This window comes from Cryptomeria japonica, chromosome 2 (assembly GCF_030272615.1).
Source record: "Cryptomeria japonica chromosome 2, Sugi_1.0, whole genome shotgun sequence".
In the NCBI taxonomy this organism is placed as follows: Eukaryota; Viridiplantae; Streptophyta; class Pinopsida; order Cupressales; family Cupressaceae; genus Cryptomeria; species Cryptomeria japonica.
Genome location: NC_081406.1, coordinates 655,627,475 through 655,699,563, shown reverse-complemented (window position 1 = coordinate 655,699,563; position 72,089 = coordinate 655,627,475). Strand labels below are relative to the sequence as shown.

General features: G+C 36.3%; 1 protein-coding gene across 3 annotated transcripts; it reads left to right on the top strand.

Moving 5' to 3' along the window:
• The first annotated feature begins 43,922 nt into the window (after positions 1 to 43,922).
• On the top strand, positions 43,923 to 49,600 carry LOC131067707 (cytochrome P450 720B2). 3 transcript variants are annotated; one of them, XR_009371604.1, is made up of 11 exons: positions 43,923 to 44,151; positions 44,602 to 44,929; positions 45,023 to 45,172; positions 45,302 to 45,538; positions 45,656 to 45,745; positions 46,236 to 46,314; positions 46,595 to 46,713; positions 46,810 to 46,928; positions 48,646 to 48,721; positions 49,225 to 49,307; positions 49,440 to 49,600. XR_009371604.1 is itself a non-coding variant. In XM_059216817.1 (10 exons), the coding sequence occupies exons 1-9, from the start codon at positions 43,925 to 43,927 to the stop codon at positions 48,710 to 48,712; spliced, it is 1,416 nt and encodes a 471-aa protein (XP_059072800.1). In that variant the 5' UTR covers positions 43,923 to 43,924; the 3' UTR covers positions 48,713 to 48,721; positions 49,225 to 49,600. The 3 variants fall into 3 exon arrangements, 2 of the variants coding, with proteins under 2 accessions (XP_059072800.1, XP_057858813.2); XM_059216817.1 differs by having other exon boundaries at positions 49,225 to 49,600; XM_058002830.2 differs by lacking the exons at positions 48,646 to 48,721; positions 49,225 to 49,307; positions 49,440 to 49,600 and adding an exon at positions 47,031 to 47,225.
• The last annotated feature ends 22,489 nt before the right edge of the window (positions 49,601 to 72,089 follow it).

The window sequence follows — 72,089 nt, the reverse complement described above, 5'->3', positions numbered from 1 at the left end:
TTGTGGTGTTTGACCTGGAATATGTCAAACATGTAAAAATTATTGCATCTTGAGTTGATAAACATATGGGTGATTAATAAATTTATACGTACCTATTTATCTCTTAAACCGTATGCTAAATCAATTTCCCTTTTGCGTAATATTGGAATCTCCATTATGATGAGCTTCTTTAACCAATGAAGCCACACCTTCCCATGTTAATGTGTGACTAGAATGTTGACAACATTCAATCCATACTATCATCCAATCAAGATTGTTTTCAATATACAAATGTAGTGCATCCCACTCTCGACAAACTATACAAAAAATAAATAGACGACTTACAATCGATTTATTTTGAAGATTAAAAATTAATTAACTACAATAACATCTTATAATTACCTCTCACTTTCCTCAATCTACCTTTCCCCATCAAGTACTCCCCTTCTAATTTGTTAATGGGGTTGGGATCCCAAATGCAATCTACGTGGTTCTTTGTTGCAAACTTAGGAAGATATTCAGTAATGTACACCATAGTCTGGTATACCATATATCCCTCCACCATACAACCCTGAGGATGTGCTCTTTGTCGAACCAAAGCCTTCAAAAATTTCAAGTGCCTCTCAACCATCCACATTGACCTAGTGTGTACAGGTCCACACAATTCAATCTCCTAAACTTGGTGTATGAGGTAGTGTTCTTGTGCATTGAAAAAAGTTGAAGATAGACACTTTTGCATTTCACACATTAGATGAGGAATTTTTCTCTTCCTATATTTTATATCTCCTTTATGAATTTCTTTAGATGACAACCAACTACAAGAGATTTAAGATGCAAAAATATACAAATTGTTACTGAAATGGCAATGGCTTCCTTCTTTTTTGGTTACTATTGCATGTGAGGCCTACGCTTTGCATGTAGAAAAAGGAGCGACAATCTCCTTCGTCAGCAGTCAAGAGAGAGGTTGGCCTGCTTATCCGCATTGAAATTGAAGACTACTTTAGGTGTGCGGTGAATGAAGCATCGTGGAAAATTGCAGAGGGCTAGGGCATTGTGGTAGTGTTTGGGTTTATTTCAGCAGATCTAAGAGCTGGAAGTAGGCCTAGTTTACGAATTGCTTAGGTAAGATCGGATAACTGGGAGTGTTGCAGTTGGATTCATTGGGTTTTATCCCAATGTCCGGGTCACTTGATGGATTCACATGCATATTGTTGAAGTAGTTGTTATCAAAAGCATTGGAGCTATTTGGATCCATTTCTACTGTGGTTGTATTGTCCGCAAGGCTGGTGCATTTACTCTTTAAGTGAGGGTTTCAAAACTTGGGTTTCGACGCTGCGGTTGCCATTCAAAGAGGGCAGAGGCTGGTGAATTAAGCATCATGGAAAATTGCAAAATGAGATAGAGGCAACCACTTTGACTCTTTCACAGTGGCACTATAGTAGGATTGTTGGCGGTAAGGATCAAATCATTCGATATAAGATGACAAACCCTAAATGTAGCAGTGGCCATGGATTGTTTAAGCAACAAAAACTAGGTAGCCAATATAGATCACAAGGACACACAAAGGATGGCAGATGGTGATGGCATCTAGGGATATTCAAAGAAACCCTTAGGAATGGTAGACAGGCAGATGCGATGGGCAGATGTGCCATTTGACGACCATATTTTGGCTCAGTTACAAACTTCTAATCATTCTCCTCAATGGGTTGTCAAGGATGGTCACTGGTGTGACTTGGATTATGACAAATTCCTATCGGCTTCGTCATATTTTCACAAATTTATAGGTAATTCATTCCCAAACCTTCACATTCTTATTATAAATCTTATATTCCCAAGGCATTAATATTTCAGGGCATTCTGGGTCCTCCTCCTGTTGATCACCCAAAGACTCCTTTTAAGCGTTTTCATTCCTTTTTTGGTTCTAAAAAACCTAGGAAGCATAGATATGTTTCACCTCAACTGTCATTTGACATTTGTGATGGCTCCCCATGTTCTGATGGTTTTCCCCCATTAGCTTCTTCCGGATCTCCCTCCCAGGATTGTAATCCTTCCCTCCCATCTTATGTCACCTGGCCAAATAACAATTTGGTTTCTAACCCTCACTTCCTTTCTTCCCCAAATGACATTCATGTTGCTAAACGAGCTCCCTTCCATCCAAATCCACTTCCCCATAACTCTCCCTCCGTATTTTCCAATTTGATAAGGGGTAATCTGCATTCTTCTGTGCAGTATGAGGTTATATTCCCCGATTACATGATTCAGGACTCTGTGAAGTTATTGCGTTCTACTGCCCTCATTGGTAAGCTTATTTCTCTAGTTTCTTTTGGTAAATTGTTAACATGGGCAAAGTCTAGTTGGGATGGTATGAAAGATTTATTTATGTTTGATAAAGATTCTCTATATTTCACTATGATTTTTTATTCTGAAAAGTATAGGGATTATGTGCATAGATTTAAAGGGCAGTTTTGTTTTGGGATAGGAATTTTACCTATGCTTGGTATCCTCATTTTGATATTCACTCGACGAAGCCACAGTTTATGACCTTCTGGGTAACTTTCCCGGGTCTTCCTTTGGAGTATCGTGATGTGTATATGGTTGAAATCCTGGCAAACAAATTGGGCATCTTTATTAAGCATGATTTAGTTCCTTTCGAATGGCCTCATCTTTCGGTTAGGATTTGCTTGTTATTAAATTTATCTAAACCCATTCCCTCTAAGATTACTATTTGCTCCAAATATGGTGTGTGGATTCAGCATGTGGTAATTCAAGATTCAATCGCTATTCATTCTTGTGCTCCGTTACTTGGCCATTTCACCTCTCAATGTTGTGGTGATTCTGATGCACCTTTACAAGTTTGTTCAGATTTTTCATCCAATTTTTGCCAATGTTCATTTTTTAAAAGTAAGAATCATCAATCTTTGAAGGATCATAATGTTAAGGATTCTACTCCTTTACCTCTTTCTGTTACATCTCTCGTTCATTTCTTTGGATATACAGTATGTGATGTGCCTCTGATGGATTTTACTTTTCTCTTCTCTCTGGCCATATTCTTCTTTGTTCTGTCTGCCATTCATTGGTTGTGTTCTATTTCTTCAAACTCGGTTAAGTTTCTTCCTAGTCCTTTCAAGGATTATTGGTCTTCTAAATTTCATTTTGAACCTTTTTTGTTCTCTTCTGCGAGTTTTTTTCAAATTTCTTTTCCTTCGGTTCCATTTCTAAAATTGTTGTTACCTTCGAATGGTTGCACAAATCATTTCTCTATTAATTCTTCTCCTCGTTCTTCTTTTGTGGATCTAGCGAATGATACCAAAATTGTTCACAGTTTGATTTTTGATAGTGATTCTTTTTTGCACATTCCAAGGTCTTCTTCTTCTCTTTCCATTTCTGAAGAGAAGATTCAGCTTATTGCTTCAGATATTTTATTTTTAGTTTCTTCTGATCTATTTGATGAGATTGTTGCAAAGGAATTTCTTGAATTTTCTTTTTCTTTTGCATCTGCCTCTTCGAGGCCTGTCCATGATGGTTGTCATGTTTCCTCTTCTCAGCCAAATTCAATTGAAGGTGTGGATGCAGATATTATTGACAGTCCTTCTTCAACTAATGTGTATGGATTTGATTTCTCTTAGAAGTTAGCCTTGGAGCAATCTCCTTTTGTTTCTCCTCTATTGTCAAAACTCCTAAGAAGAGGGGTCGGAAACCAAAATTGGCTAAAATCAAGGAGGAGATTGCGGCTGGTATTCAATCCACTATTGTACAGAAATTTTGTTACCAAGTCAAAACAAGGAGGGCATGTTTCTCTCCTTGTGATAAATGAGGATTTTATCTTGGAATGTCAGGGGCTTAAATGCCCCTGACAAAAGGGGAAGGATCAAGAAATTTCTTGATTCTTCAAAAGTGGATATCATCTTATTGCAAGAGTCTAAACTTTCTCAAGATTCTTTTGATAACATAATTTCCAAATGGTCCACTTGGAAAGTTGTTCATGTTCCTTCTTTGGGTGCTTCTTGTGGTCTTATAACTTTATGGAATCCTAAATCAGTCAAAGTTGAGATGTTATCTTTTGCTTCTCATTGGTAAGTTGTTAAAGGTTGACTAGTTTGAAGTCTCTTTTGTTCTGTTTAATATTTATGGTTCAACTTCTCCTTCAGATAAAACTGACTTATGGGATTCCTTATCTAAATTGTTTTTATGATATGATAATTTTTTTATTGTGCTTGGGGGTAATTTTAATGCTCTCAGATGAAAAAAGAGGGGGTAATCCTACAGCTCAGAAGGTTATTGATGACTTTTCTTCCTTTGTACAAGATAGTGTGATATTCAATATTTTCCCTTCTAATGGTTCTTTCACTTGGACTAATAGGAGATCTAAATGTCAGATTGCCTCTCGCCTTGACAGATTTATTATTTCCCTAAACCTACATTTGAGCAACTTTTCCTTTTCTTCTGAGATTCTTACCTCCTCAAAATCTGACCATTTCCCAATTTTGCTCAATTTTGATAAATTGGATCATGTTCCCTCTATTAGACCTTCTTTTAAGTTTCAAAAAATGTGGTTCACTCATCCTCATTTTCTTTCTTTATTAAAGAAATGGTATATAAGTGCTCTATTTTGCAAAGTTACTAAGATGTTTCAATTTTATTCCAAACTAAAATTTGTGAAATCTCAAATTATGGCTTGGAATAAATTGGTCTTTAAGAATATTTTTCATGAAAAAGAGGAAGTTGCCAATGATTTGAAGGTTGTTAACAAGGGGATTATTACAAATGGCACTAATTCCTCCACTAATGATGCTCAAAAGAAATTTCAAGCTTACTGGGAGATCCTTTGCTCCCAGGTTGAAATCTATTAGCAGCAAAAGTCTCATGAAGTTTGGCTTAAAGAAGGTGACAGGAATACTGCCTTTTTTTAGGCTACAGCCAAGCTTAAACAAGTTGCTTCTACAATTTTTAGTATTAAGGATTCTAAGTCTGGTTATGTCCTTAATTATGATTAGTAGATTAGAGAGGAGGGGGTGTCTTTTTTAAAGGAATTGTTATCTCCTTCTTTTTCTTCTTCCTCTATAGATCATCATGTGGATTTTCTTTTAGATTATATCCCCTCCCTTGTTTCTCATGGGGATAATGGCTTTTTTATGAGGCCTTTTTCTTTAGATGAGCTTCATTCTGTTGTTTTTTTCATGGCCCCTGACAAAGCTCCGGGTCCTGATGGGTTTACTATCTTGTTCTTTCAGAAATATTGGGATTTTATTGGTTTTGACCTATTAATGGCTTTGGAAGAGTCTAGGAAGGGTGGGTATATCCTTAAAAATTTTAACATCACTTATATTGCCCTTATCTCGAAATCTAAGAGTCCCCAAACTTTTGTTGAATTTAGACCCATTTCTTTGTGCAACTCTATTTAAAAAATCTTCACCAAGGCTATTTATTTAAGACTTAAAATTCTCCTTCCTCATATCATCTCTCCTCAACAAGGACGTTTTGTTCTGGGTCGAGAAACTCATGACGGAGAAATTGTTTCTAATGATTCTTTACATTCCATAAAATCGTCCAATATCCCAGCTTTTGTGGTCAAAATTGATATGATGAAGGCTTATGATAAAGTTTGCTGGGCTTTTTTGCTCAAAGTTTTGAGAAAAATTGGTTTCTCTAAAAGCTGGTGTAAATGGATCAAGAGTTTCATAACTCAATGATGAATAGTGAGTACCAAACGGTACTGAGAGAGGGGGGGTGAATCAATACAGGCACAAAAACTTTTCCTGAACCGGTTTGATTGTAGACTGTAAACTACTAGCAATCCCTAACACCGGTCCATACCAGATTACTACCAGTTAAACATAGTGCAACTGTGAAAGACATGAACCGGTCAATCTTTTTAACTTTCCATACAACCTACTCCCTCATTTCCACTTTTTCCTTATGCATAAATAGATAATCTATCATCAGAGATACAATGATTTACCACTAAACAAGAAATAACAAAACATCACATGAAAGAGGCATCACACATGACACACATATTTTTCACATGGAAACCCAACTGGGAAAAACCATGGTGGGGATGAATACCCACAAGCTGTTTTGAACTCTTTAGAAGTCCGCTCTGTTAGGAGCCTAGTTTGGTTAAAGACTATTACAACAGGTTTTGTTAGGAACCGATCCTATTAGGGATCACCCGGTTAAGGGATGGCTAGAATACTCAGTTAAGGGTTAAACCCTATTAGAGGTTACCTTGTTAGAGGATTTTATGGACTCAATAGCTTTGAGTCACCCTGTTAAAGGATTTACAACAAGTTGGTTAAAGCTACCCTGTTAAGGGATTTTCCAATTGTTGAAGTGGTTAGAGATCAGTAGGTATCACAATGATCTGGTAATAGCACTCAATGCCAATGCAGATCTACTTTAGTTCCTTCCTTCTGCACACACACTATACAGGTATCAATCCTCTCAATTGGTCTGGCAAGAATCATGTATCTCTACACATAGATACATACACAACATTTGCCAACAACCTCAGCATGAAACACCACATTGAACTTATAAGAAATAGATAGGTCGGCAGCATAAACCCTAAACCCTAAACACTTAGGTTGAGAAATTTGGTCGGTTCAATCCTGACCATTGAACACTTTGCATTTGAATACAATGGTCTTGAACAAATCTCAAGACATTCTCCATCATTCATTTTTCACCGCTTCTTAGAGGTGATAACCCATCACGCATTCTCCACCATTTGCAGAGACTTTGCACATTCCCGAGGTAGATAGGATCAATCTTCTTCATGCAAGATCCTTCACGTGCACGAGGCTGATGTGGCAACATGATCTGATCTCCATTACAATGCTAACTCATCACACAGTACCATCAGTTGAAACACATAGGCTTGAAACACTTCAACCGGAAACCCTGAAGCTTAGACTACCAACTGGTAGTCATGCCATATGAACCCTTGATACAAAACATTCCATATACCGGTTCTCATTCTGACATACTGGTTCCGGTTCACAACATCATACCAATTCACTTTGTCAGTTGCTTAACTTCAATAATCCTGTTCACTCTTTATCATGTTACCAGTTCACTCTTCAACATATTGACATCAATGACAACACAATATCATCATGTCAACATATTCTACACATATGCCAACAATCTCCCCTTTGGCATTGATGGCAATATACAAAGATATCTCTCTTTCTACATCACATCTTCTCCTTAATACTGTAGGTATCTTTTCCACTTCACATCTTCTCCCCCTTTGACAGCAATGCCAAAGAGGAGGCACACGCTTCCCTGTTCCACTATGCTGCTCCCCTTGAGGAGTAGCATCCTTCAACACATCAATCCTGAAAAGATATAGCAAATTAAAATCTGACTGATGTGGAGCACAAACCTTTAGATTACTTCTTGAAGGGGAAACACCCCTAACTCGCCTCTTAGATAGGTAAAAGTAGCCTTCGGTAGAGGCTTGGTGAATATGTCTGCTAACTGCTCCTTACTGGAAACATGTTCCAATACCACCTCTTTGTTCTGAACCTTTTCCCTCAAGAAATGATACTTGAGTTCAAAGTTCTTGGTTCTAGCATGTAAAACCGGATTCTTAGAAATGTTAATTGCACTTGTATTGTCACAAAATATACTTAATGGTTTAGATATAGGAACTTTGAAGCCATTCAATACATGCTTCATCCAAATAGTCTGGGTGCAGTTCATAAAAGTTGCAACATACTCCGCTTCTATGGTAGACTGAGAGATACAACTCTGCTTTTTACTCATCCATGAGACCAGTCTACCACTGAGAAAGAATGCACCACCAATTGTGCTCTTCCGGTCATCTACATTACCAGCCCAATCAACATTTGTGAACACTTTCAGGTTGAAATCATTATTGTATGGATACCATAATCCATAGTCAATAGTTCCCTTCAGATATCTAAGAATCCACTTGACTGCTACCAAGTGGGATTCTCTTGGGCTTTGCTGAAACTGAGCAGTAATACCCACTGCATGTGCAATGTCCAGTCTGCTATGCTCTACATAATATAACTTACCAGTCATTGATCGGTATTCCTTCTCATTTACCAATGCCGAGTCATCTTCTTTTGATAGTTTACAACCGATCACCATTGGTGTACCAATCTGTTTACTGTCTTCCATGCCAAAGGTCTTCAACACCTCTTTGACATACTTGGACTGAGTAATAAAGATTCCATTTTTCATTTGTTGAATCTGCAATCCGATGAAGAACTTAATCTCCCCTATGAGTGACATTTCAAACTCCTTTTTCATCTCATTTGCAAAGTCATGACTCATCTTGTCATCTCCACCAAATATTACGTCATCAACAAATACTTTGCAGATCAGAATCTGATCTCTTTCTGATTTCAAGTAGATATTGCAATATTCCAATACCCTAGGAATATTCCCTCATCACATTTAGCATCAAACTTGCTTTGACGTTCACTCCTCTTGATATAACATTTACTACCAAACACTCTGAAGTATCTTACCACTGGTGTCTTTCTGGTCCAGTACTCATAAGGAGTCTTATCCTTTCCTTTCTTGATGAGTACCAGATTCATTATGTAGACTGCAGTGTTCACCGCTTCTCTCCAAAAGGTGTGAGCAACCTTTCCTTGGATTAGCATGGTTCTAGCCACTTCAACCGCCATCCAATTGTTTCTCTCTGCTAAGCCATTCTACTATGGAGTCTGGGGGTAGATAGTTGGCTCTTGATGCCATTCTCTTCACAATATTTGTTGAATTCACCGGAAGTGAATTCTCCTCCTTGATCAGTTCTAAGGCATTTGATTCTTCTACAACTTTCCTTTTCTACCAGTGCTCTGAAAGCTTTGAACTTTCCAAAGGCTTCAGACTTGTCCTTCAAGAATGTGACCCACATCATTCTTGAGTAGTCATCTATAAGAATCATAAAATACCTATCTCCCTGCACACTCCTAGTTTTCATAGGACCACACAAATCAGTATGCACAAGATCAAGTAAGTTGTTAGAAGTGAAAGATTTACCTTTGAAGGTTGAGGAAGACATTTTCCCCAGTTGACATTCTCTGCACAAAGGATTTTTCAGTTTGCTCAGCATGGGCAGTCCTCTAACTACCTTGATCTTACTGGCCTTTATTATGTTATCAAAGTTTACATGGCAGAGTCTTCTATGCCATATCTAGCTATTATCAAACTTAGCCATAAGACATGTACTTATATTTGCATTCAACTTAAATAAGTTACCTTTGGTCTGCATACCGGTGGCCATCAATTCACCATTCTTTCCTTTGATTTTGCACACTCCATTTTTGAATTCCAGAGTGAGTCTAGTGTCATTCAGCTAGGCAACACTCAATAGATTGTGTCTGAAACCTTCCAACCAATACACATTGTCAGCATTACTCTTTCCATTTAGAGAGATGGACCCTCTTCCTTTGACCATACATGGTGCATCATTACCAAAATGATCCACACCACCATCATACTCTTCTAGAGATATAAACTTGCTCTGGTCACCAGTTATATGGTGAGAGCAACCACTATCAATAATCCACTCATTGGAATTATCAAAGTGGGAAACAAGAGCCTTCTTGTCTGACACATCCTCCTTGACTGCAACAAACACAATATCTTCATTTTCTTCATCTTCTTATTCCTCATCTGTGACACCTTCATCAACTACTACGGAATAGTTTCTCTGGTTTCCTTTGAATTTCTTGAACCTTTCCAGTTTGTCCTTGCTATCACCATTAGGACATTTTATAGCAATGTGTCCTATCTGGTTACAAGAGAAGCATTTCAAATGAAGCTTACCTCTGTATTTACCGATTCCCTTAGGAAGTCTCTTGGCAAGAAGAGCTTCAAATTCCATTAGAATCTCCTCATCATCCATGTCTCTGTTCTATCTTGGTTCACCGCTAGTGCTTGCTTCTTTTCCTTTTCTAGATGGTGCAGTAGATGCTCTAAAAGCTGATTCAGTCTTCTGAACACTGCCATCAAAATTATTTAGCTCATAGGCTGTTAACTTTGCAATGATGGTGTCTAGGGACACCTTGGTCTTGTCTATTGACCTCAACTCCTGAATAGCAGCAACCCTTATTGCATAGACCAGTAATAAGGATTTCAAAACTTTGCTAACAATAGTGGAATCGTCCATTTTACCACCTACACTCTTGATATCTCAAACAATAGTTTTGATTCTTATTTCATATTGTTGAATGGTCTCTCCTTCAACCATCCACATATATTCAAACTTTCCTCTAAGGCTTTCTTCCTTAGTTTGTTTCACATTCTCATCACCTCCATAGATATTCTCAAGAGTATCCCATACTTCTTTGGGATTTTCTTTATTCTGGACATCAATAAACTCAATGTCAGATAAACTACTCATTAGGGCTTCCATGACTTGCCCATTCTCCTCAATCTCTCTCTTTTGATTATCGATGAGAGTACCAGTAGGAATGGCATACACATTTTCAATGTAGCTCCAATGTTGAGCACCCGTGCTTCTCATGTATATCTTCATTGTGTCTTTCCATATTTTAAAATTGTCTCTGTTGAACTTTGGACCTTCCCTCTTCATCATTACAATAGGATCTTTCCCTCAAGCGGTTAAGCTTACAACACAGAGGACTGGAGGGCACTCTGATACCAATTGATAACTCAATGATGAATAATGAGTACCAAACCGGTACTGAGAGGGGGGGGTGAATCAGTACGGGCACAAAAACTTTTCCTAAACCAATTTGATTGCAGACTGTAAACTACTGGCAATCCCTAAACCGGTCCATACCAGATTACTATCGGTTATACACAGTGCAACTATGAAAGACATGAACTGGTCAATATTTTTAACTTTCCATACAACTTACTCCTTCATTTCCACTTTGTCCTTATGCATAAACAGATAATCTATCATCAAAGACACAATGATTTACCACTAAACAAGAAATAACAAAACATCACATGAAAGAGGCATCACACATGACACACATATTTTTCATGTGGAAACCCAACTAGGAAAAACCATGGCGGGGATGAATACCCAAAAACTATTTTGAACTCTTTAGAAGTTTGCTCTATTAGGAGCCTATTCCGGTTAAAGACTGTTACAACAGGTTCTGTTAGGAATCGTTCCTGTTAGGGATCACTCGGTTAAGGGATGGCTAGAATACCCAGTTTAAACCCTATTAGAGGTTACCTTGTTAGAGGATTTTATGAACTCAATGGCTTTGAGTCACCCTGTTAAAGGATTTACAGCAAGCTGGTTAAAGCTACCTTGTTAAGGGATTTTCCAACTGTTGAAGTGGTTAGAGATCAACATGTATCACAATGATTTGGTAATAGCACTCAATGCCAATGCAGATCCGCTTTAGTTCCTTCCTTCTGCACACACATTATGCAAGTATCAATCCTCTCAATTGGTTTGGCAAGAATCATGTATCTCTACACATAGATATATGCATAACATTTGCCAACAACATCAGCATGAAACACCACATCGACCTTATAAGAAATAGATAGGTCGGTAGCATAAACCTTAAACCCTAAACACTTAGGTTGATAAATTTAGTCAGTTCAATCCTGACCATTAAAAACTTTGTATTTGAATACAACGGTCTTGAACAGATCTCAAGACATTCTCCATCATTTGTTTTTCACCCCTTCTTGGAGGTGATAACCCATCATGCATTCTCCACCGTTTGTAGAGAATTCGCACATTCCTAAGGTAGATAGGATCAATCTCCTTCATGCAAGATCCTTCACGTGCACGAGGCTGACGTGGCAACATGATCTGATCTCCATTACAATGCTAACTCATCACACAATGCCATCGGTTGAAAAACACAGGCTCGAAACACTTCAACCAGAAACCCTGAAGCTGAGACTACCAACTCGTAGTCATGCCATATGAACCCTTGATACAACACATTCAATATACCGGGTCTTGTTCTGACATACCGGTTCCGATTCACAACATCATACTGGTTCAGTTTGTCAGTTGCTTAACTTTAATAATTATGTTCACTCTTTATCATGTTACGGGTTCACTCTTCAACATATTGACATCAATGACAACACAATATCATCATGTCAACATATTTTGCACATATGCCAACAGAGTTGTATTTCTACTACTTCATTTTCTGTCATCATTAATGAAGCTTCCTCTGGATACTTTTCTTCAACCCAGGGTGTTAGACAAGGAGATCCTTTATCTCCTTTCTTATTTATCATTATGGCAGAAGCTTTTAGTCAATTGGTTATTAAGAAAAGGGATCTGGGCTTTTGGCAAGGTGTATTAATTCCTAACTCTGATATTTTAGTCACTCATAACCTTTTTGCCGATGATACACTTTTATTTGGGTCTTCTTCTAGTCAAGAGGCTACTCATATTAAATTTATTCTGGATACTTATACTGCTAGATCTGGCCAACAAATTAGCCCCCATAAATCCAAGATCTTCATTTTTAATACTCCTCAGTTGGTGGTTGATAGACTTGTGAATATCTTAGGTTTCCCAGTAGACTCTCTTCCTTCTACCTATTTGGGTATTCCTTTCTTTATGGGATCTGCTAAGTCTTCTTTTTGGAATTCAGTTATTGACTTAAATCGCGTATTTCTGCTTGGAAGGTTAGGTGGTTGTCTCTTTCAGGTAGGATATTTCTCATTAAAACGGTCCTATCTGCCATTCCTAATCAGTATATCTTAGTTCTTAAAGCTCCCAGATCAGTCATCTCCCAAATTAAAAAGATTATTCGATCTTTTCTTTGGAAAAATAACATGACAGACAACAAAAAGATTCCACTAATTTCTTTGACCAAGATGTCTCTTTCCAAGCAAGTTGGTGGTGCTGGGATTTCGGACTTATCTAAAAGAAATAGGGCTTTTGGGGGCAAACTAGTTTGGTCTATGTATACTAAGCCCCAATCTTTGTGGTACCAAATTATGCAGGCTAAGTATTTGGATTTCTAGAATCCTGCTAGGATCTTCACAATTTCTAATCCTCCACAGGGGTCTGCTATTTGGAACTTTATGATCTCATGTAGGGAAGTGGTCTCTAATTTTCTCTCCTAGCAGGTCCATTCGAGGGAGGATATTCTTTTTTGGAAAGACTCCTAGAATAGTTTCCCCCCCTTTCGCAACATGATTCTCTTGCTTATGTTTCAGTTGTTCTTTCTCAATCATGGGGAGTTACATTGGTTGATTATGTAGATAGTGTTGATCTATTTTCTCACAAGGTATCATGGAAGGATCCCTCTACTCTTCCATTGTCCTTGCAGGAAATTCAAATTTTTAAATCTGTTCTGCAAGACCGAGCGGCTTTCCTTTCTAACATCAAAGATCAACTTATTTGGTGCCCTTCTAAATACGGAAACTACTATGTTAAAGAAGGATATTTTGTTGTTCAACAAATGGCCAATCAAAATGCTCCTCATTGTGCATTTTTGTTCTGTTGGAATAGTTCAGTATTACCTAAAGCTGGTGTTTTTTCCTGGCTCACGCTGCAAAATAGAATTTTGACTAGTGACCATTTAGTCAAATTTAATATTGCAGCCTCCTTTTCTTGTGTGTTATGTGGTAAATCTCTTGAAGATGTCAATCATCTTTTTCTTCATTGTGAGTTTGTGAGTAGTTGTTGGCATTTTGTCCTCCAAAAGTTATCTCTTTCATTCTCTTTACCTTTATCTTTATGGGACATGTTTCAGTCTTGGCCAGTTTTGTATTCATCTTCTCTATTTGCATGTTTGTGGTTTATAATTCCCTCTTCAGTCATATGGGGCATTTGATGGGAAAGAAACAAGCACATTTTTAGATGTGACTCATCGGATTTATCAGTTGTTCTTGGGATTTGGAAATAAGTATTATTGAGCAAGTTAATGCTCATGTTCAGAAATATTTTAATATGAATTCAGAGTTCTCTTCCTGGGACAATTTTATTATCTCTTGTTGGAAAAGTATCATTATTCCTGTATCACCGACCTTTCCAAGGATTTAGAAAACACTTGTAGATAGAAATTCCATAAAATAGCATCCTCCTAATGCCCCTTTTTGTAAATTGAATTTTGATGGATCCTCCCATAGAAATCCTGGTGATTCGGGAATAGGGATAGTTTTTTTGTGATCATTTGGGTTTTTTATTATCATTAAAAGCTATGCCAATTTCTTCTGGCACAAATAATATGGCCGAGGCTTGTGCTCTTTTAAAAGGCCTTGTTATGGCTAAGGATTTGAATTTCAAATACCTTTACATTGAAGGTGATTCGGCTATTGTCATTAATGCTTGCAAGGCAAGAAAAGATGATAATTGGCATTTTCAGTATATTCTTGAACAAATATGGACTCTTATTGATACGTTTGAGCACCTCATCATCTCACATGTTTATTGTGAAGGTAATGCATTGACTGATTGCCTTGCTAATATGGGTTGTGACAAAACTATTATTGATTCCTCTCAATTGGGGTGTGATTTGATGAGCTTTTCAAACCTATTAAGTATAGCATGTAGAGAGTCGAGTATTTAATCTTTCTTATTATATGATTGCTCATTTATACAAGTTGATATTCTCTTCTCTTGGTGAGGTATTTCTTTTCATAATTCCATTTGGTTTTGATTTGAGGAACTTTGCTTTACTTGATCATCACTTGGCATTCATTAATGATGAGTTGGTCATTATTGATGTTGTTTGTGTGTTTGGTACTCTCTTTTGGTGCAAAATCTAGAGATATTTATTTTCACATTGGGAATCCGTCCTTCATATTCCATTTAAAGTTTGGTGTGGTGTTGTTTTCATGATTATCTCTGTACGCCGCTTCTTTTGGTTTTTCAAAAATTTTATGATATATCTCCTCTTTCTTTTCATTTACGACATAAAAATTTTGGGCTTCATTTCTCTGTAGCATTTCCGCATTCACCTCTTCTCCTTTGGCATTTGTCTATAATGGCAGACCGTAGATCTCATGTCGTTGGTGTCAGTCATGTTTTGGACCCTTGTGTTTCTTGTAAATTCTATGCGTTTTGTAGTATATATATATTTTGGTTGCAGGTGTGTTTTGGTGCAGGGGTATGTCAATTTTGGTTGCAGGAGTTCTTTGTTGTAGGGCCTTCAAGATATCCCATGAACTTATTTTGTAAATAAGCTTTCATGCTCCTATTCTATAAAATGAGCTTGCATGCTCCTATTTGTAAATGAGCCTGCATGCTCCTTTGTTGATCTCTATTTTGTAACTAGCTCCTGCTAGAGAATTGTTCACTACTTCTCTTCTATAGTCATGTTGATCAGCAATGACTAGAGCTTTTCTTGTTGGTTCTTTTCTTTGGGAGCTTAGTTTGAACCAATTTTTAAATATATTTTAAAAATTATATATTATTAATAAAATATATCAAGTGGCATTGCCACCTTGCCAAAATTAAAAAAAATAAATAAATAGACAATATATTACATAACAAGTAAAACAAATTACAAATATAATATCTATACAACAAATTGAACAAATGTCACTACTTACCTCATGTATTTTCCAAGATCATATATGACTTGCTTGACATTATTGTCGAAGTGGTCTAGGAGAGATAGAGGTAGAACGTACTGTAACAATTATAAAATGATCTTTTCATTGTTTTCTACCATAATACAATGAAAAGTACATACACAATATACAAATATATAGTAAATACACAAGAACATGAATTACCTTAATGAAGGTATGTCAATCATGCATTTTCATCCCTAGCCCAAATTCACTTTTCTTTGATATGAGATTGTTTATGTTCGCAGCAAATCCTATGGGAAATCGAATTTTTCGTATGACTTCTTTTATAGCATTGCTTTGTTGTTCCTTTAATAACCAAGGAAGGGCACTTATCTTAATCTGATCTCCATTTCTATTTGATTGAATGACATTTTTCATTGCATGATTGAATTCCTGAATGTCACTACAAATTTTGACAATTTTTTGTTTGTCACGCCTTCCATCCAATATGCATAGTATCAAACAAATGCACAATTTGTATCTGCTCATAGTAGGGCAACCTACTAAATTGTCTAGGATAACTTTATAGTCCCTTTGGAAGGTGGTCATCCATGTCTTGACGACCTTCACGATCATCAATTACATAATTAGTAAAAAAAACATGATAGAAAAATACAAATTCCAAACATAAACCATTAGATAGAATGACATTACCTTGACGATTAATTCTATTATATTCCAACTTTCGTAGGTGAGGTGTCATTCTTTGTGGCTTTGATGTAGTCTCTTCTTTCCCATTGAAAAGATGTTTTTCAGTATTCTGATAATTATGATTTTTGTGGAGGAAGTGCCTATACTCATCAAGCACATGCTTTCCTAAACTTTTTGAATGACGATATTTCATCTTTGGACCACAAACTGGACATGCAAATTTTCCCTTTGTTTGAAGACCTACAAGATAATGTATAACTCGATTAAATATGTAAATTTTTATAATTATAAATATCATGCGCAACTTGAACACTATAACATACCACAAAAATGTGTTAGCCCTGGGGCATCATGTATTGTCCATACAAGCGTTGCATGGAATTGAAATTGTCTTTGTCCCGTTGGTCTAAAGACGTCATACATGGTGACACCATTCCATAACTCCAACAACTCATCGATAAGAGGCTCAATATATACATTCATATCTTTAACTTGGTACTTACCTAGTTGAATGAACAAAATAATTACATAATTATTATGACCGTTTTACTGCAATATTTATAATTAAATGTAGATGACTATTAAATGATAAAATACCTGGAACAATCATTGCCAACAATATGTGCTCCCTCTTTATTGACATCCATGGAGGAATGTTATTGTTGATAACAAAAACATGCCACACCAAGTAAACAAATCTCAACTCTCCAAATGGATTGACACCGTCTGCTACCAATGAAAGCCTGAGATTACAAGGTTCTTCTTTAAAGTGTGGCCACTTTTCCTCTATGTCCATAAATTTTGAACCATCCCCAGGCGTTTGAATAATGTCATCTTGAATTCTATTGTGTTCATGGTAATCCATAAATTATGCCAAGCTAGTGCATTTGAATAATTGTTGCATACGTGGAATAATGAGAATATAACAAAGAACCTTGCGAGACACCTTTTTTGTTATTTGATCTGCTCGATATCTACTGATATGACATTCAGGGCATTCCATTCCAAATCTATGTTGTTTATGATATATAATATGATCATTGGGATAAGCATCTATTGCTTGATACTCCATTCCAATATCTTTCATAATGGCAGATAATTCTCGGTATGAGCGAGGTAGAATATTTGATGGTGATAACAAAAACTCACCTATCAATCTACAACAAAAAACATAATTTTTTAATATAAAGAATATTAATGGTACACGATTCACCATTTATTAACTATAATGACATATATGACATACCTTAACATACGTTGAGATTGTTATGTTGGATAAACCATTTGTAACCTTCAAGTTCACCAACAACAATATAGCGGAGAGAAGAGTTGTTTGGGAGCCTTCGTAAAGGGCCTCATATGCCTTCTCAAGTAGAGGTAAATCATGAACAACATCAAGGTCATCTTGATCATCATGATCAGTTGTGCCAATACTAAATGTGTCATGGATCAATATATTTGTACCATCATCATCAATTTTTTTTTTCTGGCGCATGATTGTCATCTTCCATGGGATCATTATCTTCAGCTTTGATATTCACACCTCCATGTTCCTCCACTTCAAAAACCATATTCTCTGGGTTGTGTTGCTCCATATAATGTGCCCTAGGGTGCTCGATCTATATAAAAATGATCAACATAAATAAACCATGATCGTGATCTCATCATCAAGTGATTTCTTATGTATATAAATTGTTAAAATGATATAATGAACAACTTACCAATGGATGATAATCATGTCTCCCTTCAATGTGACCATGTTGCCTACAATGTTTCTTAGTTGTTTTGATTAGAAGTCTTCTAGTCTTTAAGCCCTTATAAATTTTGGAAGGACAATAACATTTTCCATCAACTTTTCTTTTCAAGTTAGACCACAATCTAATATTTGTCTCCTTATTTTGTTCTCCGTTGATATTATCTGACATGGTCTTTCTTCACAGGCAAAAAAATCAGGCTATGGAAACTTTGGTGCATAACCTTCACAAACTACACAAAAGGATATCACAAGAATGGAAATCTTCTTAGAACTAGTTATATAGAAGTTGAAATGTTAGTTATGAAATGATGTTTCATTATAATATACCAAATTAAAATACTTAAACATAGAAAAATTGCAAATCGAACCAAAACCATTTAACTCTTCTTTTCATCTTGAAACATTGAACTTTATAGAGAACGTATTTAATGTAGCTAGTGGTCACAAATTCTTTTGAGATAGATGTTCAATCATTAGATGTTCAACATAAATTATTTTTCCTCTCCCACCAACTCTTCCTCCCTCCCTCTTTCTCTCCCTCCCAACAAAAGATGTTGAGTGTAGATGCTAAATGGCATCGACAGAACTGCCCTCATCATGGCGTCTAAAAAAATACTTAAGGAGACAAATAGTTGGAGTGAGATGATTATAAGTACCATCAACTGTGCATTCAAATTATTCTAAGTGCAGTCAACTTGAGTGAATCGGGCAGATTCATTAAGGACAACTCATTCAACAGTCAGATTTGCATCCGTTGGATTAGGCACTGAACAAAGGGCTTCACATTAGACTTCAGTTAGTGACTGTGATTAGTCACCAATCAGATAAGTATATCTGATATCTGCTCATGTAATCCAAATATTATATTGAAAGATTTGATCTAAACTTAATGTTGGGTTTTTCCTCTAATCTAGATGTTTTCCTAGGGTAATTTGTGTGTGTTGTCTCGTGTTTTTGCTTGGATTGTTTATTTCTACGTTTTATTATTACTTTTGATCACTAAAATTAACACCTTCTTGTAGACACCTAAAATTGTCATGTCTAATTAAATAAATATCTTTATTTATTTAATTATTTTATCCAAATTCTTCTATTAATTAAATAAATCTTTATTTATTTAACTAATTCATTTATCCTCTTCTAGCCTATTTCTCATATAAATAAATACATTTATTTATTTAAATTATCCTTTTTCCTCAATTAAATAAATATCTTATTTAATTAATTAATCGCACTTCTTCTATAAATTAAATGAATCTTTATTTATTTAATTAATTCATTTATCCTTTTCTACCTATGACACATGTCATTCATCTCTTAATTCCTACACTACCTACCCTATTATTATTTTCTTATTTTCTCTACCTACCTTCTAATCCTAGCTGACCATTTATATTTTACACCTCTCAATCTTATCCCTCTATTTCTTATAGTGTCTTCTATATAAGAAGATGCTTCCTTCATTATCAACCCTGACTCCTCAATGACTACTCGACTACACTAGCATTTGACCTTTCATATGCAATCTAGCTATCAACCACATTTCTGCTCTTTTTTGAGCTCTTGTGCACATATAAAATCTGAGAGCAAATATATCAAGCAAGATCAATAGAGATAGGAAGAATGGAGATCCAAACCCTATTGAACATGTGATGGTATAATCTTTGTGATTTCATTGGATTTGCATTATCTTAGGTAATCTTCATATGTTATGGTGGATCTTCATTGATTGTTAGGCTAGGGTTTTGTGGTTGAATTCATTTAGTCTTTTAGTATTGTTCTTATCCACTTTTCACCATATACATTTTGGCATGCCCGGTGGGACTCTTGTCCCCTTTTACATTTAACATCTTTTGTTGCAGATTTTGTGTTTTTGAAGCTACAGATCTGACATTTTTGATAACATTTTGACCTTTTCACGTTTGTGCATTTGAGATCGTGTTTTTTATTTTCTGTTGCGTTTGTGACATCTGGAATCCTGTCTCTATCTTTGACAATATTTCATTTTTTTTGCAGATTACAGGGCCACGTCTGTGTTCCCTAATCGCATCTATGAAGCATTCAGACACGTCTATGTTCCCTAGTCATGTTTGTGTCTAGAAGACGCATCTGTGTCAGATCTAGGCATGTTTGTGTGTTTTTGTAGCATTTGTGTTAGTGTTAATCGTGTTTGTGCTTTAGCTTTTGCATTTCGGTTTCTTGTGATTCAGTTTTTGGTCATTCGGATTTTAGATCTGGTTTATATTGAGCTAACATCTTCTAATCTAGCTAACAAAATTGGTGCAGCTACTAGTGATGACAATTTGGATTCGTTCACAATCAAGACAGATGAGGAGAGTGCCAACGATAATCTCGATAATTACCTCAACATACCTAAATATAACTGCATTTTCACGCTTAGTCCTGTTAACTTTGAAAACATTGAAGGCCTTCCCCTTGTCCACCACCAACTTATTGACTGGGACCATGAAGGACCTGTACAGTTTGACACATTCCAAAATGATGAAGCCTTTATTGACTATTTAGGCATATGAGATGATCTTCCCCCAAGGGAGTATAAGGTAGGATACACTATAGAACTCAATAGCGTGGCATATTTTGGTGAGGGTGTTGGGCCTTCCAGCTGCAAAAATATAAAAATAGAAAGAAATCAAGAGTCTTATGGTGAAAACCACATTTTGGCACTGTCTGACCCCAAAAAGGTAAAAAGAAAGGACGTATCTAACGGTGAAAACCTCTCTAAGGCACCTGAAGATGGAAAGCTTGACATTCTCCCAGCATCATATGAAGAAAAATTGTTTATGTTAGTGGAAGAGACCATCAAAACAAACATTGGTACAGAAGAAATTCCACATAACATATTCCTGGCACAATCTCTGACAGAGACAGAAAGACCAAAGTTCATAAGTTTCTTTATGGAGAAATAAATCAATTTTGCATGGTCATATGTTGATATGCCTGGATTAGATCTGGATTTAGTAATGCATCATTTAACAGTCAAACCGGGGGCAAAACTAGTCAAATAGAAATTAAGAAAGATGCATCCACAAGTGGCATTATTAGTCAAAGCGGAGCTTGAAAAATTATTGGATGTCAGTTTCATATGCCCAATTGATTATCTTGAATGGATCTCCAACTTAGTGCCTCTCAACAAACTAGATCGTAGCATTCGAATATGCACATATTTCAGAGACATCAACAAGGCTTGTCCTAAGGATGATTTTTCATTGCCAAATATCAACCTGATTGTTGATCTCATAGCAGGTCATGTGGTGTTATCTTTAATGGATGGATTCTCTAGCTATAATCAAATAAAAATTGCTTTGGGCTAAAGAATGCAGGCGCTACATACCAAAGAGCCATTACTACTATCTTTCATGATCTCATGCATATTACTGTCGAAGATTATGTTGATGACCTCTTGGGAAAATCGATAGATAGAGATACACATTTGGACATACTTTAAGTCATTTTTGATTGGTTGGAAAAATACAAAGTAAGATTAAACCCCAAGAAATGTGTCTTTGGAGTAACCTTCGAGAAGCTCCTGGGATTCATTGTCTCAAAAAGAGGAATTAAAGCCGATCCAACAAAAATTAAGGCCATCCTAGAAATGCAACCACCAAGAAATATTAGTCAACTTCGATCTTTGCAAAGGAGACTCTAGTCCATACAAAGATTCATAGCACAACTTGCAGATAAATGTCATCCTTTTCAACATCTACTACACAAAAACATCAAATTCAAATGGGCTGATAACTATCAACAAGCTTTCTAGATACTCAAAGATTATCTTCTGAATCTGCTAGCCTTGATGCCACCGGTCCCAGATAAACCCCTATAACTATACATATCCACTACTTCAACAACATTGGGGGCACTCTTAGCACAACAAGATGTTGAGGGCAAAGAAAAGGTAGTCTACTACATCAGTCGCACTTTGGTGGGATATGAGCTAAATTACACACCAATTGAGCGTGCATGTCTCGCTATGGTCTTTGCTTCACAGAAATTATGACACTACATGCTAACTCATAAAACTAAGTTGGTCGCAAGAATAGATCCATTGAAATACCTTCTCAATAAAGAAATGCTTTCTAGTCGACTAGCCAAATGGGTGATGCTCCTGACCGAATTCGACATTGAATATGTGGAAAGAAAAGCAATAAAAGGACAAGCTATCACAGATCAATTAGCAAATGCTCCTATGATAGATGATGCTCCTCTAACTTCAAAATTTCCAGATGAATCCATCTTGACAGTATCACACAAAAAGCCTTGGCAACTATTCTTTGATGGCTCATACACACAGCATGGTGCAAGAGCTGGCATCCTCTTCATCACACCTCAAGGGGATTCCATACCAAAATCATATCGATTATCATTTCCTTGCACTAATAACATAGCAGAATATGAGGCATTAACAACTAGATTAGGGATTGTAGTTTAGTGGAAGATCCAGGAACTCCATGTTTTTGGGGACTCTCAACTTGTAATTCATCAAGTAATTGATGACTACCAACCAAAAGATGAAAAATTAATGCCTTACAAATGAATGGTGGATGACCTGAAAAACATTTTGCAAAGTTAAACTTTGAGCAAACACCAAGGGAGCAGAATCGAGCCACGGATGTCATGGCTACCATTGCTTCACTGATCGACCTACCACAGAATGAAACCCGCTATGAGTTCTTGGTAGATAACCTTTTGGTTCCCTCATATGAGATCACTCTTACTGAGATGATATGTGTCGTTGGTCCTGATTCCCAGTTATATGGTTCCATTTTTACATACCTTTGCAATAATACCCTTCCTCCTAGCTTATCAAACAACCAACATCGCACTTTCATTCGCCAATCTTCTCGATAAGTCATTTTGGCTGATATCCTTTACCGTCAAGGTTTAGATGGAACTCTCCTTAGATGTTTAGAAAGGGACAAAGCTCAGATTGTGTTACACAAAGTTCATGAAGGGATATGTGGTCCACATTCTAGTGGTCCTACCTTAGCCAAGAAACTCATCAGGACTGGATATTACTGGCCCAATATGGAAAAAGACTAATATTAGTTTGTCAAGAAATGTAAGCAATGTCAACTTCATGGAAACCTCATTCATGCACCAGCACAAGAACTTCAACCAATTGCAACTCCTTAGCCCTTTTGTCAATGGGGACTCGATCTCATAGCAAGATTCACCCTCCTTCCTCCAATGGCCACAAATTCATCATCACTACCATAGAGTACTTCACAAAATGGATCGAAGTTGTGCCTCTTACATAAGTCACTGGAAAACAGATTGCTACATTCATTCTCAATTACATCATTTGTCGATACTGTATTTCGACTTCCATCATCATCGATAACAGACGTCCCTTCAAAAATTAGGATGTTCGTGAACTCTGTGATCGCTTCCATATTACCCATCATTTCTCCACACCTTATTACCCCTAAGGTAATGGCCAAGTTGATGTGTCTAATAAAACCATTCTTAAAATTCTAAAAAAGACAGTCGATGATGTTGGCCGCAATTGGCACATCCAACTTAATCCTGCACTTTGGGCTTACCACACAAGCATCCACACACCTACTGGAGCTACACCTTATTCACTTGTCTATGGCGTTGAAGCTATCTTTCCTATTGAGATCAAATTACCCTCTTTACGAGTCTCTTTGCAAAACATTATCAGTAATGAAGACTATAGGGTCTCTTGCTTATAGGAACTTGAACTATTAGATGAATGAAGACAAATTGCTTTTAATAATCTCAAGGCTTATCAACAATGAATGAGTCGCAATTACAATCATAAGGTCAAGCCTCACACATTTGAGGTAGGTGACTTAGTTCTTAGAGAAAATCCTAAAAATCAACAAGATGGAGAGAAGAAGGGCAAGTTTGAACCAAATTGGCTTGGTCCTTACATCATCACAACAGCTTATGGATCCGGTGCATATCAGCTCTCAACTACAGATGGTGAACTGTTGGAGAATCTTATCAACAACATGCACCTTCGCAGGTTTTACACATAGCTCTTCAGAGTATCCTAATTCAAAAATAAATAAAAAATCATAAAAATAAAAAAATCATTACTTGGTGAAAACCTGGCAAACAGGCGCCTTGTGACACAAAAAAATTTGAAAAATCAAAAAAGTAAAGAAAAACATTTTTGTCCAATGATGAAAACCACTTCGATGGCGCCCTAGGTAGGTACCATGGTGAAAAACGGGTCACTGATGCCATGTGTAGAGACATTGCTCCTCCCTCCTTCAGGATTCCATTTCATCTTTCACTTTGCACACACTCACAACCTCTTCATCCTTAATAAACTTACCCATTCCCATCATGGCTTGTCATTGATCTACCTAAGATTGGTTAAGCCATTCATAATAAACATTCCTTTTTCACTCCTATCCATCCATAATAAATCAGCTCCTATCTATGGCTAAGGCAAATCCTACGTCTAGTGATGGGTGTGGAACTAAGAGCATCAAATGTTCCAAGGAGTACAGTTTCTTCCAATTTTCTTTAGTCTATCCATGCACAATCCACAATAAAGTAGCACTTGAATCACCAATCCGCAATAAAGTTCCATCTTCTTCACAATAAAGTATCAATTTAAAGGATTCAGTCAGTTTCAAATGAGACACAACAGCAACAACAGGCTTCAATAAATCAAATCTTTCAACGGACTCAGACAACATTATGGTTCAGTGTTGTCTATCCTTTTGTGAAAGTAAACATTGTGACCACAATCAAATAAGACTTATACAAGTGACAAGAGACACTAAACTTGAAGACTAAAGTGGATGTTGGTGTCAAATCTTGGTTTTCTTTTTATTTTATCTCTCTGGTGACATGTCTTTTAGCTTTTCCAAGATGTCTTTGACTAGAGATTCTATCTCCAGGATGTCTTTGACTAGAAAGGCGAGGATGGGGTATTGTCACCTATTTTTTTCTTTGTTGTCTATTGTTTGTCTCTTAGTCATGCTATGACTTGTCCAAGGATATGAGAACATTATGAGTCTAGTGTGAACTGGGGCATTCCTTGTTTGCAACTATCTTATCTCCATGCAAACAGGTATAATGACTTTCTGGATCAAACCTATGTCTAGATTGTCATAACCTACTTGCCATAATAAAGCTCAATGATGATAACGCACAAGAAGCTCTTTCACTTCCATATCTTCTATTTTTCATCCCCCTTTCTTGATTGACCTCCATCGTCCTTCTTGAGTCTGCGTAGCCTATTATCACATGATTGAGTATAATGACACACCAAAAATATTTGCATTTCATATAGTTTGCACATGCATTATCACATATTAAGCATTTCATACATACATATAGATATCACAATTGCATCACATCCTGCACACAACACATGTTAGCACATTTTACATTTTCATCATGTCAATAATCATTTTCATTATCATATTCATCTGCATTTTCACATTTTCATTTGTATAACATATTAAAAACATAAAAGAACAAAAACATTGCATTTCCTCATGTACATATTTGCGTCCATATCATAAGCATCATAAAACACATAGATACATCACATAAGTACACATGCATATGATAAATCAATGATGAATGGATAGTACCAAACTGGTACTGAGAGGGGGAGGGTGAATTAGTAAAGGAAAAAACACAATCCTAAAACCGGTTTGTCAGCAGACACTGTGCTTTGGCAGACAAACAGTAACACCGGTCCTAAACAAAGTACAACCGGCAAAACCTAGAATAACTGAGACACGCATAAACCGATTGACACTTATCTTTTCATACAATCTAATACTTCATTTATATTTCACCCTAGTGCATGGACAAGTAATCTATCATCAAAGATGTATAACCAACTAGATCAACATGATTTACCTTCAGACACAAATCACTTAAACCATCACATGAATAACACCACACATGACACACAGATTTTTCACGTGAAAACCCAACTAGAAAAAACCATGGTGGGGATGAATACCCACAAGCTATTTTTAAACTCTTTAGAAGTCCACTCTGTTAGGAGCCTTGTTCGGTTAAAGACTGATACAATAGGTTTTGTTAGGAACCGATCTTGTTAGGGATCACCTAGTTAAGGGATGGCTAGAATACCTGATTAAGGGTTAAACCCTGTTGAAGGTTACCTTGTTAGAGGATTCCAAGAACTCAATGGTTTTAAGTCACCCTGTTAAAGATTTACAATAAGCCAATTAAAGCTACCCTATTAAGGGATTTCCCAACTGTTGAAGTGGTTAGAGATCAACATGTATTACAATAATCTGGTAACTGCACTCAATGCCAATGTAGATCCACTTAACCTTCTCTTCACCTTTTGCACTTACACTCTACAGGTATCACTTCTCTCCTCTGGCCTGGCAAGAATCAGGTATCTCTTCACTTGGATACACACACACAACTTTTGCCAACAACCTCAAAAAGAAACACAACATTGACCTTATAGAAAACAGATAGGTTAGTAGCATAAACCCTAAACCCTAAACCTGTTAGGTTAAGCAATTCAAACGGTTCAATCCTAACCGTTGAACATATTGCATTAAATGCAACAATCTTGAACCAATCTCAAGACATTGTCCATCATTCATTTTCCACCGCTTTCATGGCGGCTGATAACCCATCACGCGTTTTCACCGTTTATAGACTTTGCACATTCCCGAGGTAGATAGGAACACTCTCCTTCATGCAAGATCCTTCATGCACACAAGGCTAATGTGGTAACATGATCTGTTCTTCTTTATAATGCTAACTCATCAGACAAAGTCACCGATTGAGTCACATAGGCTTGAAGCACTTCAACCACAAACCTTGAAGATGACACTACCAACCGGTAGTCATACAAAGCTTCCATGTACTGGTTCCCATAACCACATGTCAGTTCACCTTAAACAAACACATCACTTCACTTTGGCACATATACCTATTCACAATGTTATACCAGTTCTCACATATACCGATTCTTGGTAACATAATGGTTCTCTCTTCTTCAGCATATTGACATCAATGACAACATACAATTTCATCATGTCCTCATACCGGTTCACATAATGCCAACAATCTCCCCCTTTGGAATTGATGGCAATATACAAAGATATCTCTCCACTTCACATCTTCTCCCCCAATTTCTGTAGATATCTTTTCTGCTTCACTTCTTCTCCCCCTTTGACATCAATGCCAAAGTGGAGGCACATGCTTCCCTATTACATTATGTTGCTACCCCTAAAGAGTAGCATCCTTCAACACATCAATCCAAAAAAAAATTGACTATGCCATACCTGACTGATGTGGAGCATTACTTTTAGTTCACCTCCTGAAGGGGCAACACCCCTAATTCACCTCTTAAGTACATAAATATAGCCTTTGGGAGAGGCTTGGTGAATATGTCTACTAACTGCCCCTTACTAGAAACATGTTCCAGTGCAATCTCTTTGTTCTGAACCTTTTCCCTCAAGAAATGATACTTAAGCTCAAAGTGCTTGGTTCTAGAATGTAAAACCAAATTCTTGGAGATGTTAATTGCACTAGTATTGTCACAAAATATACTTACCGATTCAGATACAAGAACTTTGAAGCCATTTAATACATGCTTCATCCAAATTGTTTGAGTGCAGTTCATGAAAGCTGCAACATACTCTGCTTCCGCTGTAGACTGAGAGATACAACTCTACTTCTTACTCATCCATGAGACCAGTCTACTACCAAGAAAGAAAGTGCCACTGGTTGTACTCTTTTGGTCGTCCACATTACTTTCCCAATCAGCATCTGTGAATAGTTTCAAGTTGAAATCCTTGTTATATAGATACCACAATCTATAATCAATAGTTCCCTTCAGATACCTAAGAATCCGCTTCACTGCAACCAAGTGGGATTCTCTTGGACTTTTCTAGAATCTTGCAATAATGCCAACTACATGTGCAATATCCGGTCTGCTATGTACTACATAATGCAACTTACCAATCATGGATCGGTATTCCTTCTCATTAACCAATGCTGAGTCATCATCTTTGGATAGTTTACAACCAATCACCATCGGTGTACCAACTAGTTTTCTATCTTCCATGCCAAAGGTCTTCAACACCTCTTTGACATACTTGGACTGAGTGATAAAGATTCCATCTTTCATCTACTGGATCTGCAGTCCAATGAAGAACTTAATCTCCCCTATGAGTGACATCTCAAACTCTTTCTTCATCTCATCTGCAAACTCATGACTCATCTTTTCATCTCCACCAAAGATAATGTCATCAACAAATACCTCACAGATCAGGATCCAATCTCCTTCAAACTTCAAGTAGATATTGTTGTCTTGGCTTGTTCTCTCAAATCCAATCTTCACAAGATGGGAGTGCAAGCATTCATACCATGCTCTAGGGGCCTGCTTTAGACCATATAAGGCTTTATGTAGTGTACACACCATGCCACTGTCTTCAGTTAGGGCAAACCCATCTGATTGTTCTATATACACCTCCTCTTCAAGTACACCATTTAGGAATGCAAATTTTACATCCATTTGATATACTTTAAATCCTTTAAAAGCTGCATATGCAAGAAGCATACGAACTCCTTCCAATCTAGCTATAGGAGCAAAGGTTTCTCCATAGTCTTCTCCTTCTTCTTGGGCATATCCTTTACACACTAGCCTGGCTTTGTTTCTAATCACTGTGCCATCCTCATTCAGCTTATCTCTAAAAACCCATTTGGAACCTATGACATTTTTATGCCCCGGTCTGGGTACCAAAGACCATGTACTATTTCTCTCTATCTAGTCAAGTTCCTCTTCCATTGCCTTGATCCAGTCTTCATCTTTATGTGCCTCTTTGAATGATTTAGGCTCAAATTCAGAGATCATACATGAGTTTTCTCTGACCTTTCTTCTTGTAAGGATTCCTGCATCCTTATCTCCTATGATCTGCTTAGGATCATGATTCAGCTTGACATACCAAGGAATGGTCTTAATAGATTCCTCTTGCTTTTCTTCTTCATTCTCATCTCCATTAGTATCAACATCTAAATCTACTGGTGTAGGAACACTATTACTGGTACTTGGTTGACTGGCGACGAGTTCCCAGAAGGTTACAACCGGTTCATTTACCACTTGCTTACTGCTGGTTTCCTTAGTTTTCTCAGAGGCTTCATCAACTCTCACATTGATGCTTTCAATAATTCTCTAAGTCCTATTATTGTAACACTTGGGAGCTTTGCTCTTGGTGGAATACCCTAGGAATATTCCCTCATCACATTTCACATCAAATTTGCTCTGGTGTTTGCTCCTCTTGATGTAACATTTGCTACCAAACACTCTTAAATAGCTAATCACAGGTGTCTTACCGGTCTAATACTCATAAGGATTTTTATCCTTACCTTTCTTGATGAGTACCTGGTTCATTGTGTAGACTGCAGTGCTCACCGCTTCTCTCCAAAAGGTGTGAGCAACCTTTCCTTGAATCAGCATTGTTCTTGCTGCTTCAACCACGGTCTAGTTATTCCTCTCTACTAGTCCATTCTATTGTGGAGTCTGGGGGCAGACAGTTGCCTCTTGATGTCATGTTCTTCACAGTACTTGTTGAATTCATCGGAAGTGATTCCCCTCCTTGATCATTTTTAAGACACTTGATCCTTTTACCGCTTTCCTTCTCCACTAATGCTTTGAAAGCTTTGAACTTTCCAAAAGCTTCAGACTTATCTTTCAAGAATGTGACACACATTATTCTTGAGTAGTCATCAGTAAGAATCATGAAGTACCTTTCACCCTGCACACTCCTAGTTTTCATAGGACCACACAAATCAGTATGCACAAGATCAAGTAAATTGTTAGCAATGAAAGGTTTACCTTTGAAGGTTGAGGAAGACATTTTCCCCAGTTGACACTCTCTGCACAAGGTATTTTCCGGTTTTCTTAGCACCAGAAACCCTCTAACTGCCTTGATCTTACTGGCCTTCACAATGTTATCAAAGTTTACATGGTAGATTCTCCTATGCCATATCTAGCTATCATCAAATTTAGCCATAAGACATGTACTGATATTTGCATTCAGCTGAAACAAGTTACCTTTGATTTACATGCCGATGGCCACCAATTCACCATTCTTTCCGTTGATTCTGCACACTCCATTCTTAAATTCCAAAGTGAGACCACTATTATTCAGCTGGGCAACACTCAAAAGGTTGTGTCTGAGACCATCAACCCAATACACATTGTTAGCACTACTCTTTCCATTCAGAGAGATGGACCCTCTGCCTTTGACCATACATGGTACATCATTATCAAAGCGAACCACACCACCATCATACTCTTCCAAGGATAGAAACTTACTCCAATCACCAGTCATATGGTGAGAACAGCCACTGTCAATAATCCACTGATTGGAATTATCAAAGCAGGAGACAAGAGCCTTCTTGTCTGACACATCTTCCTTTACAACAACAAACACAATATCTTCATTTTCTTCATCTTCTGATTCCTCATCCGTGACACCTTCATCAACTGCCACAAAACAGTTTCTCTAGTTTCCTCCTTTGAATTTCTTGAACCTTTTTGGTTTGTCCTTGTTGTCACCATTAGGACAGTTTACAGCAATATGTCCTATCCAGTTATAAGAAAAGCATTTCAAAGGGAACTTACCTCTGTATTTACTAGTTCCTTTAGGAAGTTTCCTAGCAAGAAGAGCTTCAAATGCCATCAGAATCTCCTCATCATCCATTTCTCTGCTTTAACTTGGTTCACCACTAGTGCTAGCTTCTTTTCCTTTTCTGGATGGTACAACAAAGGCTTTAAAATTTGATTCAGTCTTTTGAACACTGCCATCAAAACTACTTAGCTCATAGGCTGTTAACTTTGCAATGATGGAGTCTAGGGATACCTTAGTCTTGTCTATTGATCTCAACTCCTGAATAGCAGCAACCCTTATTGCATAGATCGGTAATAAGGATCTCAGAACTTTTCTTACCACAATGGAATCTTCCGTTTTACCACCTACACTCTTTCTATCTTTGACAACAATTTTGATTCTTATTCCATACTATTGAATGGTCTCACCTTCAACCATCCGCATGTCTTCAAACTTCCCTCTAAGGCTTTCTTCCTTAGCTTGTTTTACATGCTCATCACCGCCATAGATATTTTCAAGAGTATCCCATACTTCTTTTGGATTTACTTTATCTTGGACATTAATAAACTCAATGTCAGATAAACTACTAATTAGGGCTTCCATGACTTGCCCATTCTCCTGCATCTCTCTCTTTTGGTCATCGGTGAGAGTACTGGTAGGGGTAATATAAGCATTCTCAACATAGCTCCAGTGTTGAGCACCCATGCTTCTGATGTATATCTTCATTCTGTCTTTCCATATACTGAAATTATCTCTATTGAACTTTGGACCTTCCCTCGTCATCATTAAACCGGGATCTTTTCCTCAAGCGTCTAAGCTTATAACACAGAGGACCTAGAGGATGCTCTGATACCAATTGATAACTCAATGATGAATGGATAGTACCAAACCAGTACTGAGAGGGGGGGGTGAATCAGTATAGGCAAAAGAACAATCCTAAAATCGGTTTGTCAGCAGACACTGTGCTTTGGCAGACAAACAGTAACACCAGTCCTAAACAGAGTACAACCGGCAAAACCCAGAATAACTGAGACACGCATAAACCGGTTGACACTTATCTTTTCATACAATCTAATACTTCATTTCCATTTCACCCTAGTGCATGGATAGGTAATCTATCATCAAAGAGTATAACCAACTAGATCAAAATGATTTACCTTCAGACACAAATCACTTAAACCATCACATGAATAACACCACACATGACACATAGATTTTTCACGTGGAAACCCAACTGGGAAAAACCATGGTGGGGATGAATACCCACAAGCTATTTTTGAACTCTGTAGAAGTCCACTCTGTTAGGAGCCTTGTCCGGTTAAAGACTGATACAATAGGTTCTGTTAGGAATCGATCCTGTTAGGGATCACCCGGTTAAGGGATGGCTAGAATACCCAGTTAAGGGTTAAACCTTGTTGAAGGTTACCTTGTTAGAGGATTTCAAGAACTCAATGGTTTTGAGTCACCCTGTTAAAGGATTTATAGTAAGCCAGTTAAAGCTACCCTGTTAAGGGATTTCCCAACTGTTGAAGTGGTTAGAGATCAACAGGTATTACAATGATCTGGTAACAACACTCAATGCTAATGCAAATCCGCTTAAGCTCCTCTTCACCTTCTACACTTACACTCTATAGGTATCAGTTCTCTCCTCTAGTCTGGCAAGAATCAGGTATCTCTTCACTTGGATACACACACACAACTTTTGCCAACAACCTTAGAAAGAAACACAACATTGACTTTATAGAAAATAGATAGGTCAGTAGCATAAACCCTAAACCCTAAACCTGTTAGGTTAAGTAATTCAAATGGTTCAATCCTGACCATTGATCATATTGCATTAAATGCAATAGTCTTGAACCGATCTCAAGACGTTCTCCATCGTTCATTTTCCACTACTTTCATGGTGACTGATAACCCATCACACATTTTCACCATTTATAGACTTCGTACATTCCCAAGGTAGATAGGAACACTCTCCTTCATGCAAGATCCTTCACACGCACAAGGTTGACATGGCAACACGATCTATTCTTTGTTATAATGCTAACTCATCACACAAAGTCATCAATTGAGTCACATAGGCTTGAAGCACTTCAACCGAAAACCCTGAAGATGAGACTACCAATTGGTAGTCATACAAAGCTTCTATGTACTGGTTCCCATAACCGCATGCCAGTTCACCTTAAAAAAACACACTAATTCACTTTGGCACATATACTGGTTCTCACATATACCGGTTCTTGGTAACATACCGGTTCTCTCTTCTTCAACATATTGACATCAATGACAACATACAATGTCATCATGTCCTCATACCAGTTCACATAATGCCAACAGCATATAGCTTGCACAAGGATGAATCTCATATATATATAATCATAAGTGTCATGATACAATGATGTCAAAATCATATGGCTACAATCACCTAAAGGTGTCATCATACAAAATGGTACAAAAACTGATACATAGGGAGCCCTCTAAGGCTATGATGAACTCCCTCCCTCAGAGCCACCTAGCCTCGACGGAGTCTGAGCCTTGGAAGGACCCGCCCTAGGATCATCTCTCCTGCCCCCTCTATCTGGTGGTGGTGGAGGACCCATGACCCCACCGCTAGACGCCTGTCTCCTATCCCTCCCTCCAGTGGCCGTCCTTGTCCGTGATGGTCTATGAAAGCTCCTAGCCCATTGCTCTGGTGGCACCGCTCCATAGTATAGGTCTCTCAAGTAGCTTATCTCCTCCCCAGCTCACACAACATAGGCGTATCCAGATCTTCTATCCTCTTCTACCTGCCTCCCTGCCCTCAGTGCTATCTCAGCCTCTGTATAACGCTGGATAGCCTAGTCCCTCTCCCACTCAGTGTCCCTTAGCTGTCTCCTGAGTCTAGCTATCTCCCTCTCCAAATCCTAGATCTCATCTGCCTGTCCCTGGAAGATCTCCCTCAACTCCAGTAGCTCATCCTCCTCCTCCCCCCTCAGCCTGTGGTTGCTTCTGTGGCTGCCCCTATCCATGTACCTATGGCTGCTCCTGTGGCTGTCCATGTCCTTGTCCCTGTCCCTTTCTGGGAACCTGTGCTGCTAGCACCTGTAAAGGAAACCCACCTCTGCCTCTTACTATGTGACCTTGTCGAGCCTGCCTCTCCTCCCCACCCTCCCGCCATGGATCCACTCTCCTCTCTCCTACTATACCCTGCCTCCTCAGTTGGCCTCTACCTCTTCCATCTCCATCATCATCCCCATCCCCTCTACCATCTCCATCTATCAACTCCCCTGGATCTGTCAACCGTGGAAATGGATGCTCCGCCCAATTTGTAGTATACTTTGCATCCATCCTGGCATCCTCTATCTCTGGCCACATATCCCAAGGAAAGGGAATCATCTCTACCAGCTACATCACTATCTGATCATATGATAATAATGGCCTGAATTGTGCCTGATCCCTCACTGTCTGAGCATACATCCCGGAACCCTGTGGCATCCGTTGTATCCTGTCGAACTACCTGCCCACCCTGTCCACCAACTGCCTCTCAAGCACATAGGGCATCCACCCAATCAAATACCTACTCCTGAATGTATATGGCAGCTCCATTGCATCATCCTCCCACTCCTCGCACTCTTGGTATGACCTCCATACTACACTGTCAATCTCATTGATGACCCTGCACCAGTACTCTAATCTCCTGATCCACGGTTGTGATGTAATCATGTCATATAGATGCACAAAACTACGCCCATGGCCCCTACCTCTGAGATGAATTGGTCAAGTAATCGGAAGATGGTCATAAGCCCACACCTGCAACAATGTCACTCTGCAGCCTAATCGTACTGATCCATGGTATATAAACTGATGAAGCTCATAATACAAATGTGCCAGCAGACACGGTCCCCATGCAAATCTGGTATGCTATGTCACTAGTGTCACTAGTGTACTCCCCCAGCCCATAGCCAATCCTCATATCGCCCAATCAGGGTAGAGGAACCCACTAATCACTCTTTCTAGTACTGCTAGTAGTGCTAATCCTATCCATGTCATGGTTTCCCAAGCCATGTGTCCACCCCTCATCTCTAATCCTGGATCCTAGAACACCCATCTTAGTGCATCCCTGTCTCCATCTCGATCATAGGGTACTAACTCCCCATCGATCGGTATCCTCAGAATCCTGTAAACATCCTCTAAGGTGACTGTAATCTCACCCATCACCAAATGAAAACTACAAGTCTCTGAGTGCCATCTCTCAACCAATGCAGTCAGCAATCCCATGTTTTCCCGAAACTCAGGCACATACAAAATATGTCACAGGCCCATAGCCTGAACCTCTGCTCTCTCCTCAACTATCAGCTTTTCTCGCAAACTCTGAGCCGATGGGAATCTCTCATGTGACTCTAGCATAGGTAGGTACTCCTGTAGTCAAGCAAATCAACTGTGTCAATCAAAGTGACATTCCCTGTTTGTCACAAAATATTGCTTATTATCCTAAGTGCTTATGATATTCTACCATAGTGGTACTCCCTGTTCATCACAAAGTACTACATTTTTGCACTCCCTGTTCATCACAAAGTGCTGCTTGTTTTTTGCACCCCTTGTTCATCACAAAGTGCTACTATTTTTTAGTACTCCCTATTCATCACAAAGTACTATGTCTTGGTACACCCTGTTCATCACAAAGTGCCTCGATCTATCCTATTCTAGGGCTCTTCTTGAGTGTATCCTGTTGAGTAGTTTCCTGATTGGCAACGTATGTTCTATCACAAAATTGTCAATCCTAGTCCTATCTGCTATCCTAGTCTTCCTTAGAGGACCTCCTTGAGTGTATCCTCTCAAATACTTATCCAATCAACAATGTATGTTTATCACAGAACTGTCGATTTGGCCTAGAACATGCAACCACACATTTCGGACATAAACGCACTTACATACTGCACATACGCACCTGATCTACATAGATGCACCTAAAATACATAGACGCACTTCTTCTCTGCATAGAAACACCTGACATACATAGATGCGCCTTATTTGCACAGACGTGCCCATATAGCACAAATGCGCCTGCACAACATAAACGCGCTCGCATTTGACATAAACGCCTTTGCATTCATAGACACGCCTAGCACAAACACAGACGCACCTAGCTTACCCAGACGTTCCTGGCACCAACATAGACGTGCCTCAACATTTGTTCCCTCCACTTGACATATTCTAAAATGCATTAAATGTGCTACCTAACATGCATTAATGACAACATTTATTGTGACAAAGTACAAGGAGGTTTTGTGGTACTCACCGGCCCTCTTGCATCTACTGGCCTCTAAAATTGGTGAACGCGATCGAATCTATGCATCAATGCCATTGCTGCTGACTACTACTGCTCTATTCTCTCTCTGCACTCTAATCTCTTGGATGTGTGGATGACAATGAGGATGTTCTCCTGTGTCAGTCTTCTTTATCCCATGACTCTGTCACTCTATCCTATCTGGTCAGTCCATTCTCCCCTTTCTCTCTTATCGAGATATTGTCTACGATCTTTCTAGACATTTTCATCCAATCTCTTGAGGGGGCATATCATTCCCATCTTGGGGCAACTTTGTATCAATTCATCTTATTTTCTTTGAAACAAAGTGACAAGCTGCATTGTCTCAAAGAGGGGGAAAATGTAGACACCTAAAATTGTCATGTCTAATTAAATAAATATCTTTATTTATTTAATTATTTTATCCTAATTCTTCTATTAATTAAATAAATCTTTATTTATTTAATTTATTTATTTATCCTCTTCTAGCCTATTTCTCATTTAAATAAATACATTTATTTATTTAAATTATCCTTTTTCCTAAATTAAATAAATATCTTATTTATTTAATTAATCCATTTATCCTTTTCTATCTATGACACGTCATTCATCTCTTAATTCCTACACTACCTACCCTATTATTATTTTCTTATTTTCTCTACCTACCTTATAATCCTAGCCGACCATTTATCTTTTACACCTCTCAATCTTATCCCTCCATTTCTTATAGTGTCTTCTATTCTCCTCAATGACTACTTGACTACACTATCATTCAATTTTTCATATGCGATCTAGCTATCAACCACATTTCTGTTCTTTGTTGAGCTCTTGTGCACATATAAAATCTAAGAGCAAATATATCAAGCAAGATGAATGGAGATAGGAAGAATGGAGATCCAAACCCTATTGGACATGTGATGGTATAATCTTTGTGATTTCATTGGATTTGCACTGTCTTAGGTAATCTTCATATGTTATGGTTGATCTTTATTGATTGTTAGGCTAGGGTTTTGTGGTTGAATTCATTTAGTCTTTCAATATTGTTCTTATCCACTTTTCACCATATACACTTCTATATAAGTGAGAGGGTGCCTTAAGGTGTTCATAATGGTCCTTGAGAATGGAATGAACTCATAATTTTAGTAATTCACTATGTTACAAGACAAAATTACTTGGAGAAGTGAGGACACGTTTGAATTTTAAAAGGTGTCTAGAGTTTCTTCCTAGAGGGGATCTTACTAGTATATTGATGACAATAGATTATTTATTAGATTTTTTTCCTAATTCAGTTTTCCACAAGGTAAATCACTTGCATTATGTCCTTCTCATGTGGTGTTTCCTTTATATCTAGTATGTAATTGCTAACTAAATTTTCAATTTGAATAAAGGTCCTTTTCACCTTCCCAATTTATTTGATTCAAGTCCTCCTGAGGTAAATGCCACGATATTGGACAAAATGAAAAAATAATCAGAACCCAGGTTCCTAGCAAAATGAGTAAACAATTTCATCCCACGACAGGCACAATCCACATTTATAAACTGCAAATTTACCAAAAATCAAGGGGGCAAATGCTTAAAATTGTATGATAAATATTCAAAATTAATAAACCAAGTTGACAGTTTGTTGACACAGCCAACTCCGTGCTAGAAGAATCCATGGTAGTAGGCAATAGATGATTGATGAACTTTGGAGAAACCCTGCAAATGGTTGATACTCTTCTTAGACATATAACCACAAATACCCTCTATGTAAAATGCAGAGAGTAGCTACTGAAATCAAGGAATTTAGGAATACATATAACCATTAGAAAGTGCAAGAGTGTAGACAACGTGACATACCAAGTTACTGTGAAAATCTTAAGTGCCCTGAAAATGCAAACATGAACAGCCAACCAAGTTATCGCGAAAATATTAAGTGCCCTGAAATTGCGAACATGAACAACCGGTGGATAAAAACCTTAACTTAATAATCAATGCCCTAAAAATTCCAATCAAATAGAATCTTGCAGAACCCATAGCCAAATAAAATAAAATCCCACCTACAGGAGCTATGTTAGTTGAGTAATCACGTGTTGCCAGCTGTTAGAATTCACATTCTACCCATGCGTTAGCCGAGTTTTGTTTGATACTTCTACATTATTTACTTGTAATTTTTCTAACATATTATGAGTATAGAAGCATTGGCTTCAAACGAGTTCATAATAATTGTGCATTCCATGTTCTTAATTGCATTGTGGTTGTGGTTAATTATCCACATGTGTAATGTCATATTCTAAGTATGTATAGCAAAAACTTCATGTTAATGAAGTGTCTAGCAGAAATTTCATGTTGATTATGGATCAACAAATCTATGAGAAAAGTATATATCTCATTTCATTAATCTTGGATATACAAGTATAATTATATCAATTTGGATACACCCTTCTATAATCAAGGTCATAATGTGTGAATAAATTGATTATGAGGGAATAAAAAAATCAAAAATATAATATGTAGTGCTCATAATGTGTTTCTAATGTCATTCAAGTCTAGTTCCTGATATTAATTCTCATACTTGTTGGTAGGTTGGAAGATCAATATCCAAATGATGATATCTTAACCATTAGTAGCATGGAGTGTTAGAGATATTTTATATGTCACACTGATAATCAAACTGCAATTTACTTCAAATCATAAAAAAATAAGAAAGCACATTGAAGAAATCTAAAGAAAATAGATTGATCTCAAGGAACTAATCAAATGATTGAACAAATACATGCCATCAAAGATAAATAAAACATTTGATCTTTATATAAAATAGAGAACACGAGAGAATCAGCTTATAATATACTTCACTAGTGTAGCATTTTCAAAAAATAAAACTCAAAGTATTGCATTAAAAATGTCTTCAAAGATGATAATAACTTTTCTTTTGTCCCTTCTCTCAAGAAATTCTCCATATATATAAATGAGAATTTTGTTTGAAAGTGAAAGGGCATACCCTTTCATTAAGACTCAAACTAGCTAAAACCTAATTACAAACTAACTAAATAACCTAACTGACAACTGACATAGAAAACATATTACATAAAGATCTTAAAGAACCACAGTTTGAATCATTAAACACAAGGGCTAACTGCCCAGAACTTCACCGCACTTTTGAATATGCTCCAAATAATTCTTTGATTTGATAGTATCTGCATCAAAGATGACATCTCGAACAATGATTTCCAAAGTGACAAGCCGCTACATTTGTGTTGTGGTCTCCTTTAAATCAATCCCATCCATCTGGGCAACATTAAGGCAACATTAAGAAGACTTTGACATTCAGAAATCCATTTATCTTTATCCTTAATTTTCCCTCTCTGATCGACTAATGCAGAAATTCCATGTTTAACCGTGTCCTTGCATTCATCAAATTTTGTTTGCAATTGGGTGTCAAATTTGTCATGTTTTTCTAGGAGCCTGTTGATTTTATCAATCTCTTTTGCATCTATTCCTTCCGAAGTTTTCTCATGTAGCTTCACACCCAACCTGTTCTTGATCCTATTGTGGGACACAATATTGTCCATGTTCTTTTGGAAAATAGTCTAGAACTCCTCTAGATAACCCTTTAATTTTTCAAATCTTTTATTTAATAACAAGGAAGCAATATCATATCTAACATTTTGCATTTGTTTGAGAATCCTTTGATTCTCCTACTGTAATTCTTCACATTTCTTCTTCCATCTTGAGCTGTCTGGGGAAGGCAACAAGGGAATAGTCTGACCACCTCTTCTGAGGACTTCTTTGTACATATCTTTGTATTGATCTCTCTCTCGGACCACTCTTGCTACCTATGCTCTATTAAACTTTGAAATATTCACTCCAATGTTTGCAGAGACGATAAGATCAATCTCACAAACTTTTAACTTCATCATGTGACCGAATGCCTTGTCAACATCAATGATTTTTAGCCTTTTGTTTGGTGGGTACAAAGCCCACAACAACAAAGATTCTTCATCTTGGTCAAATCTAGAACCAATGAAAACATAATTCACTCCCTGAATATCCAATTTGAAATCTTTATTTTTAGAATGAAGTAAACTATCAAAGATAAATGAGGCCCTCATATCCCATCCTGGAAAAATTATTATTCCAACCTCTGCTAATAATTGTTTTCCCTTTTGAGGAGTCATTGTTGACAATTCTGCATCAATATTTGCTCTTAACCTCGTTACCAATTCAACCTCATTTTTTAGGGGTCACATTAGGGATTGACTCTCTCAGCCTTTTACCTTTAAAATTATAAAGAAATGTTTTAAATTATTTTGATTTAACAAATACATCATCAGACACAAAATCAGTATGCTCCTCCAACCTCACATCTTGGTTAATTTGCAATGTTGCCACAATTTGATCATCCTCATTTTGTGTATGTTCTACTTCCTTTGCTTGTGACCTGGAAACAACCTCAACATCCTCAGACTCATTTTCTACAGTTTCTTCTTCTTCCTCAGAGTCCATCTCCCTTAGCTTTTGCCTTCTTTCTTCCAATTGTCTGTTTAAATCATCGATGACAACTTGGGCTTCCACTTCCTTCATGTTTCTAAATACATCCTCTGCCTCCAAACCAATATGAGGATAATCGCCCAAATTTTTCTTCTTTTTGCAGGAATGAATATACCCCTCTCGGTCATAGTTTTTTCTTGAAAAGTGCTCAAACAAATTATATTCTTCTATCAACTTTCTATCAATAATTTCATAGGCTTTTGTAGAAACAATTGTAAAATCCCCAAAACTAAGAGTACCAAGTAGAAAAGATTGCTTACGCAGATCTCCAAAGTGTTTTGCATTGGAAATGCTCAACTGCCTCATGATTTCCAAATAGGCAATTCTGTTAGGAACACACTTTGGCAGCATATATGGGGCTCCTTCGAACCCATAAATTCGAAAGCATGTGAAGTCTTTGTCTACAAACCAATCACCCCAATTATGGTCTACTATCTTTTTGCTATCAAATTCTTTTGGTCTCAAAAAAGCTTTGATTTCATCTGAAATAGAATAATCACATGGGACACTGTATATTCTGCAAATAGGCTTAACTATCCATTCCTCAAATTTAATATAATTGGACCTCATGAAATGAGAGTCCCAAACGGAAGTCCATAATTGGATTGTTTGTTCTTCACCTTCTTTGTTTCTAGTATGCAAAATTAGTTCTTTGGGCCACATTCCCCGAAATCGTCCGTAAAACAACACAATGTGCATCAACAATGAATATAATTTGAAATGAGGGCTTGGATTTGCTTGGAGATCGAGAAAACCCTCATGTAGTTTATTTACCAAGTAGGAAGCATAATCGAAAGGCCTGGGTTCATACATCTGAATATTAGAGGCCAAGACCATAGGTCCAATGTTCATTAAATCAAGAACCTCTACACCTCCCAATTTCCCGCAAGACATGTAAGTATATTACAAATAGTGTCTAAAAAGTTCAATGTTCAAAGGTGGTCCATCCTGTTCTGTAAGCATCCCTAGCTCTTTCCTATGAATGGCCAACTTCCATCCCAAATATGCAGTATCCATTCGTCTGTATTCTTCTTCCAATTCTCCAAAAGACAGTGGCATGTCAAAACCAGTCTCTAGCTAGATTGAACACTTCATTAATAGTACCTTCAGAAAACCTTATGAATGCATCCCCGCCTGGGCCCTGAATACATCTTCCCACTAAGTCATAATTTCTAACCAAGATCTCCAAAACTTTCAAATTTACAAAAACATTAGGAACAATTAGCTTTCCTAAGTTAGTTGAACATGGGTTGCAGAGGGGTATTTCCTTATTCCTTCTTAAATCATGAAATAGGAATAGCTCATAGCCCCTCACCTTTGTCCAGAAGTCCCCAACATTCTTGTACTTATCCTCCAATTGGTCCCTTCCGGACAAATGTTGCTTTGACCTCCTGGATTTTGGCCCGGGTGCTTGCATTTGGTCTATCGTGTCCTGATTCAATTTTCTTGTAGGGACATCCTCCCCTATCTTGGGCCTTTTAGCCTTTGATTTTGTATTCTGTGTCAGCCTCTTTCTTCCTGTCGAGCTAGGTGCTTCCATCTCTGCAACTAAAAACCCTTATCTTCCTAGTCTAAAAGCTCCAATCTCTACTAATTAACTCTGCCTACCAAAAGGACTCAAAGCTAAGAAACTTCAATCAATTGCATTCAGTGTTCAATTCAGAATGATTAGCATTCTCTTTATTTGCTTCGTGCGAGCCTATTGTGAGCATTAAATAGGAACACTTTGCTCACTTTTAAAATCTGATATAATAACGACTCATTGGCTTAGGTCTCCCCGATGTAATTTCTCTCTTTGGCGCCATTGGTGTAACTTACTCCTTCATTCCTTGATATAGTTTTTTTCGGGGTATGTCTCTCCGATGATTTCATCGGGCATCGGGATAACTAGAAAGTTGTTTTGGCGATGTGAATGACTTTCTCATTGGTGTAACTCCCTCTGATACGTCAGGTCTACATCAGTGTATGTCTTACCGATAGCCTCATCGGCTATCGGCAAGACCAAATGTTCCCTTCGCCGCTAGTGTAAGTCCTGCTGATGGATTTCGTCGACATGTGCTACCCCAATCACAAGCTTCTATGCATATTAATAGCTTCAAAAGGTTCCAATGAAGGTTTTCGACGGACAAGGCATATTGTGATCAAATTTGATTTTTTTTACAAAAATGCCTGAGTTCGTCGGAATTCCGGATTTTTTTTACAAAAATGCCCGAGTTCGTTGGAATTCCGACGAACTCGGGCATTTTTGTAAAAAAAATCAAATTTGATCACAATTTGCCTTGTCTATTGGAAACCTTTGTTGGAATTTGAGGCCAAATGTATTAGTGTTTTCAAGAATGGAGACATTTTCAAGAAGGGTTACCATTGGCCAAAATCCAGGGTGTTAGTGCTCTACATTTTCACAAACACGGCATTAGAACACCTAAGCATTTGTTTTCCAGAGCTTCTATGAGCCTTCGGTCATGGGATGACCTCCAGGTCCAGTTTCGTTTGTCTAGACCAGATCGACAGACTAATGACCTTCTGGTCTTGGCCTTACCCTCACATTTGTTACATAAGCTTGGCATTCAGTCTGTCAGACCTTGGTGGAAAGATTGGAAGTGGTATCCTTGGAATTTTTTTTCTCTTGTGAATTAGTCCTTGAAAATTTGATTTCATTCATATCTTTCATGTATGTATTATATTTTTATATAATTTAATATAAAAATACATTATTTTATCATTGAAAACTCCATATCACATATTTGTAAAATGTATGGAAATTGAAAATAAAAAGTCCACAACCTGTACCATATATTTATATAATTTAACAACAACCTTCCCCGTGATTTTAGTAAAGCGGGACCCACAACAACCTTTTCGGCAGCTTTAGTTAGAGTTATAAGTCAAGAGTGCGAAGGTGGATAGGCATTAGTGTCATTTTAGCTTGGTAGTTGGTTGCGGCAATGTGGTTGGTGGTTATGGGACTTTCTTGACTCAACCCATCTTGATGAAGGTTTGGTGCATGAATATTTATTTATTTTATAAATAAATTAGTACACGTTTGGTGCATGAATATTTATTTATTTTATAAATAAATTAGTACACGTGTGATTAGAAATATTCTTATTATGCTATGTTAAATGTTGAGATTTCAAATATGACAAATTGGAAAAATAAATTTTTATTTGGTACATGAACATTTGTTTTTATTATTTTTAATGATTATTTGGAGAGTTTTGAATTTACTCTCGTCTAAAAATAAAATATTAAATTCATCAAATAACTTCATTATATGGTTTGATACTTATAGTTTCACCTATGTTTTGATTAATATATTGTTAATATAATGTTCAATTTTTTTTTAAACATTTATACAAATAATAATATTAACAAAAGAAAAATGGTCCAATATATAGATTTAAAAAGGAATATATAAGTAAAGAGGGACCCACAGCAACATGACCGCTGGTAAGAGTTATAGGTAAACACTGAAAAAGACATGGGACAAAATTTAGGAATCTTTTTTATATTTTGTGTGCTTATAAATATAAGGTTGGGCGAGGAAATGCCAAACACAAGGAAATGGAGAAAAAAATGGTGTTTGCACTGATTCTCACTTGCATTTTATCAGTAACAATTTTGTTTGTATTAGGAAGACAAGTAATATGGAGAAAAGAGAACAAAAAGAAACGGCTACCACCAGGCTCATTTGGATGGCCCATAATTGGTGAGAGTATCAGTTTCTTCAACTCTATCAATTCTTCACATGAAGAACATCGTCGAAAGTTCATTGATGAACATGAAAGCAGGTTAATAATGATTTTTTCTATTGAAAAATATTTGTATCGATGTTGTTTCGCCAATGGTTCTTGGTCTTATAGATTGATGGTCTCACAGATGTCATTACATAGTTATGATTGGAGTTCTATTCTGTGTAGTTCATGAAAATATTCAATGTGGGTGGTTTCGGATGTTTTATAGAAAAAGCGTATCAGTAATCATTATAGTTAATTTCAGGCAATCATAGATCTTAAATGTATATCAAATTTTGATAATTTTTTGTTGTTGTTGTTATTTCTATATGGACTAATTGTTTATAGCTATTGTTTTGCGACCAATTAAAATCCACAAATTCTAACTAATAAAGTGAAAGTGAAAGTATAGTGGATAGCTATCTTATTTTTGTTTCTAACTGAAAACTGTGGGAAAAAAAAGAAGAAGACAATGAGATCTAACTAGTGATATTGAAATACATACAGGTATGGACCGATCTTCAGATGCAGTTTGTTTGGAAGACCGAAGACAATTGTATCAGTCGATCCAGAGTTCAGTAAATATGTTCTGCAAAATGAGGGAAGATTGTTTCAGGCCAAATACCCGAGCTCTACAGTAAAACTTATAGGCAAATATGGTCTGATCAATGTCCATGGAGAGCTACAGAGAGAACTCCATGGAACTGCTGGGAATTTGTTGAAGCATGAGAATCTGGACTCTGACTTCAAGGAAGACATACAGCATGTGTTTATCACTGGCATGAAAAAATGGGAAAAACAGAGAGAGATCCCTCTTCAGCACAAGTGCCATCAGGCAAGCAAAATGCAACCTTGAAATTTTAAAATAGCTGTATACTTCTTTTAATCATCTCATTTCTGTTTTCCTTTGAATCTTTTTGTCTTTCAGCTTGTTCTGAACTTAATGGGGAAAAAGTTGCTGGATTTACCCCCTGCTGAGGAATTGGAAGATATATATAAAGCTTTTGATGAATACATTGGAGCGATGCTCTGCTTGCCCGTCAATATTCCTGGAACTACTTTTGCCAGGGGATTTAAGGTACGTTTTGTAAAGCTTGAATTCAGCCTTCCCCTCTCATTTCTCTTTTATATATTCTTCTGCCTTTCTGGCTCAGAATTTGCAGTGCTGCTAAGTTATAGTGATAATGGATTCCATTTTGCATTGCAGGCAAGGAAAACTTTGATAAAAAAGATTTATGAGTGTATAGAGGACAGAAGAGAACATCCAGAAGTGGACCATAACGATCTCTTGACGAAGCTTTTGAGAGAAGGCATCTATTCAGACGAGATCATTGCAGATCTTATATTGTTTTTGCTCTTTGCGGGGTTCGAAACTTCGTCGACTACCATGGCATTTGCTGTGAAGTTTCTCACTGAGAATCCGCAGGCATTGAAGGAGATTACGGTCAGGCTCAAAAATTAAAGTAGTCAGCAATCCAAAAAGACTGCTAATGTTGAAAATAATGATCTCTAGTATGAAAACTTTTGGAATAACGATTTTTTTTGATTTGGTAATGATCAGGAAGAACATGATGCTATCTTAAAGTCTAAAGGTAAAGATGAACAAAAGCTAACGTGGGATGATTATATGTCAATGAAATTCACTCAATGCGTGAGTACATTATACATACAATATATTTCGATTTATTTCATCATTTTAAATTTGTCATTAATTAATGATATCAAGTTTTCATAATTCATAGTGAATATTGCAATTGTTTTGCCATTAGATTGTGTAATTTTTTTTTTCTCTTTGGACTCTCTATTTTCATAGTGATGATGGATCATTAAGTATGATTCCAAAAATTGATGAAAAAAGTCTCTACACAATCCAATCCATAAACAATTGCAATATTTATCGCTAATTTTAAATATTAATGACATGAAGTTTCTACAATTCATATTGCTATTCATTATTATTTTTGGATTCGATTATATTGGAGTTTTTATATCAACGATTTTCTTATCCTTTAGTTTTCTATTATTATGATGATGGATGAGGTGTGATAAAAAACTCTAACGTAATCAAATCTAAAAATAATATTAAACAACTTTAGATGTATTTTTAGTTTTTTTAATTTGTGTTTTTATAATCATTGTAGGTTATAAAGGAAACACTTCGTATGATTAGTGTTGCTCCGTGTCTTTTCAGAGAACCAAAAGAAGACATTGAATACAAAGGTTTAATTTAGAGTTCTTTTATAACTTTCAAATTCATGTCATAATTGGATTACATAGATATCAACATCACTGTATTATTAGATTAATGCGCTTTTATGAATGATCTAAATAATAGTTGACTTTATAAAAAAAATTACAAAATTTCTTAGGTAATGGTAGTTAATTGGATATTTGTATTTTGGGTGGTTTGTGATGATTTCATTTTTTATAATTGGTCCTACATATATATATTGTGTGCATGTATCTTTAAATATAATTTAATGATTTTATGTTAATGCAGATTTTCTTATTCCAAAAGGATGGGCAGTGCTTGTGTTCTTAAGTGCCCAACATTTGGATGAGAAGTATCATTTTGAAGCTCACAAGTTCAACCCATGGCGTTGGCAAAACGAGGGCCATGTATGTGATGCGAGTGAAATGCTAATTTATATAGAACAAGTTAATGGATGGATTTTGGTACATAACTAATTATTATTCATCATTAATTGATTGCAGGAGATTTCTCAAAATCCTTGGTATATGCCATTTGGTAAAGGTGCTAGACTTTGCCCAGGATATCATTTCGCTCGATTTGAAATTGCTCTCTTCCTTCACAACTTAGTCACTAAGTTCAGGTTAGCTTCATATATTCTTTTTGTTTTTAATGAACATATAACCCTTATAAATTTATTTTTTTCTAATTATTTTTTATTTAAATGTGTGACTACAATGAATAGGTGGGAGCTGCTAGAAGCTTCTAGTGCCATATACTTTCCTTTTCCTAGTATGGCAAAGGGATATCCAATTCGTCTGCATTCTCGATCACAAGAATGAGGAGAGCTCAATATAGTTCTCCACAATTTTTATTATCTTGTAAAATGTTGAATTTTTTAAAACTACAATAATTACATAAATAAGACAATATTAGTTAATGTTGTTGTTTTTTAAATTGATATTTATATGTTATAAATAGATAATTAAGAATAAAAGAATACTAATATTTTTCCTTAAAATAATTAACTTAATTGTGTTATGAATGTCACATGCATTCTATTTCATTATGATTGACATTTTAGTTTGCTCCTTTATTGTTAATTTTAATAAATATATTCAAATATTTTTAATTTGTAGGATTTAAAATATGTATGATTAAATTATTTTAAGATAATATATATAAACTTAAACTATTTTATTTTCTTGAATATTTTATCATTATAAAACAAATAACTTAAACAATCTAATTATAATAAGACAATATATTTATATTTGAATAATTTGATATATTTCAATTAATTATAGAGAAAATTAAATTCACTTAATTACAAATATCGTCATTACAAAATTCTATTAAAAAAAAGAAAGGCATATTTTCTAACTACTTCAAAAAACAAAAACACATGTGAGATGTGCAATTTTAAACTTGACTTCTCAATTTTATACTTTGCAATTTTAAACTTCACTTCTAAATTCACATGTGAGATGTGAATTTAGACCAGAAAGTCTGATAAAGCATGACTGGTTCACCATACATGTGTGGCAGGTAAGCACTTTGACAAATCCTTTTTGTAGTTATGTCACCTTCCAAGGTATTTTCTAACAAGCCCACTTTTTTCTAATTTTGTTTTTGAAATATAATGACTATCACAGAGCTATGGTATTTTTGTAAAGATCAGAAAGTCTAGCAAACCATGATTAGTTCAGCATATGAGTAACAGGTAACGATTTTTATAGATCCTTATGTAGGTTATGAAGCTTGTCAATGTCTTAACAAATTCATTTTTTATTCCGTTCATCATTCATGTTGTGTGTATCATTACATATATTCTCAATACATCTCATGACTAAGAGGAATGCATTCTATTTATACTTTTGATTTCAAAATAAGCTATGGCACACTAATGTCCGAAGTATCCCATAAATTATATATGTCACCAACCCTCGCTATATATTTACAGCCATAGAAAGTATGTACAACCAATACGTATACTCATTAAATATATATGCTAGATCAATCTATATGCTATCCTATGTTTGCAACCCTCTTTATCAATCTTTACACTGTCCTATGCATCAAGGAATTTAATTTGAGCTACTTTAATATATGTCATATATGTATCAAAAAATTCGACCAACCCTCTCATTTATACCATATGTATCAAGAATTTGAGCGACTTTAATAAACTCCATAGAAAATTCCAATTAATATACATATGTACATATAACTTGACTGAATTGTTGGTGACTGTATGTAGTTGTATATGTATATTTTTTTATTGTCTATTGACACAATCTATATGGCTATTCACTAAATTGACACATGCTACATATTAATAAGTTTGTTCTCACAAACAGGTTGGAATTACAGCCATCAGTGGACCAGGAAAATCGAGACTTGCAACGGCCATTTCTCATCGCATAAAAATGAAAGGTAACAGCAACCTATCCTCTCTCTTTACAGTTCAACTTTCATAAATTTACCCCATATATTATTTATCTTGATGCTTCCACAAATTCTTCTACCTTTAACTTCTCTATTTCTGCACCAATTTTTAATTTAAACAGAAATAAACATTACATTAAAGTATGGGTATAGGATTTTTGTTCTAGCTTCAATTTATCCTTTCTCTACATCAATATTTTATTTAAACACAAATAACCATCACATTAAAGCATAAGTCTAAGATTTTTTAATGTGCAATAATATATTTGATATTTTTTAAGGGTTTCAGCTTATATTGTAAGCTTTTCACTAAAATATTATGTAACAAGATTCATAACATTATATTTTTGAGATCTGGTTTAATTTTATATTGGATGTGTTTTGTTCACCTCTAAATTATTACTTCTAATTTCGAATGATCTCTTCGACAATCTATAAAGCTTTTAAGATTTATTAATGTTTCTAAGTTATGTTCTTGCTTCCATTTCCAGAGTTTCATAAATGACTTGTACATCAGTTTGGTTCTCTAATTCTAGAATCATTTCCTCTACAAAATAAAGTCATTTTAGCCAAGGTAAGGAAGATTAAACTAAGACTTTTCTCTAAAAGTTAAAATATTCATTCTCTTTCAATCTATCATCTACAATTTTTATATACAATTTATTGCACACTTTTCCTCACTTCGTTTGGTTTCTTCCCACTGTAGGATTGATTCTTTGGATCTCTTTGACTGTCTATAAGGCTTTTAAGGTTTATTATACAATTTCTTATTAAGGATTATGCATCAGATGGTTCACTCTTAATAAGAGTTTCAAGATATACTCAAGGACTTTTTGATTTATACAATATAATTCAAACCATCACCTATATTAATGTTTCTAAATTATGTTCTTGCTTCCCTTTGACTAGCTTTAATGTTGGATGTTTTATCTACTTCTACATGTTGTTGCAACATTTTAACTATTCACTACTCTTTCAGTCATTCCACTATAACAATTCTTCCCCCAAATTCAGCCTCGCCTATCGGCGACCTGTTGCAAGCACTTCTCCTGCAACTGCTAGTTATTTATTTTATAAATAAGTTAGTATACTTGTGATTAGAAATATTCTTATTATGCGTCTGCTAAATGTTGGGATTTCAAATATTCTTATTATGCATCTGCTAAATGTTGTGATTAAATAGTTGTTGTTTTGTGCATGGGATATTTTATTTTCTTTGTTATTTCACTAAGATTGAAAAATCCAAAATAAGTTAGTATACATGTCATTAGAAAAAAAATTATTATGCCTCCACAAAATGTTGGGATTTCAAATACTATCAATCAAAATGGAAGAAAAATAGATTTTTATTTACTTGACATAAAAAAATTTCACATACATAAAGCTAAAACATTAAAGTTAATTATATATAAAAACAGAAAAGTTTTGATTGGTTTAGATAAAATTATTTAATTAGTAGTTAATCACTAGTTCAATATTTAATTTTATGTTTTGAATTCTATAGATAATTAATTATTAAATTTTTATATTTTATTAATGAAATTAATTTAATTTATGTATTATTTAAAATTGATGTTTAATTTTTATGTATTTTTTACATTCACTATATTTTTTATATTTTAACTTTTACATCTCCAAGTTCAACACATTTTTTTTCATTGTATTTTTGTTTTTAGTCAAACCACTAAAACAAATTTATTTACATATGGATAATGATAGTAATACTCAGCAATTCTTTTTGAATTGAGACTTTGAAATGGAAAAATTGATATAAATGAAAACCATGACTCCTTCCAACTTTTAGTAATTATGAACATTCTTTATGTAATATTTTAACATCTTAACTTTTCAAAAAAAAACATTGTAACATCTTCACTTTTCTAAAAAGAGCATTGTCGTAGGGTATAAATCAATAAGTCAGTGTGTTCATTGTCAACTGGGTTTAAATCAATGTGAACACATTTACATACTCATTGGGTTTCAATTACAATTCTTCACTGTTAATGTATATATGGCTTCAACTTCTCACTTTTAATTTATAATATATTTTACGGGTTTCAAAGTTGACTTGATTTTGGGATTCACTTCATTTAGAGTTGCAATTTCACTTTTACATTTAAAGGGTTTATGGCTTACGGTTCACTGTTAAAGTAATTTCCATATCACTTCTACATTGTGTTCATTGACTAAGGGTTTATATTCTAATTTGTTGCAATCACTTTACATGTATCATAATTTTACAAATGTTTGCCAAATTTCATTTATAGTTGTGAAGTTCATTGAATACATTATGTATGTCCATGTACACAATTAATTATTAGGAATCCTTGAACCCTTAAACATTAATAGTGAAATTGAATCAATTATAAATGTGTTAGTATAAATCAAGTATCTACCTAGAAGTATGTACATGTGCATGCATATATGTATGTACATTGATGTCCATATATGTATGTGCTTGTAAATGAAAATTGAATCCCTTGTACATTAACAGTTAAATTGAATCCCTTATACATGTGTCAGTATAAATAAAGTATCTACCTAGAAGTATGTACATGTACATGCATATATATGTACATATATAGACATGCATATATGTGTGTACATGGATGTGCATATATGTATGTGCTTGTACATGGAAATTGATTCCCTTATACATTAACAGTGAAATTGAATCCCTTATACATGTGTCAGTATAAATCAAGTATCTACCTATGTTGTATGTACATGTACATGCATATATGTATGTACATGGATGTGCATATATGTATATGCTTGTACATGGAAATATGTGTGTGCATGTATGTGCATAGGTGTGCATTCACATATGTAAATCCAGGGCAACTACATATGTGCATGGATGTGCATGAACATATATAAATATGTGCATGCACATATTTACTTTGAGGTGCATGCACATATGTACATGTATATATGTAGATGTTTTTCGAAGGTGAGTAGGGGAGAGGATCTAGGATGTATGCACCCTAACTTTGGGGGTCCACATGGCACACAAATTGGACCCAAAGATCAAATTTTCAACTCGCCCACGTAGACCGCTGAGTTGGTTGCCCCAATTCAAAACCATTTAACAGCAAAACTAAAAATTTGAAATATGGCACATTAACCACTCGTGCATATAAATCAAAATGTCATAATTTTCTAGTAGATGTATATGCATAAATGTTTGTATGTTTGTACATGTATATGCATATATGTATATACATGTGTGTATGTACATATTTTTGGTCCATATTCTTTTGGAGGGCAGAAGTAGCGGTAATCAAAACACATTTATAAGTAGCACAACCGAAATTGAAAGGTCCACAAACTAGTTTTTTAGAGGAGTCTTTTGTTACATTCAATCCAATTCACATGTTATGTGATGATTGGGCCAAGGTCTCAACAATTGGAACAACTACATTAAGTCACTGGATGAGGACATGCCATCCTCATAATTGTAAACAACGAGGACATGCTATCATTTGAAATCTTTGTACTTGTGATTTATGTTGCACTTTCATATTGAATGGTCTGTGTAGCACAATTCTCAAGTATAAAGGTTTTCAAATGATTATGTGTCCTCGTTGTAGTTGATTATGGAGGTGCAAGTAAGGAGAGGTGACACATAGTTAATGCCTCTGTAGTTAGAATTTGAATGTGGGGGCATGAGTATTGGGCAGAGTAGATGTTCGGTAAGGTGTGCGAGTGATTGATTGCCACAAGGCCAGCTTGTTCGATGCAAATGGAAAGTTTGGTACGTTTCGAGGGTGGGCACGCTCTCGTTCTAGTCAAGGGTTTGAAGTGGTATTTTTTGGCGACTTGGATGAGAACTCAGCATTAACATGGCAAAAATCATCGATGGCATGCCAACTTTTGATTTTGGGTTGCCAACTCAACAATACTTGTCAATATTTGCTCCTCATCCCATAACATTTTTACAATTGCATTGACATATAAAATTGTCATCTTTGCTTGTTCATCTTTCATGTACATAACTAGAAACATAAAACATGTAGTTGTTGACATCTATGCTCAATCATCCCATTACATGTGCTAAATTGCAATGACATCTACACAAAAGAGGTATGCACATAATTGGAAACTACAAGCATGATCATGTTCACAACATCCTAATCATCTTTGCTCATTCATCCCATTACATGTTCTAAATTGCATGTACATATAAAACAAACGAAATGCACCTAAATGGATACATAAAACAAGAAGTTATTGATGAGTTGATCACTCATCCCATTACATGTAGACAATTGCATCATCTATATAAAATAAGTATGCACATAATTAGAAACTGCAATCATGTACTAGTTCATGACATCCTCAATCATCTTTTCTCATTCATCCCATTACATGTTCTAAATTGCATGTACATATAAAACAAACAAAATGCACCTAAATGGATACATAAAACAAGTAGTTATTGATGAGTTGATTTCTCATCCCATTACATGTAGATACTTCCATAACATCTATATAAATAAGTATTCACATAATTGGAAACTACAATCATGTACTACTCCACAACTTCCTCAATCATCCCATTACTTGTTTTGTATTACCATCGACATACCAAAAAAATACCATATGAGCATAATTTGAAACAAAAATCATGTTAAATCCCTATCTTGAAAAGAAATTTTCACAGTTCTGGTCTAACTTGATAAATCAGAAAAGTCACAAAAAAAGCACATATTTTCATGTCGATGTCACTTCATCCAAGGGGGAAATGAAATTCTTCTAACTTCAGGTGGTACCCCTGAGCCTACGATGGGTGCCATGTTCTCATCACCTTGTATTGGGTTGTCGGAAAACCACTGCCATGTGTGTTGAAGGAATAGAAAAGGTCACGGGTGGGGAAGTTGGTTGACAAATTGAAGGTGGTACAAAATACCCAGAGTTGTCGGCAACCCCTAGTGTGTGAGTTGAAGGTACAAAGGTCACGGGGGGGACTTGGTTGACAAATTGAAGTTCGTCTAAAGGTGGGGATCATTGTCTTCAATGTTAGTCCCAACTGGTGCTGAGAGTGGAGGGGTGAATCAACACTTGATCAGATTTTCACAATTAAACTTTTAACTTAAATCTGCATTCATCTATATCCAACAATATACTTAACCATTGAAGTAAAATATGCAAGGATGAAAAGTTGACAGTGACACCAAGAATTTATCTCATGGAAACCCAAATGCGAGAAAACCACGGTGTGAGTAGGAATTCACAAAATTTGTACTCTTTTGAAGTACGCCCGATGAGGTGCCATCCCTGTTAGGAGATTATAAAGACACTGTTAGGTGTCACCCAATTAAGGGATTTTGTTCAAGGTCGGTTAGTGCCTTTACCTTGTTAAAGGTAGCCTGGTTAAAGGACTTAAGAACATCAATTAAGATGTCACCTGGTTAAGGGATTTTACAAAAGGGACTCGTTAAAGTCCACTCGGTTAAGGGATTTATGTTGTAGTGGTTAGAAAGAAACAGATGGATGATCTACTGAATTAGCTACTAATAGCTTGATCAGATCTCAAATGCATCACACTCAATCTACATCGGTTGTATCTTCTTTGCATAGCACCAGTTTTCTTCTTACGCCTTTGGCTCTTCACTCAATCGGTTGACTGTCCCTCGACACTGCACTCTGTCGGTCCTCTAACCTTCGGCCCTACACTCTGTCAGTTCTCTATCCTTCAGCTCTGCACTCTGTTTGTTCTCTATCTCTCAACTCTGCACTTAGTCAATCTACCTCAAACACACTCTACTCTACTAAAACCTCTTAGCACTTCCTCTCTGTATTCTTTATGTTGGATCACCTTCAACAAGATCTACTTGTTGCAAATTTCACGATCAAAAATTTCTGAATGAACTCAAGAACACTTTATACATTTTCTGCTGACACTTTCAGGTGTTCCCTCAATCAAAGAAATCATGGATTTTGGAAGATTTCAAATTCAAAATCTCTCACTCTTTCTCTGCGCACCTTCCAACATTTCTACCAAGTGTTCAAACAAATTCTGCCACCGTATCCTCCAAATATGGTAATTTTTGGGTCGTGTTTAGTCAATTAAGTGCCAACCAAAATTCCGCAGCTAATCTTGCTTGACTACATAATAACTAAAATTTACCTTACCAACATATGATTTGGAGTAGACACAAACTCACCTACTCATCTTTTGCCACCACAACTGAATAACTGATCACCGCTCTGAGATTTATGGTGATCACCTATCTTCCTTCTATCATACCGGTATACCGGTATGCCACTGCGCTTCTATATTATGGGTTCATCCTTTGATTTCCAATTTGTAGTGCTAGCATCGAGTCCCTTCCCTTGTTTGCCAATGAGATTCCGGTTTGCATACAATCTTTAATTTTTCTTGCCCGGGTCACCTTTTGTGACTTCATCATCATCAAAGTGACCGATCTTCCTAAATGATAGACCGGTTGGCTTAGTCTATCTTTCCTTGAGCTGATTGAACCTTTGATCATTCGTTACCAATCTTGTTTCCACGTGTTTATAAATCATCACTTTTTCTTACTGACAAATTACACTCCACTTATACCACTTCACCAGTTAGTGTCTTCACTGGTAAGTGTTGAACATCAATGACAAATCTTAACACATATACCAGTTCTCCGAATTGACTGGTTTTGTTAATGCCAACAATCCAACAAGCTCCGCCTTTGGCATTGATGGCAAACACTTCAAAATCTGGCTAATTATTTGCATGTTCTTTTACTTCCTTCATCTTTGTACAAGTCTGATCATTATGTCTGCCCTGAGTAATGAATATCTCCCCCTATCACTAGTAATACTTTAATGCAACAACTTCAGCTCTTTGATGCAGCAACTTCAGCTCAATCACTACATTCTAATCATATCTCCCCCTTTGACAACAATGCAAAAGAGTCCTTTATGTACACTTACAAGAGTGCTCCCCCTAACCAAAGTAGTCCACACTCATCAATATAGTCTTTTTAAAAAAAAAAACTTGAAATCATACCAGATTGATGTAGAGCCCTGTTTGCTTACTTTACTGAATGGAGGGGCATAACCCCCAACTTACCTCTGAGATAGTCAAAGGTTTCCTTCTGCAGTGGTTTGGTGAAGATTTCAGCCACTTTCTCTTTTGTTGGTATGTACTCCAACATCACTTCCTTTTCTTGAATGTGTTCCCTTAGATAGTGATATTTGATGGCTATGTGCTTCATTTTGGAGTGAATCACCAGGTTCTTGGATATGTCAATGGCACTGGTGTTGTCACAATGAATCACTACCGGTCCAACCACTTTTTCTTATATTCCTTCTAGTAGTTTCTTGATCCAAACTATGTGTGTGCAATTGATTGCAACAACTACATACTCAGCCTCAGCCGTGGACTGAGATATGCAGTTTTGTTTCTTACTTGTCCAAGATACAATCATGTCTCCAAGAAATAATTCACCTCCACTAGTGCTCTTTATGTTATTAATGTTCCCAACCCAATCTGAATCAATGAAGACACTTAAACTGAAGTCTCCCTTATGTGGATACCAGAGACCATACTCATCAGTCCCCTTTAGGTATCTGAATATTCTTTTGACTACCGCATGTGAGTCTCTTTCAGATTTGCAAAAAATCTGGCAACCAAGCCAACAACTTGTGCTATGTTCGGTCTGCTATGTACTGCATACTACAACTTACCAATCATGGATTGGTAAAGTGTCTCATTCACTTCTTCAACCTCAGCATATTTAGATAGCTTGCAACCTATAACCATTCGAGTTCCAACAGGTTTGCAATCTTCCATTCCAAAAGTTTTTCAGAATTTCCCTTATGTACTTAGTCTAACTAATGAATATGCCATCTTTTAGTTGAGAGACTTGTAGGCAAATAAAAAACTTTATCTCCCCAATCATGGACATCTCAAATTCTTACTTCATTTGTTATGCAAAGCTTCTGCTCATTTCATCATCTCCCCCAAAGATGATGTCATCCATAAAGATCTCAGCAATTAGGTGTTTTCCTTCAGCTCCACTCTTTAGATATAGGTTACTGTTATCACTAGTTCTTTTGAACCCTATGCTTAGTAGATATGAATGTAACCTCCCATACCAAGCTCTCAGTGCTTGTTTCAGCCCATATAGAGCCTTTTGCAACCTGCATACCATATTCCTTCCATCTTTAGATGTAAACCCTTCTGGTTGCTCTATGTATACTTCTTCCTCTAACACCCCATTTAAGAATGTTGATCTGACATCCATTTGGTAAAGTTTAAATTCTTTAAAAGTAGCATAGGCAAGCAAAATTCTTACCCCTTCTAGCCTAGCCACTGGTGCGAAGGTTTCTCCATAGTCCAAACCTTCTTCTTGAGAATAGCCCTTAAAGACCAATCTTGCTTTGTTTCTTATCACTTTACCAGTTTAATCCATTTTATTTCTAAACACCCACTTGGTGCCTATTACATTTTTGTTTTCCGGTCTGGGCACTAAGGTCCATGTATCATTTTTTCTCAATTTGCACCAGTTCTTCTTCCATGGCTTTTACCCATTCATCATCTTTTGGAGCCTACTTTGTTGTTTTGGGCTCAAAAATGGAGAGCATACAACCATTCTCTCTTGCTATTCTTCTGGTTAGAAATCCTGCATCTTTGTCACCGATGATATTTTCTTCTGAGTGATTATTTCTGACATACTTAGCCAATACCAGTTCACTCCTCAGAGCTTCTTCTACCAGTTGTGCAGGTTCTACTTCATAGGATTCTTCATTTTCCACTTCAACATGATCTTCTTTAGTAGGTTCCATCGGTATATTGTACTCGAACCCTTTATAATCCTCCGGTTCACTCTTACTGTCCTGTTCATTTTTCTCAGAGTATTCATCTACTCTAACATTTGCACTTTTCACAATTTTACCGGTCCTTTTTTTTAAACATCGGTATTCTTTGCTCTTTGTTGAGTAACCTAAGAAGGTTCCTTCATCACTCTTGGGATCAAATTTTCCAATATACTCATCCCTCTTGATATAGCACCTACTTCCAAACACTTTGAAATAACAAACATTAGGTGAGTATCCACTCCATAATTCATAGGGAGTTTTATTTGTCCCTTTCTTTACCTGTATTCGGTTCAAAGTGTATACAATAGTGCTTATTGCTTCTATCCAGAAGATATGTGGAATGTCCATCTGTATCATCAAAGTCCTTGCACAATCAATAAGAGTTCTATTTCTTCTTTCAGCAACTCCATTTTGCTAAGGTGTTCTGGGTGCAAACATTTGCCTCATAATCCCCTGTTCCTCACAGTAAGTCATGAACTCTTGAGAGGTGAACTCTCCTCCTCTATTTGATCTTAGACACTTCATATTATTTTTGGTTCCTCTTTCTACTCAAACCTTAAAAACCTTAAACATGTGAAAGGCTTGAGATTTTTCCTTCAAGAATACAACCCACATCATTCGTGAGAAGTCATCCACAAACAACATAAACTACCAATCTCCATAGAAAACTCTTGGTTCTCATGGGACCGCACAGGTCTATATGAACTAAGTCCAGCACATTTTTAGATGAAAAGGTTTTACTGCTGAAACTAGACCTGGTCAACTTTCCTAGTTGACACTCTTCGCACATAGCATTTTTTAGGTTTCACTATGTTAGGCATACCTCTGACAGATTTTGCCTTACTGACTTTTGCTATGCTATCAAAGTTAACATGGCACAATCTTTTTTGCCACAACCAACTGTCTTCAACCTTAGCCATTAGACAGCTACCTATGGTGGTGTCTAAATGAAACAAATTGCCTCTTGACTATTTACCAATGGCAATCAAACTTTCTGATTTATCATTTATTTTACATATTCCATCATTGAATTCTAACCGGTAACCTTTATTGTTACGTTGAGAAACACTTAACAAACTATATTTTAATCCTTCTACCCAATAGACATCATAAAATTTGTCTTATCATTCAAGGCTATAGACCCCTTACCTTTTACTGCACAAGAAGCATCATTTCCAAATCTCTCCATTACAATCCTCCACGCTGAGGACCTTATTGCTGTCACTGGTCATGTGGTGAGTGCAACCATTCTCCACATCAGTTTGTGCTAGAGATCAATGCCATATCTCCTTCCTCTATGTTGTCCTCCTTGAATACCACAAATGCAATGCCATCTCCATCAAATCCTTTTGATTCTTCATCAGTGACTCCTTCTTCTACAAGATAACACTCCTTCTTGCTCTTTTCTATGCAGCCTCTATAATTATCCTTTATGTCTATATCATTGTTAGGACATCTTGAAGAAATATGACCTATCTTATTACAGGAGAAGCACTTTAAGAGTAATTTACCTTTGTACTTTCCTTTTCCTCATGGCAATCTTCTTGCCAATAGAGCTTCAATTTCATCTTGTTCCTGTTCCTCAGATAGAAAATTGTCACTTTCATGGGAATGACCAGTTCTAGTAGTAGAACTACTACCATTTTCTTTCCTTCTCCTTGTTGGTGCATGCATCATGCAGGCTTTGAAAGCAACGTCAATCTTTGATACGCTTTTGTCATAATTGCTCAATTCAAAAGTAGTCAACTTACCGATTAGCGAGTGAAGAGTTACACTGACTGTTCCTAAGGATCTGAGTTCCTAAATAGCAGAGACTCTTATGGCATATTGTGGTAGCAAGGTTCTCAAGATTTTTCTAACCACATCATCCTCCTCAAGCTTTCCTCCAACACTTTTAATGGAGTTTACTACATCCTTTATCCTCTTGCTATACTGCTCTATGTTTTCTCCTTCCTGTATCTGAATCTCATCATATTTTCCTCTAAGGTTGTCTACTTTGGCTTTTTGAACATGAGGATCTCCCCCATAGACTGTCTTCAACTTATTCCATATTTGAAAAGTTGTTTTCAAATCTTGTACCTCAACAAATTCATTATCAGAAAGAGTGCTAACAATCAGATCAATCGAAGCAGTATTACCTTGTTTTTCCTCGATCTGTTCCAAAGTAAGATTCCCTGAAGGCTCATTGTACTCTGTGATCACATGATTCTAGTAGTGTTCACCTAGGGATCTTAGATAGATTTTTAGTCTTCCACACCATAAAATGTAATTCTCCTTAGAGAACTTATGACCCTCCTTACGCATCATCTTGGATCTCTCCTTAAGCTGATTAAGCTTCTTCTGATTCTAAGGACTTAATTCTGTGATATCAATTGTTAGTCCCAAGCGGTGCTGAGAGGAGAGGGGTGAATCAGCACTTGATCAAATTTTCACAATTAAACTTCTAACTTAAATCTGCATTCATCTAATATCCAACAATATACTTAACCACTGAAGTAAAATATGCAAGCATGAAAAGTTGATAGTGACACCAACAAGTTATCTCATGGAATGCCAAATGGGAGAAAACCAAGGTGTGAGTAGGAACTCACAAAAATTTTACTCTTCTGAAGTACACCAGGTGAGGAGCCATCCCTGTTAGGAGATTACAAAGACACTGTTAGGTGCCACCCAGTTAAGGGATTTTATTCAATGCTGGATAGTGCCTTTACCCTATTAAAGGTAGCCTGGTTAAAGAACTTAAGAACATCAATTAAGATGTCACTCGGTTAAGGGATTTTACAAAAGAGACCTATTAAAGTCCACCCGGTTAAGGGATTTATGTTGCAATGGTTAGAAAGCAACAGATGGATGTTCTATTGAATTAGCTACTGATAGCTTGATCAGATCTCAAAATGCATCACACTCAATCTACACCAGTTGTGTCTTCTCTGCACAACACTAGTTTTCTTCTTACACCTTCAGCTCTTCACTTAGCCATTCGACTATCCCTCAGCACTGCACTCTGTCGGTCCTCTGACCTTCGGCCCTGCACTCTGTCGATTCTCTACCCTTTGGCTCTGCACTCTATCGGTTCTTTGTCTCTCGACTCTGCACTTAGTCAATCTACCTCAAACACACTCTACTTTACTAAAACCTCTTAGCACTTCCTCTCTCTGTGCTCTTCACGTTGGATCGGCTTCAACAAGATCTTCTTGTTGCAAATTTCACGATCAAATCTTTCTAAATGAACTCAAGAACACTATACATTTTCTGCCGACACTTTCAGGCATTCCCTCAATCAAAGCAATCATGGATTTCAGAATATTTCAAACTCAAAATCTCCCACTCTTTCTCTACATGCCTTCCAACATTTTTGCCAAGTTTTCAAACAAATTCTACCACCACATCCTCCAAATATGGTAATTTATGGGTCGTGTTCAGTCAATTAAGTGCCAACAAGAAATTCTATAGGTAAACATGCTTGACTGCATGATAACTGAAATTTACCTTACCAACATATGATTTGGCATAGACACAAACTCACCTACTCATCTTTTACCACCGCAACTGAATAACTGATCACCACTCTGAGATTTATGGTGATCACATGTCTTCCTTCTGTCATATCAGTATATCGATATGCCATTGCACTTCTATATTACCAGTTCATCCTTTGATTGTTGGTTTGTAGTGCTAGCATCGAGTCTCTTCCGCTATTTTCCAATGAGATTCTGGTTTGCATACAATCTTCAAGTTTTCTTGCTTGAGTCACCTTTTGTGACTTCATCATCATCAAAGTAACCGATCTTCCTAAATGACAAACCAGTTGGCTTAGTTTGTCATGCCCAAAATTTAGGGCAAGAATGGGATTAAAAAAAAATTTAAATCATAACTTAAATATTAAATTTATGAATATGGAGAAAAACACCAACATGTTTTGTCTTAACTATGTTGGGTTAACTTAAACCACTAACTCAAGTAATCAAAAATAATTTAAATCATATGCCGAATTCTAAAAGAAATGTTATATCATTTTCTCAATTTTAATCCATTACTTATTTTAAATCATCTCCCTAAAATATAATCGACGAAGATAGAATTAGTCTCCAAAAGTTGTTTACTATTTTGAGGAACTAATTAAATTAGTCCTAGTACTTTGTTTAAAATGTCTAAAAGTTTATCTTAATCAATAATCAAAATATGCTTTAAATTGAATTGACAAAAGGGCCAATAAATTTTTATAATGAATACTTACCTATAAGTTTAAATAACTCCCCATAACAAAAATTAATTTTACCCCATTTATTATAAAAGTTCTAAATGTTTAGACCTCGAAAATATTATTATTATTATTATTATTATTATTATTATTATTATATATATATATATATATATATATATATATATATATATATATATATATATATATATATATATATATATATATATATATATATATATATATATAACATCTTTAAAATATCCTTATGGCTATCAAATCCATTACTAATCCATATATTTATTAAGACATATATAGTTTATAACACTTAATAAATTATACAATCTAGAATTTGTCTTATTCTCTTACATTTTGACTTTATGTGTAAAAGTATATCTATATATATATATATATATATATATAAAATTCATAAATATATTTTAACATTAAACTTAACCACCATGCAAACCCTAACATTCTTTTATTATTATATAAATGCTCTTTCTTTTATTTATTTTTTATAACATCTTATTCCTCTCTCTATCCTAGCCCTACCCAGCTAGGTTTTTTTTATTTTCTTGTAACCCTTTTTTTGTGCAGGGGGTGAATCTTTGGTAGGGATGGGCAGCGGCCATGGAAACTCACGACAAGGGGAGGGGAGGCGGTGGTGCCACTATGTGTCCACATAGTGGAACCCGACGCACCACTGTGCGTCTACATAGTGGTGGGCGCGGCACCACTATGTGTCCACACAGTGGCGGCCGTGGCCGACACTGTGTGTCCACATAGTGGAAGTTGCGGGCCGACACTGTGGCCTACCACTGTGTGTACACACAGTGGAGACCATGGCCGACCACTATGTGCCCACATAGTGGCTTCGGCCCTTCGGCCCTTTTTCCCCCATGTTAATAACCCTTTTTTTTTATATAGTTTTTTTTTTCTTTTTTTTTAAAATAATATTTTTATTTTTTTGTTTATTTAAATGAAATAAATTTATATATATAAGAATTTGTATTTATATTTTTTTTAAACAAGCAAGTTTATTTTATTTTTTTCTTTTACGTGTGCTCATAAATTGGTTTATATATATATATATATATAGAATCTAGGGCAATTTCTTCTCATGCATTTATTATTTTTTTTGTTCTGAACAAATAAAACAAATTAGATATTTTTTGTAAGTTTAGTCATTTTAATTATTTCCTTTTTTATTAGTATCCTTATTGCCAAATAGAATTAGTTAGGCTATCTAAATATGGCTTTTCTTTCTGTAAAAATAAAGAAATTAATAGTACTAAGTATTCTTAGAACAACATCTTTAGAAATTATTTACTTCCATTAAATCTGATTAACTACAGGACTTATTTCTGCAATAAACAAATGACAAAGTTTGATATTTCTTCGGCAACTATTCAAATGACCAAATTTAATAAAATTAATAGCAACTATTTTAACCTATAATTTATTAATTAAAACCTTAGAGATGGCTATAAAATCTTTGATTTCATTTTCTGCAAATATTTTAAATAACAGATTTAAATACTAAGTTTAGCATTTCCATGTATAGATCTGAAATGTATTACTTCCAGAACTATAATGTGCTAAATTGCCTTTACAAAAAACATAATTTAAATGATTTATATGCAGCCTATAATATGCATGCAACTCAAATCTATTTGTTTGTTTTTTTTATTATTTTCTTTTGAACGCATAGGAATTAAATAACTTTCTTGCTATTCAATTTATCATAAACACATCAGATATAAATTTTCTTTTGAACTTTGGAAAAACAATTTTAGGAATACTCATTTCTTTTCTGCAATAAATAGCATACTAAAATATTACAACTTTTTAAAACGTATTTCAAAGACACTATTGTCACTTTACAATGGGTCTCTCATTTCTAATAAATGAGGACGTTTTCAAATAATAATTACATTTACAAATAATTTCTTGCAACAAATAACTCTTGCAACTTTCCACTTGTCCTATTCTTTTCTTCCAACAACTTGCATTTTAAATCAAAGCTATGACCATGGAGTGCTCACCTCCCAGCCTAGGTTAACTGGTAGCCACCCCTGAGCTCAAAGAACCAAGCCCTAGATGGGATACAAACATGCAAACACCAAGGACAGAATGCACACAAATACAAACACACTCCCATCCTGACTACACTGCACCACACCTTGGTGATGACCTTTTTAAGGGTGGTAGTGGACCAATTACCCTGAGGAGAACTACAAGTATGAAAAAGAACATGTAGCCACCTCATGGAAAACTAAACACATCAAGTATAGAAACCCCTTAAATCGTTATGCCCCCGAAGGCATTCATGCCTTATTTTCCTCCTTATGACCCCCATTGCACAAACAAGCCATGCAGCAAGGGTCACACAAAATCCCTTGTGATCGCTCTCATAATGAGAGTCTCTCACTCGAGGGTTGTCACTTCTACCACCCACAAGATCCTCCTCTCTCCCAAGAGTAAGAGGTCTTGATGACTCCCAAAAACACATACAATACATAACACAAAATACCAAATGAAATTTCCAAGAGAACATGCAAGGAAGCAAATCTTTTACACCAACATTACTTTCAAACACATACAATAAAAAAGCCATTTTAAGAAGAAGGCAACCAACCTTAATCTGCCCAAAGGTAGGTTAGTTTTGTTGAGGATGAGCAGCCCAATTCCATGGTTCATCTCCTTCTACCCTTAGCCAAAATTCTCTATTCAAAATCTAGTCTATTCTTTTCAAAATTTCTCTTGTCTCAAAAAATGGAGAGTGGGTGATTACCCACAAATTTTCTAATTCTTGCTTAAGAAGCCCATTGTGAGAGTTCTCACAAGTTTCTAAAAACTAAAGAGGAAGGTAAGATAGAATGGGAAAGGGAACTCTCATTCGAAAAGGAAGGTTTACAACTAGGTTCAAATCTTCTAATTTCAATTTTCGCACAACTTAGAAAAGTCAATTTTTAGGGTGTCTAAAAGGTCACATGGGAGTAGAAACTTGCCTTAAATTACCCCTAACCCTTAGGTATACCTTATGGGCTTTAGGAAACCCTATTAAACTACCCCTAGGTGTCCATTTAACCCTTTTTAAACCCCTCTGAAGTTTATTTTCGGGTCAAACCTATGTTGACCATCCCAAAGATTCTTTACCCAAAGCATTTATGACATCACATTACGTTAATTGAAAAAAGCTATAGTTAAACACTTTCCCACCAAGAGACAAAAATAAAATTTCAAATTTAAATCCACACGTGTCAAGTGACACAAGAAAACACTTGTACAATTTAATACATGAAATCATCTCTTGTGGATTTTACATAAATCAATTAAATAACACTTAACACACATGCATCATTTACTGTTATGAATAAAATACAACATAAATGGGTTGTTGTCTCTCTAAATAGACAAACCCTGGCTTACGAACATACATAGGTCTAGGTTTGGTTCTCCATAATATTTCCATGGTCACATGGATAACTTCCTGCGCATCTCGATTTACACATTAGTAACTTTCAAATATCCACATATAATATAAATCATAGGAATAATAATACACATCATCACTTGCATACAATTTACATCTGAACAATTTAAATACATCTTTTATCCAAGCAATTTCACATAAGCAATTCACCCTAATTCTCATAATGTTGATCCACACTTAAACATACATCATAATCCTATTATCATAGTAAAGTCCTGCAAATTCATCCTATTCAAAAATCATGTAGTGTTCTATATCATAAAGCATATAAATAAATCCTCAATATATAGCAATGTTATCCAAATCATGAAATCATATAAGTTCTAAATCCAAAATGCATAAAAATAAAGTATCCGTAATAGTCTCAATATAAAAACCACTGAAATGTCAAACTGAGTCAAGGTGGGGCCTCACACCCTCCCCCTCTAGGCACGAACTTCCTCCTAGAGTTCATCAAAGAGGTGGAGGTACTCTGATCTCATACGTGTTGCGTCCTCCCATGAAGCCGTAACCTCATCATAACAATCCCACTGGACCCTAACCTAGTCCAGCTCTCGACCTCGAAGGGTTAGCGTCCGGCGTGCCAAAATGTCAATAGGCTCCAAAGCTAGCTGCCCGTCTGACTCCACCTGCAAGGCATCCCAATCTAAAATATGAGACTCATCATAGATATATTTCCTCAAAATTGATACATGAAACACATCGTGGATGCGTGATAGGCTAGGTGGCAATGTTAAACAGTAGGCAACTGGGCCTATCCTCTCAAGAATCTCAAAAGGTCCTACAAAGCGAGGTGCGAGCTTAGAACCCTTCCCATAATGGATTGGACTCTTATGCAGTTGCACTCTCAAGAAGACTCTGTCTCCAACCAAGTAGCTACAATCTATCCTCTTTGCATCAACATATTTCTTCTATCTATCTTGAGCCTCTCTAAGACGCTGCCTAATCAAATCCACCTATTGTTCCATATCCCGAACCATCTCAGGACCAATAGAAACTTTTTCCTCTATGTGATCCCAATTCAACGATGTCCTGCAAGGTCTATCGTATAATGCCTAGTAGCGTGGTATCCCCAAAGAAGTGTGATGCCCATTGTTATAGGCAAACTCCAGTAAGGGAAGGTACTCTTCCCACCTGGTCTGATGATCCATGACGTACATGCGAAGCATGTCCTCTAACACCTGATTAACCCTCTGTCTGACCATCTGTTTCGAGGTGATAGGCTGTACTGAAATTGAGCTTAGTGCCCATAGCTGCCTGTAATGACTTCCAAAAGGAAGAAGTAAAAAGGGAGTCCCTGTCAAAAATAATCTTGCGGGGCATGCCATGAAGTCTAACAATGTCTCGCAAGAACACCTGTGCTACTACTGGTGTTGTGAATGTAGTCTGGATTGGTGAAAAGTGGGCCACTTTGGTCAACTTGTCAACTGTCACCAAGATAGCATCATGGCGACGAGAAGACATAGGAAGACCAATGATGAAATCCATGGATATAGTATCCCACTTCCACTCTGGTATAGCATGAGACTGGAGCAACCCACCTGGATGGCGGTTGCATGTCATCCATGAGGGCATCAGGATTGATGGGCCACATCCCTATCCTTTTGAATCCTACTACGATGTTAGAAACTGTCAATGCCTTATTCAAGGACTTGCTTCCGATTTCTGCTAGTTTTGCCCTCCTGATCTCCACATTTGGAAACGTAACCACATCACTCTTTATTTTTTTATGAATGTTTTGAATGGGGAGAAGACACTCACGTCGAGTGGTTGTAGTCGATGAGAGGTATGAGCTAGAAATATGAGAAAATCTATACCCAACATCCTTGCCTCTTGGATGGTTGTCACTACAACATGGTTGCCATGATCATCAAATATAAGCAAGTGCCTATTTGTGGGAGATACACCCCCTAGAATAGATTGCACAAAGTGGTATAGCCAATTAAATAATAGTTCCTTCATCATCCATGCATGTTTTTGTGCTACCATGCAAGCACTTGGCTCACATTTGGCAATGTAATTTGTAGGTGCTTCTTCCGTTTGAACAAGTATAAGCCTAGGATGCTTTTCTCGGAAGTGTTCATGCAACACAAAATTGTAATCCATTCCCAGCTCTTCAGGATTATGTATGAGACATTGTGACTTCCTCTCCTCCCTCATAGCACCATTCCTGCTTGCCATAACCTCAGTTTCATCACAATTCCAAATCTGAAGAGGACCATATAGATTTTCTGCATAGGCCTTTGATAATGTCTCATAGAAACAAGCAACAATGATAGGTCTCAGAGTGAGTTCCCTGTCTTTGTCAAGGCCTTCAACTATCCGCAAGGTGAATTCTAAATGTTGGGCTTTAAAACTAGCCCACCATGACTTCCTAGGCATGCCACCCTTGAAAGGGTTGCGTCTTCCCTCACAAATCTATGCCACAGCTACCTTCAAGTTCAAGATCTCGAGGCCATTACCAATCACTGCCATCTGTGGGAACCGCTCAACAATCTCTTCTTCCTCTTCCAGTGAGGATGGTTGGGGGACCTTTCTTTGACATTGTTGTTAGTCCACCCAACATGGGTTACATTGAGAAGGAACCAACTAACCAAGTGATGTTGTAAGTCAAAGCCTGTTGAACGGTATTAACTTTGATGTTTGACATGGCATCATTGTGCAAGTAAGGAGTGGATGATAATATAGTGCAAGATTATAGTAATGCTTGAACAGTAGATGTACAGTTCCCTATGTGAAATGATATCTTTCATGGGCATATGTGTGGAAATGTATTATTTATTGGAAACTTAGATCGTAGGGGTTTAGAGGTACATGCACAAACTTAGTTTGGCATAGATTCATGGTTGAAACCTTCAGGGTTGACTAGATGTGGTGGTGTAGCTGAAATGACTTCCTTCCAAAGAATTAGTTGACTATATAGTCGACAAGGCAGAGTAGAATGCAACCCAATTTGTCCACGATGAGGTTGAATGTATACCTTGGTAAAAATCCATGATGGAATATGTTCATTGACTAATCTTCAAAGCGTTTGTTGCCATGACAGAGTAGAGAAGCTTTGATGAACTTGTGGTCCATAGTTTTCTAAAAAAAACCTATTGAGATAGTTGGTTTTCCATGATTCCAGATTCACCTTGAATAATTTAGAATAGAAAGATGATAGGGTGGGAAAGAGATGATCATCACAGACGTTTGGAGAGAGAAAGAGTTGCTCAACAATATGAGAATGCTTCACAATCCATTCTTTCTATGCACGAATGTGTGGATAAGGGATTTGAACTAGACATTTAGTGGGTGGAATAGGTGAGTGGGAGAAGGGATCACAATATTCATGGAGGTAAGTTGTAATGTCATAATCTACAACAGTTGGAGTGAGGGTTGCAATGACACCTTGAGTTGTTAGTGTGTGATGGGCCTTCAAATAATTTTCCCTATCATATTGATAATTTTGAACAATTTGATAGTGTTCATCTCTATTTCAGACATCCATGCTCAGCTGTGTCCATGTCTGATGTCTGGAATGTATCATCGTGACTTCTTTGTAGTCATCTACATCATGGTATACATTACAAATATATCATGTCACCTCATAATTGAACACATCTACATATATCATGTCACCATATAGGATTTGATGCTTCTGGAATTTGCACCAACGTTTTGGATCACATCCTATGATTCACCATCAGGATGAAGGAGAGTGTCAACTGGGGCATTTAATTTGTACATCTCTAAGCACTATACTTTTGTTGGATGATGGTTCACATAGTGTGATCGGAAACGTTCATGTAAAAAAGAGACATACAATCAAATCTAGAAGCGGGTAATGTAATTCAGTAATGGCTTGTGGAAATTTAGTAAATTTAATATCTATAAATTTAGTAGTAAGTAGTTTGTTGTTTGATGTTCAATTGTGTTTGGATGTTTCTATTAAATTAATTTGAAATCTGATGTTTGTTTCTATTTCAGGGTCATTTCATTAGAGTAATTGAGGGTTGGTTTCCTGTCATGAAGGGTTTTAAGAATGTTCACATGTGCATTTGGAACTACATTTCGATGTTTGAATTGGGCTTATATGTATATATCTGTATAGTCACTATAAATACAATTGTCAAATTCATTTCAAATAGTCACTATCTAAATATGATTCATTTCAAATAGTCAATTTCTAAATTCTTGTATTTACAATTTCTAAATATGATTAAGTGTTGTGTTCGAATTGGCCATGTACACTAAATTGAGTCACTATTTCATGTATGTCCACTTGAGTCAGTGTTGTGTTCGAATTGGTATGAAGTCAATTTCTAAATTCTTGTATTTACAATTTCTAAATATGATTAAGTGTTGTGTTCGAATTGGCCATGTACACTAAACTGAGTCACTATTTCATGTATGTCCACTTGAGTCAGTGTTGTGTTCGAATTGGTATGAAGTCAGTCATTTGCATGCCTCTATGTTCATTTTCATTCATCTACACTTTTGTTTGTGTTCAATTGTGCCTTTTTAATTGGTTTCTTTAAAGTTGAATTGGGTAATATAAAGTTGAGTTTAATGAATTGGGATTATATATTGAAACCTTCAAAAATACATAATTGAGTGTATAAGTATTGCATGTGGAACATATATCTTGGACAATGTATATATATATACACACACATAGTCAAATATGTATATTTGAGAGCATGTATATATATATGTATATAGTTTCAAACATGTATACGTGGACACCACGAAGATGGGGTTACACACACACACACACACACACACACACACACACACACACACACACACACACAGTGAAATATATTTATATTTGACGTGTATATACATATATATACTTATGTGGACACCACAAAGATGGGGTGCGCACGTTGTGGGTCCTCTCCCCTGGGACAAATAATGTCAAGTGGATATGTCTGGATAGTGAACTATGCATTAATGTAGAGAATGTGAGGTGGTGGATGTGTACTAAAACAACAAAAGCTCATTAATGTAGGGAATATGAGGTGGTGGTTTCTTATTTAGATGAGAAGTGTGCATAATTAAGCCAAAATCTTCGAAGAGATTTGGCTCGCCAACATTAGTATAAAGCATTGAAGAGAGAAAAAACAAAACAAATCAATGCATCTATTTATAGGGGTAAAGCAGTGCTTTGAGAATGTAGTTTATTTTAGTATTTTTTTAGCGAAGGGGGAGGATTTTGCAGGATCTAGTAAGCATGGAAGCTACATTCACACTATACACCTCAAGGGAGCACCTAATATTTGCTAGTATAATATCTAATAAGAGATTGAAGCAAGTTTTTAAGTAACAGGATGAAGAATTTATCATGGCATTGAAGGTGTTCCTTGGTGACTATTTCCTAAAAATAGAACACAGGTACCGCACGAATGTTGACATTGTCAACATGGTTTTGGCATGGGGGCTGGAGATTGGGAAAAATGTTGAAAAGTGTGCATGGTTGTTGCGGGGAATAGTGGGTAAGGAATGGCTATGCGGCCTGAAGCCTCTGCTCGACAAGGTCATTCCTGGAATTGGGTTTGATTATCTAGTAGGGGAAGGGGTGGAAGTAGAAGTCATGACACTCTTCCCATTCATTAGATAGAGAGTGGGGCAAGATCAGGAAGTGAGGAGGTCTGAAGCGGCCAAGGGGTGGAGGTTGCTTGAGTTATTTCTTCGTGAAAAGGAAGCCGGTGCACCTGTCATAGGTGCGGGTGAGGCGGGTGAGGATGAAGGCAGTGAGGTAGGTGAGGATGAAGGCGACGAGCAGAGGCCGCAGGTGAGATTGGAGTCGATGGACTTCTGTGAAATGCAGAAATGATTTTTTTGGTCTTATGTCGAATCATTTTTGTAATCATTTTGGTAAGTGATTCATAGTTTGTTAAAAAACATAATATATTAAACTATTATACATAAATTTAAAAGAGGTTTGTGGATTGTGAACAAGAAAAATACCCACAAAACACGTATTCTTTGCTTGAATTGTTTGGCTTCTTGCACCTCTGCAACGTGCTCTTTCTCTGTCTTCTTGCTCTTTGCTTCTTGCTTTCACTCGTTGAATGAAATGCATTGATTTCAAGTGCTTATTTATGTGACAAAATTTGAATTTGAGTCAAAGTTCTTTAATTTTTCTACCTACTGTGTTGAATTTGAATTTGAATCTCCATATTTCCCTATTTATGTCTGAGTTGATTGTTTTTGTTGTTCAATTCGTGGCCTTACACAAGCGTTGTGATGGATGTAGGTGATATAACTAGTAATGACGCTGAAGTGACCATATTAGCCTAGTTCGAGCTGGAGAGATGGGACGAGGGATGTGGAAAGGTGTTGAAAGGGTCCCATGGTCTGACATGGACATGGACAAATTATGACCATCATGTGACATTTGATTGGCCACATCAGTGTCCATGGGTGTTCACATGGCATGGGGTTGTCGTCATGTCATTTTGTATTGCCTCCAAGTCGGCTTATTTAGGCTTAATATGTTGTCGTTTTAATGTTTAATGCATACTTTAATGTTTTTATCATGGTCCCTTTATTGGGCACGCGATCTTATTTGATAGAACTCAAAAACTTTTATTCGAATCAATGTGAATGGTTTAAATGTTTACGTGTGAACATAAAGATTTATATTTTGAATGCAAAAGATAAATTTTATGATTAATTCGTGTGATTGTTTAATGGTGTTATTTATTTGTTCAATTTTGAACATGTGGTGGGACACACGTCGATAGGTACTGGGTGGTTAGGCGGACACCCGTGGGCCCCTAACAGCCTAAGACCTACTACAATGAATAGGTGGGAGCCACTAGAAGCTTCTAGTGCCATAT

Bases quoted from the DNA above. Each gene is read 5' to 3' on its own strand.
- LOC131067707 (XM_058002830.2), top strand. From the start codon at position 43,925: ATGGAGAAAAAAATGGTGTTTGCACTGATTCTCACTTGCATTTTATCA. The intron at 45,173-45,301 runs GTACGTTTTGTA...TTTGCATTGCAG, and splicing joins CTTTTGCCAGGGGATTTAAG to GCAAGGAAAACTTTGATAAA. The intron at 45,746-46,235 runs GTGAGTACATTA...TAATCATTGTAG, and splicing joins CAATGAAATTCACTCAATGC to GTTATAAAGGAAACACTTCG.